The following is a 70,226-nucleotide window of genomic DNA, read 5'->3' on the forward strand; positions in this document are numbered from 1 at the left end:
AAAGTACAGACTAACACAACCCTAGACCTACGCAATCCTGAACTGGCTTCGTCTGTTCGTCCGATCTTCGATTTCTAAAAAGTTAGAAGAAACAAGTAGTCCAAGAAAATCAATAGTATTTGTGAATCATCAAAATATAAGTCATGAAAATAGATTTGCAACACCCCTATTTTTGGACATCAAAGCTCCATGAGTCCAAAAATATATGCGTTGATAATTTGCATTGGCCGAATCAAAATAAATTGCGCTCCAAAAATTAAAAACTTTCTCAAACTTGATCATAGAGGCATCGTTGAGCTTTGAAATTATCAAAATTGAGTTTGAAATATCAAAAAATGTGTCAGGGGACCCAAAAAACATTAAATTTGGATTGTTTGGGCTGAAAATTGGGCCGAGACAAGTGTAGGTGGCCAAACCAGCCGGCCGCCGCTAGCCGCCGTCGGCAGTGCCCGTGCGACGTGGGAATCAACGCGACTGCGCGTGACAGTGCAGTTCTGTGGCAGTTAGCCTCGCAGTTTGAGATTCTATTATATTTTTTTATAATATGGGGCTAACATGCATTTGTTTTATCCAAGAAATTCCCAAAAAATCCCAAAAAATTCTATAAAATTCCGAATATAAATTAAGAAAATTTTAAAAAAATTGGAAAATTCCATTTTGTTCTGGAATATTCTTTTCTTCCCAAAACAATGCTATAAATAGCCCCTTAGGGCCAAGAGGAAACCTGCACCTTCTCCTCTTCTCCTTCTTGTTTTCTGACCATTGAGGCTTTCTGCTGCTTTTTAGTAGGTGACTTTCCCTACTTAATTTGGCACCAATCCTCTTGTACAGAAGTTAGAAATTTCTCTTCTTTTTTATTCTTTTTCACCCATTTTTCTTGTTACTTTAGAGGTCTTCCGCTATTTTTCGTAGGTGACTTTCCCTACTTAAATATAGCGCTCCTCTTTAGTGAAGAAGGAAATTTTTTCTCCTTCCACTGTCTTCTCCTATGGCTAACTTCTTACAGTTGAGGCAATCCGTTGTTTTTTGTAGGTAACTTTCCCTATTAAAATTGACGCCCCTCCACTTGTGCAGAAGTTAGACATTTTGCAGCCGTTTCTTTTCTTTCTCCTTCCTCATTCTAATTTTCTAACAGTTGAGGCATTCCCCTGTTTGTTGTAGGTGGCATCCTCTACTAAAATTTAGGGCCCCTCTCTATATGTAGAAGTTAGAATTATTTCTCCTTGTTCTTCTCTTGTATTATTCTTCTTACATTGGAGGCATTCCACTATCGTAGATAAGTGATATTCCCATATCAAGCTTCAGTGCCCCTCTTTTGTGTCGAAGGAGTCACGATGAGAGGCTATCTTCTTAATAGACAACCCTTGACATAAGAAGATCAATTATTACTTACATGCTAAGGTGCGGTAATAGTACTCGGGAAGAGAGCCAGTAGGCGGGGAGAATTTTGATGCTGCTCGAGTGGAAGTTTATCGGTGATGGACGATCGAGTTAAAGCCCATTAACAATCAACGACTGAGCATAGAGCTGAAGGAGAGAGTTCGATGATGCGCTGTTAGTAGCAGTCGAACGAGAAGCCGATGATGGATGATAGAAGTAAAGGATCGTTTGCATATATCAAATGAAGGACCGATGATGGCGGGAGTCCAGTGGCATTTTTCAAAGATAATATGCATCCATACGAAAATTTGTCGACATCAACTATCCCTGATTCAAGGAGCCAAATGAGTGTACTATGTTAATAGTCCGACGACACACTTACAGTGTCAACTGAGTTGAGGTTTGATGAAGATCAAATTATAATCTTCCTTCGAAGAAAAAGTTATTTGATGACTTGTATACATGATTCAGATGTACTTTTAATTTCAGCTTGAGAATAAATATACGATTGAACTTGATGTATAATTTACAATGTAACTCCAATGATATTGTATATGAAGTTAAGAATTTATCCGTTTGAGGAAGAGAAGTTATTGCATCTTTGAGACATATTTTGATATATTATCCCCCATATTTTTGGAGGTACTATCAGACTATTAAGGTCTTTATATGAGTGATGATTTTATCAATCACTTGCTTTCATGAGATCTTCTTTAGAGAGAATATTCACTTAGAATATTTCTTGATGATGTTGACCTCTATATAAAAGGTTGCATTATAAGAAGAGGTTACAAGAATCCACTAAGGATGTTAGACCTATCCGAGGTTATATGTCAGAGCCTTTACTCGACGATGTTAACCTTTATGGAAGAGGTCGATAGAATCCACCAAGGATATAGGACCTATTCGAGGTTGTATGTCAGAGCCTTTGCTTGATGATGTTAACCTCTGTGGAAGAGGTTAAGAGAATCCACCAAGGATGTAAGACCTATTCGAGGTTGTATGACGGAGCCTTTGCTCGATGACTTTAACTTGTAGAAGTCAAGAGAATCCATCAAGGATGTAGGATCCATCCGAGGTTGTATGTAGGAGCCTTTGCTCGATGATGTTAACCTGTGTGGAAGAGGTCAAGAGAATCCACCAAGGATATAGGACCTATCCAAGGTTATATGTCGGAGCTTTTGCTCGATGACGTTAACCTGTATGAAAGAGGTCGAGAGAATCCACCAAGGATGTGAGACCTATCTGAGGCTGTATGTTGGAGCCTTTGCTCAATGACGTTAACCTGTGTGGAAGAGTTCGAGAGAATCCACCATGAATGTGAGACCTATCCGAGGTTGTATGTCAGAGCCTTTACTAGTAGAAGAGGTCGAGAGAATCTACCAAAGATGTGAGACCTATCCAAGGTTGTATGCCAGAGCCTTTGCTCAATGATGTTAACCTGTGTGGAAGAGGTCGAGAGAATCCACAAAGGTCGTGAGACCTATCTGAGGTTGTATGTCAGAGCCTTTGCTCGACGACATTAACCTGTGTGGAAGAGGTCGAATCAAATCCCTCTCGGATTGATTTTGTTTTGAGTGGGAGGGGAGGAACGCCACGTGTATCCCAAATCAAAGGTAAAGAAGGGTCTATCTTAAGACCGTTACTACTTTTTTGAGATCGAGTTAAGACCTTGCCCAAGGAGTAAAAGTCCAGCAAGGGACTATATAAAGTTAAAGACAAATGAGATCCTTCCTTCAGACTGTAGATCAGACTTTCATCGCCTGCCGACTATAGTCCTTCAGACTTACGTCGCCCGCCAACTACAATCCTTTCGACCTCTGTCGTCCACCAACTACGGTCTTTCAAACTTACGTCGCTCGCCAACTACAGTCCTTCTGACTTACATCGCCCACCGACTATAGTCCTTCCGACCTCCATCGCCCGCCAACTATGATCCTTTCGATTACGTCACACACTGACTACAGTCCTTCAGACCAAACTAGCGCAACAACATTGATGCTTTGTATTCTCAATATATAATGTATTCTATAATATGTACATCAAGCTAAGGCCTTCCCCTGAGGAAGGACCTCATTTGTAATCAACTACAATACTAGTGGATTCATTTATACTGGGCCAGACCATGATTTTTCCCCTTTTTTCAGGGGTTTTTCACATAAAAAACTTGGTGTCTCTAGTGAATGAAGCACCCTCTCTCTTATCTAATTGCGTGTCAGATTTTTGTACAACACTAAGACGTTAAACTTTATTTTCTCTTCCACCTGAATACTCACAATATTTTGGCGTCGTCTGTGGGAATGTGATTCTCAACTGGGGGGCAATTAGTGCACCATTCTCAAAAGTTCACTCATAACATCAATTTCATAAGAATCAAATGCGGACTATATCCAGCAAGGGACAATTTTTATAATTTGAGCATTTATCCCACATCTCTCTCTCTCTCTCTCTCTCTCTCTCTCTCTCTCTATATATATATATATATATATCCATTGAGGCAAATTCATATACACATCACATACGCAGGCTTTGAATTCAGTACCTCTTAGTTGATAACCAAAGCTTCCAACCTGCAGATCAAGATGAGCTGAGATGGTTCCCTTGTTTCTAATTAGAATCATATAATTTGTACTATTTTAAATTGATAGCTCTATTTTCTATAACTTTCATGTTCATTGCATTTGTTGATTCCAATTCAATTCCTTTGTAACTCAAAAATAATTATTTCTTAATATTTTATGAATAACTTTTTCATTTATTAGGTAATCATAACTTTTTCCTTATTTTTATTTGATTTTTTTTAATAATTTAGCCATATATCTCTCATATATTAGTAAAATCATATGGTTTCTACTTTTTTGAATTCAAAGCTCAATTTTCTAGAACCATCATGTTCATTGTAAAAGTTGATTTCACATTCATTTATAATTTACAAGAAAATATTTCTTAATAGTTCAAAAATATCTCCCTTATCAATTACTGTAATTAGTTTTTTTTGTTCTAATGGCTTATTCCATTCTATTATCATTTATGTTGTTCTAACTCAATGAATTGTTCAATTCAAGAAGCCCAAATATCTTTAATCTTTGTCAATAATTCGCGATTATTTGCTTCAATTTTTATCATAATCACAATATATTTTATTTTGCAGATTCATACCTTGATTATGTATAAGTTTTGTGTTCACCATTTTGATTTTGATTGATTTTAATTAGATGAGAGGTGATTAATTGAAATACTTATTCTAAATCCTCCAAATTAAATACTATATTTTAACTGATCTCTTATCAAGATTGCACGCTTTAAATTTTTGGATTTGTTATTGGATTTATTATTATTTTCATGTTCAAGGTTTTGGCTCATTTGGAATCTAAGGAAATTGAATTGCGACTACATTCTCAATAGTTATTTTTTATGAGAACAAGAATGTTTACTAGAACGACTATATTATTTCATAAAAAATTTATATTTATATAGTAATTGTGGATGCATCGTAGAATTTCAAGAGGGGAGATGATTGGGGGCTTGCAAATAGGACTAAAGAAGTTGGGTTTCACTGGAGCCTTACGGGCGGGACCGTTAAAACTGGCTTAAAGGACTGAGTCATAAAAGGTACAAGTTTTTAATGGGAGGTAGCTCATCAATAGAACAACATCATGTGAGAAATGAAGACTTCAGGTTGGGAGCTCAATGGAGAAGGCAATCATAGGATCAATTCGAGATGATGGCATTGCAAGATAGCATGCATTAAAGAAAGTTCGAATATGAACCAATTCAAACCAAATTTGCTCAAGAACAAATTCAATAGGCATCATCTTATGTAAAATAGGGGTAATTTAATATGAAACAAGCTTTCAAATATATTTCTCTGAAAAATAAAATAACGAGCAAATTTCTTCAATTTCAAACAGTGCATACATATAAAGTCAATTTTCTCATATATAGTAATTATTTTATTTCAATTTATAGAAAAAAATAGTTTGGAATGGTTTTGAAAACCTTTTAAAATTAAATTTAAAAGTTGAATGAATTTTCTTCAAATCTAAGTGATGGTGGTCGATCGCCTTTTAGTGAGATTAATGAATAGAGAATATTATTGATCCTTAGTTTAATATTTAAAGAGGTGTTGTAGAGTTTATGATGGAATGATGAGAATGTTTATAAGGGTATATTTGTAGGAATGTCAAGACCAGTATAATTTCGGCGAATTTTGAATTTCACTTTAGGGAGGGCCTTTTGTTTAGGATAAATGGCTAAATGGTAGTAGAATGATAGCATAAGATGTTAACTTATGATATGGAGTTGTCAACAGAGTTTAATAGAGTTTAAGAGGATGTCGAGATGTAGGGAATAAGCATAAGTCCAATTTTTTCCTAGCTGGGTGATAGCTATATTGAAGTATCTACAATAGTTTTAAGTTTTGGTTGGTTGTTTATTGGTCTTAGATGTAATAAATGTGGATATAAAACCTAATAAGATAATTTCTTGCACCTCCATATATTTCAAATTTGGGATTAGGAATCCTAGAATTGAAATATAAAAGTATAAATTCAAAGAGGAAAATTTCTTCTGGGAGTGTTGTGGAGCTGTGCTTTAGAGCACATTGGCGATTCCCTCTTTGTCTATGATATAGAATGGTGGGGACATTATGGCGCTGTCCTCTTTATCTTGGAGTGGTAGTTGAGGGAGTATTGCAATGCTAGAGGGGAGTGTTTACTCTATATCTAGGAATGTAAAGGGAATCATGAATATTTTGTTTAAGTATTGCGACACTACATGCCAAAGCACAACGATGCTGACCACTAAATCAAGTTTTATTCATAAAATTCTAAATTAATTTCCCTCGTCCCCATGCTTTAGGTTTGCCAGAGAAGAAAGAAGAGGAAGAAGAGAAGGAAAGTGGGCAGAGAAAGGAAATGTATTTTTAATAATGGCAAACTTCCCATAACGAAATTTCTAGTATACTACAAAATGTCTAATTCTAGTATTTTTTATTGCAACTTAGTTTACATAATTATGTTTTTATATCATGTGTGTTTTTTGATGATTTCAAAATCTTATGGTGTTGATTACTGTTTCTCCTAACATATATTAAAAATATTGATTGTGTTGTTTGTGTGTATTGAGATTTCAAGGTAATCATACTCTAGACTGCTGAAGACTTAAATACAGATTATATTAGGATTTATTATAATTGAAGCCTATACTTTTTATATTCTTTTTAGTATGAGAGAGTATGATTGTAATTTGATAACTGTGTTTACACACATTGGGGAGTGTATAAACTTATATTTTTAAAACTAATCGTATTGTACGATCATCGATTATACATGACAATTTGACCTTGGTGTTCCTCTAGAACGGAGTTGATAGAATCATGCCAGGAACAATTTTCTATGTCATGTTCGTAATGTACGAAGTTACATTCATATATATGACGTATAGAGTATGAAATGGCTACATACCACTTATATCCCAAACAAAATCAAAATTTTTTGAACGAATTGTACTATACGATCATAGTTTTGTACAAACGACATGCAGAGTATGAAATGGGTGTGAACAAGTTTGTCCATACAAACAGGTAAATTTTTTGAACAATACGAACTTGAGTTCGTACAAATGAAGTCTAGGGACAAAATTGACTTGTCCATTTTTGTACCAAGTGAAGCATAATTTGGTTTAAACTGATCATATTGTATAATATTGGGTTCATACAGTATGCCATCAAGACTTCAAAATGTTTTTGTATAGAATCATACCAAACGAATTGGTTCAATTTTAAACTGATCATACTATACGATGGAAGTTCATCATATGACTGCTAGAGTATAAAATCGGTTCCTACAGGATCGTAAGAGCAATTTTTGAACTGATCATATGTACAATGCGTGATCGTATTTTATGATCAAAGATGAAAAAAATTAAAATTATTAGTTTTCTGGATGATTTTTCATATCATTCATGTATAAGAGTTCTTAAAATTGACTGTCCAAAAACTCCTACTATGAATTCCTTTTAAGAGTGCACTTGGAGAGTGTTTGGGAGAGTTTCTTGTGATTGGAGAGTGAGAGATTTCTTAAGAGGGAATTATGATGGGATTCACAAGGTTGCCCAATGGTGAGTATCTCTTGCTTTTTCTTTAGAGTTCTTCCATACTTTCTTGAACTCTTGGAAGAAGATTTTCAAAGGAGCGCTAGTACTCTGCCAACACCAGGAGGGTGTGAAAGAATGATGGCACTGTGTTAACACTAAGAGGGTGTGAAAGGATGATAGTACTCTATCGACATTTGGAGGAAATGAAAGGACATTGATTCTCTGCCATCACTAGCTAGGAGGTTGAAAAAGGATGATGGTACTCTACCGCACTGATGATTAGTGAAATAGAGGTTAATTATAAGGGCTTCTCTGCCTTGTTGTGAGAGCAAAAGGAGAGTAACTTTGCAATAGTATAATATCTGAAGAGGGATTCTTTGGGGAGTGGACGTAAATCTTGTTGGATCAAACCACTATAAATTTTTATGTTCTTTCTGTCTTTACTTTTTACTATTTTTATTTTCTATAAGTTAATTTGTGGTTGAAAAATAATTTTGGAAAAATTTTATCATTATGATTAAAAATTTAAAAATAATTGTTTTCAAGTGGTATTAGAGCCTACTTTAAAAAATTAAGGTTTAGACAATTTTTTTAAAATGATCATAGCTACTTTTGGAAATTGTAACACACCCGAAGCATATTCGATCGCTAGACCACAATTTTTTAATAACATCTTTTCGATTTTTAGAAAATATGTATGTCTCGCTTGACTATTACATGTGGATTTTAGTACATGAAGGCTACACTAGACCAACTAGACTTATAGATGGTATTATAATTGAAACACTATTTATTGACTAGACTATAGAAGAAAAAAGATTTAGCTTAGTTAAATACTAAATGTTTAAATGGTTATTGTGTGTACTTAAATCTAAAGACTATATGTGTGTCTCAACTTATAGAACTTGAAAAGAAATTTGGGATAGGCTTTGCATCACATATGAATGAACTAATGAGGTGAAATAATTTAGATTAAATATTCTACTACATGATTATGAAATGTTTTGCATGAAATAGAATGAATCAATCATTGACGTGTATACTCATTTCACATAAATAGTCACCTGATTGCATGTTTTAGGTAGGAAACTAATGAATGTTAAAAAAGTAAATAAAATTTTTTATAGTTTGCCTACTGCTTATGATGCAAAGATAACTACTATAAGAGAATCAAAATAATTAAATATTTATTCTATTAAAAATCTTCTTGGATCATTAATTATTTACGAGCAATGAGTGACTTAAAGCAAATTGATGCAGGTTATAAGTGAAAAGAGAAAAACATTGCATTGAAAGTGGAGGACTCGAATAGTGAATAGTCTCAGCCTGAGGATGAAGATGATATTGCCTTAATAAAAAAGGAATTCTTAAATTTTTTTAAGAGGAAGCAAAGGAGATGTCAGTAGTAGATTCATGGTAAGTTCCACAAAAATGCTAAGGCTTCTAATGATATAATTTGTTATGAATGCAGGAAGCATGTACACATTAAATCTGAATGCCCAAATATTAAAAATAATCCTAGCAAGGAGAAGGTCGAGGAGAAAAGCAATGAAAGGAAGGGCAAGAAGATATTACAAAGAGCATTTTAGACGGACTGAGCTTTAGATTCCTTAGAAATAGAAGTAGAGGGGGAAGTCACTAATTTGTATTTAATGGACGACAAGCTTGATCAGTCAGATCAAGAAGAGGTATATGATTTAAATTATGAAGAGTTATTTGATATTTTAGAGAAAAATCATACTTTTTATATGAAACTAAAAAAGATGCATGCTAGGTTGAATATATAATTTTTAAAATTATAAAAAGAGCATAAAATCCTTAGGAATGATCACACACTGATTGATAACAACCAAATAAAATTATTGGATGAGTTTAATGAGATAAATAAATAGCATGAACTATTAAAATTATCACACACTAAACTTAAAAATGATTTTAAAATATTTATGGATAAATCTGATAGTAGAGAGTATTATTTGAAAGTTGATAATACTGTTTTAGAAAGTGTTAACTCATATTTTAAAGCAGAATTGAAAGCACTTGAAGAAAACAAGATACCCTAATAGTTTAAGTTTTTTTAATCCAAATTTGAAGACTAAAACTTTAAAACCTAGGAAAAGATAATATAACTCACGTAGATTGATAAATCCTTTTCCTAGAGTGAAATATTTTCTTATGGATTGATTTGACATATTTCTTACACTTGTACTATTCATAATAAAACTCATTTAGTGTGGAGACCTAAGATGCATAAAATAAATCATATCAAGCATGCATCTATATTATTTTTGCCAAAAGGAGAACCCATACTTATTTGGGTTTCCAAGTCTAACATTTGATTATATTGTAAAACACTCTCATACAAGATCTCATGAGAGCATTTGGTATATCGATAGTGGATATTTGAATTATATGACTGGAGATATGACATAATTCATATCGCTTGAAGACAAAAATGGATGAACGTTTGCTAGGGATGTTAAGCCCTTATGAACTAGCTCGAGGCTAACCAAGAGGGGGTAGAATTGGCATTTTAAAAATTTCTCAAACAAAATCACAATCACAACCAAATAATCACCATAAAAATAAAATATGAAAATGCAAGAAGAAAGAACACACTAAATTTTATAGTGGTTCGACCAACTTGACCTACATCCACTCCTCGGAGCCTCTCCTTTGAGTATTGCACTAAACTTAGTGTCTCTCTTTTTTCCCCCATAGCAAGGTGGAGAAGTTCATATAAAAACTTTTTTCCACCGACCCTAGTGAGGCAGAGAACCCAACTCCTTTTATTTGCTCCTAAAGCAGGCAGAGAACCCGACTCCTTTTGCTTCATCCTAAAGTAGCTAGAGAACCTAGATCAATCACTAAAGTAGACCTCTATAGAACCTCCAAGGAACAATAGATGATGATCGGAGAAGATGACTTGGATCCTTACTTGGAACAACCTTTATGAAAAACCTCACAAACTCCCCCTCACAAGATCCTCTCTCTCTCTCTCTCTCCCAAGCTCTCTCTCTCCTCTTGGCTCTCTTAGGTCAGGGTAGTAGCAAAAGATCACCTCATGAGTAAACAAGTGATCTTATATAGAAGGGCTTCAAATTTTCCCTAATTTGTAATTAATCGTCAAAGATCATCCAGGATGATCGACCAATCATCCTGTACGATCAGTACAAATTCAGCTCAATTAGTTAGGATGATCTATAGAAGGTTCGATAATTAAAGGACTTATGTATTCTAATCTTCCAAGATAATAGGACATCGTCCTGTATGATTAGTTCAAAATGTTAAATATCACCCAAATAATCGCTCTATTTGGCTAAACTTTACCTGGCTTGGACGATAAAATAATAATTGATCGTCTAGGATAAATTTCATGATTATCCTAGATGATAAGTTTAAGATGTTGAATATTGTCCAGACTATTGCTTTGTTTGGCCAGACATTTCAAGTTTGGATGATGAAAAAAAAATGATTGATCGTCTAGGACGATATATGGATCATCCTATATGATTAGTTCAAAATGTCAACTATTATCCAGAACATCGCCCTGGTCATCTAGGAAGAAACTAAGATTTGTTTAACTGATCGTTCTAAATGATCTTGCAATTGTCTAGGCTGATATGATTGAGCAATCAAACCATAATTACTTTCCTTAATTACCAAACTAATTTAGGCATAATTATAATGCATCATCCAGGATGATTTCCAAAAATAAAATATGCCTAAAAGAATTGGCTACTAGTTCTTTCTGATTTGAGTCTATCGTCTAAGATGATGATAACATCGTCTAGGATGATTCGCTTAATTTTGGCTACCTTAATTAGGATTCCCTAATTAGGGTTTTTATTTTTAACTGATTGTCCATCATGATTTCGGATCTTCTTGGATGATATGATCAAAAATAAAAAACTCTAAACAAATAAATTTTTTTCCCCTTGAGTGTGTGTATGTGTGCAATGTTACTTAGCATCAGTACCCACTTTATTACATTTGACTCAAAAAAATGAAAAGACCCTTGACGTATACTTACAGACTGACTCAATTCTAATCTACCCAATTTTGAGCTGGCTTGATTTGAAAATTTGATCTTGTGGACCTGAAATGTTAGTAGGCAAGAAAATCATAGAAAAATAGAAGTATAAAAAATATTTGCGATCATCAAAATTATAATTTATGAATCCAGATTCAAAATAATCTCCCCAATTTTTATAATGACAAACATTTGATAGAAAAATCAATGTAAGTAGTTTAATTAAAACATCTTAAGGAAAAATAATGTGAATCAAGAAGTTCATATTTTACTAAAACAAACAGATGATACAAACCCTAAATAGAAAATAGTACAACAAAAATATATAAAACACTACCACTACTCCCGTCATTACAAAAAGGAGGAGAAAACTATAAAAGAAAAATAAGAATATAAACTATAGAAAAGAAATAAACTACATCTTAGAAAAATGACACAAGTAAAATAAACTACAAGTATGATAGGCCCTGATCATGAGAAGGAGGTGGTGGTGGCAGCTGAAAGAAGCTAGAAATACTAGCGAACTGCTCCCTAAAGGTATGAAGTACATGTTGGATTATCCAAGCATCCTTAACTAAGGTTTTGGACACCCCATCATGCTAGGAGACAAAAGTATTCATCAAAAGGTGATTGGTAGGAGCCCAGTCATAATCAGGATCTTGAAATAAGATACAAAGGTTGTCTCTAATGGAGGACAATTGAAGGAGCTCGTAATAGTCCTGATAAGTGATTTCAAAATGATGTTTATTAACGTAGTATTGAAGTGCAGTATAAGAAGAGTTAATCCGAAGGCTTGCAAAAAATTCAAAGAGTAGCTCGAAATTGAAGAGGAAGATGAGGGTAAGGTTGAATATAAGAGATGTGTACACAAAAGAGATCAAGAATAGGGTAAATAAGCGTACGTGAATTGATAGTCCTGGACAAGGTAATCCCGACTGTGTTGTAGCATAGGTAGGTGGCTTGGTTAGCCACCTCAGTGAATCGAGGATCAATAGTGGCCCTAAAAAAACTTCTAGTCGGCATTCTGGATCGCTTTCCACCCACCATGAATAAAAAAATTAGAGAGAGAGTGAGAGCAAAGAGGGATGGAAGGATTTGGGGTAAGAAAAAATGTTTGAAAGTTTCTATTTATAAAGAAATTGGTCGATCATCCATGATAATCTAGCAAAATTATTACATCCGAGATGATTGATCAAAAAGGCATTTATATCATCCCGGATGATCAAACATCATCTGGGATGATTTGACATAGGTGATCATCTCGATGAGTCATACTGGATGACCATTAAAAAAGCAAAAAAACTAGGATGATTAGGTGGATCGTTCAGGATGATCGATAATAATGAATCATACCGATAGAATTTAAAACAACCAACGGCTTTGCTATGTGGATCATCTAGGATGAACAGGTGGATCATCTAGGACGATCACATATAATTGAGCATAACTTTAGAAGATATTCTAGGATGAAGAGGATTGTTCATGTCGATCACAAATAATTAAAGCTGAATAGATCAGATCATTTGGGATAATAATGGATCATCCAGGATGATCTTAAATAGAAGATTCATATCATCCGTCAAAAGGAAGGTTAAGAGTGGATTGAATATATCATCCATAATGATATGAATATAATCCAGGATGATGTGACCAAAAATTGAAATTTTGTGGATAGATAGAGATGATCAGAGAATGCCCAAAATAAGAAAAACTAGTAAAATAAAAAATGAAACAATTAAAAGACAAGAAAATATGACAAAAAGAACAAAAATAATTTTTTTTCTATCAAAGCATGAATATGATAAATTTTCCATGTAATTAAATTAAAAATTTGTAAGAATTAATGAGTTAAAATCATCAAAATTTTAAAAGCGGTAGAACAATCGATCCTGTTAGCTCTAGCTCGGACTTCTCGCAAGGCAAACCATCTCTTAAAAAAAAGATCTAACTCAGAAAAATTAATTGAATAAGAAAAAGAGATTCGTTCAAAACATGGTTCTAGAAAAAATATCTTATAGAATAATATACCAAAGTAATTAGTCACAATCATGAATTTCAAAAATAAGCCCTTGAAAATATCAAGTGACACATGAATTCTTCTAAGATTTAAAGGTTTGAAAGAGAAGGAAGCTTACTTTCTTTTGGGCTAATTTTATGCCTCTTATGAATTGGTTGACGCACTTTGCACATCTTTTAATTTTTTGATATATTTCATATATCTTTCATTTTTTTATGATCATTGCACATCTTTTTAGTTTTTCTTCTTTTTGGGCTCATTTTATGCCCTTATCATTTTTGCAAGCTAGATCCCTTTTAAAATTTTTAAATACTCTCAGCTGTGATAATATCTTCGAGATATTAGAGAAAAAAACTTACTCTCTAATATAAAAAAAGAGTAAATCTCAAAGCAGAATCAAATTCATATGATAAATGCAATGACAAAATTATGAAAGCTTGAAACTGATTTAATGACTTTAAATATTATTTATATAAGATATATTATTATAGCAATATAAAAAAGATCTCAATCGTAAAGTCTTGTCAATTTGAGATAGACTTTTATTTAGAAAAGAAAATTACACAGCTAAAAGAAGTTAGAGGAAGGAAAATAATGAATGATGTTTCTCTCTTTAACTGATTTATGGATGTTAAATATTAACTATAAATTTTTAAAAATAAAAATAAGACATAAAATATAATTTCAGTAGTGTCAAAAAAAAAAAGAAAAGAAAGAAAAAGAAGAAAACTAAAACAACATAAATGAAAAACAAAACAAAAAATAAAAATAAAACAAAAAGTCTGAATTAAAAGAAAGAGAAAAAAAAAACAACAAACAATACAACATAAAATTTAGAATTCAGAAAAACATTAAGTTCATGCATGTATTTTAATCACGCCCAATTTAGTCCTTAAGATGCTAAATGGGTCAACAACCAATGATTTAGTAAAGATGTCAGTCAGTTGATTCTCAGTTGCTACATGGTGTAACTCAATGTCTCCTTTGGTCACATGGTCTCTAATAAAGTGATGACTTATGTCAATGTGTTTGGCCCTTGAATGTTGGATATGATTCTAAAAGATGCAGATGGCACTAGTGTTATCACAAAGGATTAAAATTGTGCCTACAGGTAATCCTAGATCTGGAGTTTGTTGGTTCAATGAAAGGACTTGGGCCACACAACTCCGTAAGGCAATATACTCAGCTTCAGCAGTGAAAAGTGCAACACAGTTTTATTTTCTACTTGACTAGGAGACTAAAGACTATCCTACGAATTGACAAGTCCTAGAAGTGCTCTTTTTATCCATAATACATCCTGCAAGATCATAATCAAAATATCCAATAATCTAAAAAAAGTGATGTTCCTATGATACCAGATTACTAAATTTTAGGTCCATAAGATATATCTAAGAATTCTCTTAGCTACAGTTAGGTGGAATTCTTTTGGATCAGCTTAAAATATAGTACAGAGACAAATACTAAACACTATATCAGGTTGGCTAGTAGTCAAGTAAAGTAAAGATCCAATCATTCTTCTATATTCTTTTTTATCAAAAGATTTTCCATTTGGGTACTTATCCAACTGAACACTAGAGGTTGTGAGAGTATTTATTGGCTTATCTTTATCGATTTCATATTTCTTTGAGATATCCTTTATGTATTTTCATTGATTTAGAATGGTTCCATTATCCAATTATCTTGTGCTAAATCCCAAAAAGTATGACAACTCTCCCATCATACTCATCTCAAATTCCTTACTCATTATTTTAGAAAAATTATCACATAACCTTTTATCAGAAGATCTAAAAAGTATATCATCAATATAGATTTGAATAATGAGTAACTCATCTCTTACTTTCCTCAAAAAAGGGTGGTGTCTACGCCTCCCTTAACACTCTCTCTCTAGTAAGAATGTGCTAAGCCTCTCATACTAAGCTCTGGGTGTATGTTTTAATTCATATAAGGCCTCTTTTAATTTATAAACATGATTTGGAAATTGGGAGCTCTCAAACTTGGGGGTTTCTCTATAAATACAATCTCTTTTATTACCTCATTTAAAAAGGCACTCTTGACATTCATTTGGAAAAGCTTAAATCCCTTATAACATGCAAATGCTAGTAACACTCTAATGACTTCCAATCTAACTATAGGGGAAAAGTTCTCCTGAAAATCAATCCATTCTATTTAGTTGTACCCCTTATCCACTAATCTCGCCTTATTCCTAACCACCACATCATAATCATTCATCTTATTATTAAAGACTCATTTGGTTCCAACTATACTTTATCCATTTGGTCCTTCTACAAGCTCCCAAATATCATTCCTAATAAATTGATTTAATTCATCTTGCATGGATAAGATCTAAAACTCATCAGATATGGTTTGATTGATGTTGGTGGGTTCAGCCATTGAGATAAAGGTAGAGTGGTTCACTTCCTTCCTAAGTCCATGCCTAGTTCTAATACCTTCAGAAGGGTCTCCTAAGATTAATTCTTTAGGATGACTCGAAGAATATCTCCTATCTATAGGCAAAGTAATGTCTATGTTCTACCCTTTCCTTCAAATTTGCATTTTTTATTCCTTGGGTAATCTAACCCACTCCTTCAATGTTTTGGTGCTCTACCCTCTTCTCCAAACTATCAACTCCTTGGGTAATCTCTCCAATTTCATCTTCATCCTCAACTCTAGATTTCTTAGGATCGATTTATCAAACACTGCATGAGTAGTCTCCTCCACCACTAATGTCCTCTTGTTAAACACCCTAAAGGATTTCCCGACACTTGAATATCCTAAGAATAATCCTTCATCCGATTTTGGGTTAAATTTTTCTAAAGTTGACTACCCATTATTAAGAATAAAAATCTTACATCTAAAAACATTGAGTTGGGAAAGGTTGGGTGTCCTACACTTAATGATCTTATAGGGTGTCTTATCTAGTTTGGCTCTAACATTCACCCTATGCAATACATAAATGTTATTTTTACCACTTCATCCTAAAAATATTTTGGAAGTGAATACTCAGCAAGCATGGCTCTAGCAACCTCAACTAAGGTCATGTTCTTCCTTTCAGCTACCTTATTCTGCTGAGGGGTCCTTAGACCTGATAAGTTATGACTAATCCCTTTATCCTTACAAAAGTCTCCAAATATCTCTTTTTCAAACTCTCCACCATGGTCATTATGAATGATCAAGATCTCACAACCTATCTTTTTCTGAATTCAAGTGAAAAATGATTTAAACTCATTAAAAGACTCACTCTTATAAGAAAGAAAATTAATTTAAATGAACTTCAAGTAGTCATCAATAATCACATATCCATAGACTTTTTCCCCTAAACTGGCAGTGCTAATGGGTCCAAACAAATCCATATAAAGGACTTCTAAAGGTCTAGAGGTTCTAATGTCCTTAATAAAATGGAAAGAGGATTGAACTTGCTTTCCTAGTTGACATGTATCACATAGGTGGTCTTTAGTGAACTTAAGCTTGGGGACACCTCTAACTTGTTTTTTTTTTTTTTTTTGTAACTCTCCTAAGGGTTTTCATACTGGTATGACATAACCTTCTGTGCCATAACCATAACTCATCAGCAATAGTTTTTAAGTAAAATGAAGCAACACATTCAATATTATTTAAGTCAACCATGTGTATATTTTTAATTCACTTTTCCTATAAAATAGTATTATTATTCAAGCTTATAATGCATGTATTTACCAAAAAATGTATGATGAAGCCCTTATCACAAAGTTGATTGATGTTGAGAAAGTTGTGTTTCACTCCATCTATAAGAAAAAAATTTTCAATCAAAAGGTTATTGGAGTTTTCAATTATACCTACGTCCATCACTTTCTTGGTGGTGTTATCTCCAAGAGTGACCTTGCCTTCAGCCCTGTCCTCCAGAAAAATGAATTAGTTGGCATCTCCAGTCATGTGTCATGGGCATCCATTGTCAAGTACCACATGCTCTCATGAGATCTTTTGTGATAACACACCTATAAAGTCATCAAATGTCAGATTTAGGAACCCAAATAAGTTTGGGTCCCTTCTTATAGAAAGAAGAATGTAATGCATGTGTGTTATGCTGAGAATCATGAAATTTGGGTCTCCACACCTAATATATACTACGGTGAAAAGTGTAAGTATGTGAATTGTGTCCTAGCATACCACATGAAAAATATCTAACACCAGAAAAAGGTTTTACTAATCTATTCGAGTTACAGTACATCTTCTTAAGTTTCAAAACTTTTGGCTTTGGATCAGGATTAAAAAATTGTTCAGGTGTGGGCGGTGTCCTATTTTTCTCAAGTGCTTTCAATTCAACTTTAAACATCACATTAGCACTTCCTAATACAACATTATCAACATTCAAATAGTGCTCACTACTTTTAGATTCATTAAAACCATTTTCAAGTGCAGTGTGGGATACTTTCAATGAATCATGTTTAATAAACAACTTAGAATACTTTTTATTCAACTCATCATACTCATCAAGTAATGATATGTGATTATTATCAAGTGTAAAGTAATCTTTAAATAAAATTTCATACTCTTTTTGCAAATTAATAAATTCAATTTTCATGCTAGCATGCATTTTTTTAAGCTTCTATTATGATGCATGAATTTTTTAGAAACTTCATGTAGTTTATTGTAGGTTAGTTCACATACCTCTTCTTGATTAGACTGACCAAGTTGATCGTCCGCCATCAAACATAAGTTTATAGTCTCCTCCTCAGCTTTAGTCTTAAAGGAGTTAGATGCAAAATCTGCCCAGAATGCCTTTTAAAATTGCTTCTTGTCCTTGTCCTTCCTAAACTTGAGTTTCTCATCACCCTTCTTCTTTCTTGGGTGAGTCTTAAGTGTAGAAAAATCAGCTTCAATATGTCCCGGCTTCCTGCATTCAAAATAAATCATATCAGTAGAACTTTTAAAATTCTTGCTGCTCTTACCTTTATTCCACTTATGATGGTGTTTTTTACGTCTTCCTTAAAAAGCTTTTAAATTTCCTAGTAAGTAAGGAAACATTATCGCTTTCAGACTTGGAAGAATTAGTGTCCATATTATTAGCCTTTAGCGCCATAGTTTTATTCTTCTTTTTTCACTTGCATCAAGTTATCTTTGATTCACTCCTTGCTCGTAAGTAATGAGTGATCCAAGTAAGTTTTCAAGAAAATAAGTATTCAATCCTTAGATTCAGTTATTGCAGTAATCTTAGCATCAAAGGAAGAAGGCAAGCATCTCAAAATTTTATTAACTTTTTCATAGTTAGTGAGCTCTCTTCCTAAGGCATGCAGTGATGTGTCAATTTGAGTAAAACTAGTATACATGTCAAATATCGATTCAGTGTGTTTCATATAAAAAAGTTTGTAGTCATGTAATAAAATATTCAACAAAGAATTTTTAACTTCATTTGTTCCTTCATAAGTAATACACAATATATCCTAAATTTCTTTACCAATAGAACAAGTTGATACATGCATGTAATCTTCCAATTTCAAAGCATAAAAAAATAGATTAAACATTTGGGATTGAGTTGTGATAAATCCCTATGATATAATGTCCATTCAGTAAAATGAAGTTCGATTTTATGCCATTAATTTCATGACTTGGTATTGAATATCAATCCTTAACAAGCATCCACATGCGATAGTCAATTGATAGTAAAAATGTGGACATATAAGTTTTCTAGAAATTAAAAGGTATATTATCAAACAAAGGTGGTCGAATAATAAAATACCCTTTTGAAGTATTATGATTACTAGAGTTAACCATAGATAAAAATTTAAAATTTTTCAAAAACTAGATTTTATGAATCCCACTCTAATACAACTTGAAAATTTGTTAGGGATGTTAAGCCCTTATAAACTAGCTCGAGGCCAACCAAGAGAGGAGGTGAATTGGTATTTTAAAAATTTCTCAAATAAAATAACAATTATAACCAAAAAATCACCACAAAAATAAAGTGCAGAAATTAAATGAGGAAATTACAATAAGAAGGAACACACCAAATTTTATACTAGTCTGATCAACTTGACCTACGTCCACTCCATGGAGCCTCTTCTCCGGCTATTGCACTAAACTCAATGTCTCTCCTTTTGCCCCCATAGCAAGTTAGAGAAGCACACACAAAAACTCCTTTCTTCCGACCTCGGTGAGGCAAAGAATCCAACTCCTTTCACTTCCTACTAAAATAGGCAGAGAACCCAACTCTTTTCTCTTCCTCCAAAAGTAAGTAGAGAGCCTCGATCAATCGCTAAAGTAGACCTCTCTAGAACCTCCAAGGAAGAAGGGATGAAGACCGAAGAAGATGACTTGGATCCTTGCTTGGAGCAACCTTTGTGAAACTCCTCATAAACTCCCCCACATAAGATCCTTTCTCTCTCTCCCAACCTCTCTATCTTCTCTTAGCTCTCTCAAGTTAGGATAGCAACAAAAGATCACCTCTTGAGTAAACAAGAGATCATATCTAGAAGGGCTTCAAATTTTCCCTAATTTGTAATTAATTGTCAAAGATTATCCAAGACAATCGATCAGTCATCCTATATGATCAGTAAAAATTTAGCTCAATCATACAGGATGATCTAGAGGAGGCTAGATAATTAAAGAAATTATTTATTCTGATCGTCCAAGATGATAAGATATCGTCCTGTATGATTAGTTTAAAATGTTGAATATTGTCCAAATATACTCTCTATTTGGCCAGACTTTACCAGGCTTGGATGATTAAAAAAAATTGATGGCCCAGGATGTTTTCATGATCATCCTGGATGATTAGTTCAAGACGTTAAATATCATTCAGACCATCATTTTATTTGGCCAAACTTTTCATATTTAAACAATGAAAAAAATAATTGATCGCCCAAGAAGATATATGGATCATCCTGTATGATTAGTTCAAAATGTCAACTATAGTTTAAAATATCGCCTTGGTCATCCAGGAAGAAACTAAGGTTGTTTAACTGATCGTCCCGGATAATCCTGCGATCATCCAGGATGATATGATCAAGCAATCAAACTTTAATTATTTTTCTTAGTTACCAAACTAATTTAGGCATAATTATAATGCATCATCCAAGATGATGTCCAAAAATAAAACATACCTAAAAGAGTTTGCGGCTGATTCTTTTTTATTTGAGCCTATCATCCAGGATGATGATAATATCATCCAGGATGATTCACTTAATTTTGGTAGCCTTAACCAGGATGTCTTAATTAGAGTTTCTATTTTTAACTAATTATCTAGTATAATTTGGGATCATTTTGGACAATATGATTAAAAATAGAAAACTCTAAATAGATAGAATTTTTCCTCTTGAGTGTGTGTATGTGCAAGGTTACTTAGCATCTGGACCCACTTTATTACTTTTGACTCAAGAAAAGGAAAAGACCCATGACGTACACTTATAAATTGACTCAGTCCTAATCTACCCAATCTTAAGCTGGCTTGATTCACAATTTGATCTTGTGGACCTAACACGTTAGTAGGGAAGATGGTCATAAAAAAATAGAAGTATCAAAAATATTTTCTATCATCAAAATTATAATTCCTAAATCCGGATTTGCAACAATGGAGCCAAGGCTACACTAGGAGATAATATCACTAAGAAAGTGGTAGGCACAAGTATGATTAGAAATTTGAACAATTGTTTCATTGAAAATGTCTTGTTGGTAGAAGGCTTAAAGCATAACTTGTTGAGTATTTGTCAACTATGTGAAAAATATTATAATATAATTTTTTTCCCACTAGTTACATAATAAGCTAAACTAGAATTGATGTATTACATGAAATAAGGGTAAATAATATGTACATGCTTGATCTAAACTTTATTAAATCTTCTAATGATTTTTGTCTAAAAATAATTATTGATGAATCATGGTTATGGCAAAGGAGACTTTGTCATGCAAGCATAAAAAATCTAAGAAAAATTATCCAAAAAGAATTAGTTAGAGGAATACCTATGATGCATATAAATTAGGAAAATAGGGGAAGTTCTCCTTTTATTCCATTAAGGATATTAGAGCTACCAAACCATTGGAAATCATTCACTTGTATCTTTTTAAACCTGTTAGCACTATAAGTTTAGGAGGTAAAGTGTTTGGATTTATGATAGTTAATGATTTTTCAAGATTCTCATTGGTCAAATTTTGATTTCATAAGAGTGAATTATTTGAGAAATTTAGAAACTTTTGTACTTGGATTTAGAAGAAATTAGGGTGAAAAAATTTGTCAATTCGAAGTGATCATGGAGGAGAATTTGAAAATAAAAAATTTGAAACTTTTTCTAAAGAGAAAGGAATTGATTACAATTTTTCAGCACCTAAGACCCCTCAATCGAATGGGGTAGTAGAAATAAATAATAAAACATTAATTAAAATTGCTAGAGCCATGTTGGCAGAATACTCACTTCCAAAATATTTTTAAGCTGAAACGATTAGTACAACTTGTTATATTCTGAATAAGATAAACATTAAAACAAAATTGAATAAGACACGCTATAAACTTCTTAAGGGTATAACACCTATTCTTTCACATTTATATATTTTTTAAAATAAGGTGTTCTTTCACAATAATGATAAAACTCCTTTAGAAAAATTTGATCCAAAATCTGATGAAGAAATTTTTCTTGGATATTCTAGTATTGGAAAATCTTATAGAATTTTTAAAAAGAGATCTTTGATAGGTGAGGAGACCACACATATTGTGTTCAATTAATCTGGAATTTTAGAAGAGCCAAAGTTAGAAGATGATCATATTAAAAATATTTCCTAATGAATTGAAAATATAAATTTGGAAGAAGATCTTAGAAAGAATATCCTTTGCTTAAAGAATGGAGATTTTTTAATAATCACCCTAAGGAATTTATTTTAGGTGAACCTATTGAGGGTGTTAGGACTAGGCATGGACTTAACAAAGAAGTGAACCTTTCTACCTTTATATCAAAGGTTGAACCCATTAATATAAATCAAGCACTTTCAAATGAATTTTGGATTTTGGCCATATAAGAAGAATTAAATCAATTTATAAGAAGTGATGTTTGGAAATTAATTAAAAGGTTTAAGGATCAAAGTGTTGTTAGAACTAAGTGGATATTCAAAAATAAAATGAACGATTCATGAGTTGTGATTAGAAATAAGACAAGAATTGTGGCCAAGGGGTATTATCAAATAGAAGAGATTAATTTTGAAGAAACCATTTTCCCTGTAGCTAGACTTGAAGTAATTAGGGTTTTATTAGCTTTTGTCCATTTTAAAGGTTTTAAATTATATCAAATGGATGTTAATATTGTATTTCTTAATGGTGTGATATAAGAGGATATTTATGTTTAACAACCTCCAGGATTTAAAAATTTTAAATTTTCTAATCATGTGTTTAAATTAATAAAGACATTGTATGGGCTGAAATAGACACCTCGTGCTTAGTATTAGAGTTTAAACGCTTTCATATTAGAGAGATCATTTGTGAAAGAAAGGGTGGAAACCACTCTCTTTTTGAAAAGGATAGGAGATGGCGTACTCATTATTCAAATATATGTTGAAGATATCTTATTTGGATATACAAAAATTCTCTTTATGATAATTTTTCAAAAAAAAAAATGAGTAGTGAATTTGAGATGAGTTTGACGAGAAATTTAAGTTATTTTCTTAGTTTTAGCAAAAAGTAAAATGAAGAAGAAACTTTTCTTAGTTAGTCAAAATATATTAAGGACATCCTCAAGAAATATAAAATGGATAAGGCTAAACTAGTTACTGCACTAATGAGTTCCTCGGTGCAGTTAGATAAGGACTCTAAAGAAAAATCACTTGATCAAAAGAAATTTAGATGTATAATTAGATCATTGCTTTATTTGACTGTTAGAAGACTAGATATAATGTTAAGTGTTTTGTTTGTATGCTAGATTTCCATTTGATCAAAAGGAATCACATTTGACATTAAATAAAAGAATTTTGATATATCTTTTGGAAACTCAAAACTTAAGTATTTGGTATCTTAAGCATAACTCTTCTTTTGAAATTATTGGATATTCTGATTCAGATTTTATAAAATGTAGGGTTGATAAAAAAAGTACACTAGAACTTGTGAATTCATAATAAACTCTTTAGTTTCTTGGTCTAGTAAGAAATAGAATTTAGTAGTCCTATCTACTGTTGAAGCATAATACATTACCTTAGGAAGTTGTGTGGCATAAGTTCTTTGGTTAAAATAATAATTGATTGACTTAAGATTTTCTGTTGGCACCATTCTTATTTTCTGTGATAATACAATTGTCATATGTATTTCAAAGAATCCTATTCATTATTATATAACCAAGCATATAGACATAAGACATCACTTCATTAAAGATCATGTAGCTAAGGGAGAAACTAAATTACGTCACATTGCTATAGAGAATCAACTAGCATACATTTTCAAATAACCACTGGCTTTTGACACGTTAAGCACTTTAAGGACCAGATTAGGTGTGATTTATCTTAATGCTTAAATTGAAATTATACAAACTTGATTTGTTTTGTAAATGTATGTTTGTTTATTTTCTTAGGATGATTGTAAGAGTTTGTTGTTTGTTCTTTGTTTTAATTGGTTTGTTTGTTTCTTGATTGTTTTCTCTTTTGTTAGTTTTATGTTTGATTTGTTTTTAATTTTACTTGAATCTTGTCATTTTGTTTGATGAGATTTTTTTTATCATGTCTTATTTTTTAAGTGATATTTTCATATTGTATGAATTCTGTAGCATGTACATGATAGGTTTCTGAGTTGAGCACATAAAACTTAATTTTAAAAGGGTTCCATAATGTACAATGATGTCATCATACTATATGATATATGTTGGTTTGTCTGTATGATTGGGGATAGTTTTTAAGAATATGTTAGTTATTGATCATAAATCGTACGTACAAAATTACTTTTCATCTGTACGATCATGTTATCGGTACCTTATGGGGGACAAACCTAACCGTCATAAAATATCTTTAATATTTTGATCGTCCCGAATGAACACGTGTTCGTCTCTACGATCCAATGGTAAAAAAGTATGTATGAAAGGATGCCTCAGAAATGGCATTTCATTTTTGGTCATATTTGTTCGTATGTACAAAATTGTTTTCATCCCATACGATTTTAAAATCGTATATATGATCTTAATTTCATATTGTATGATAGGTTATTTTTCTTTAAATAGAAGGGTCTTTGGATATGTCTCCTATTCACTTTTTCATCCATTCCAAACCTTCTAGAGTCTAAATCTTAAGAATGGCAAGTAGTAGCAAACGACCTCATACCTCTAAGGGGTCATCCTCTAGATCTAATAGGGATGACAACTTGATTTTGAAAGAAAACGAGGATGCTTTCTATAGGTATTTTGCTGCAAAAATTACCCCATCTCAACTTTTGATTCAAAGTGATATTAACTTTTTTGTCATGCCACTTTTTATCTCAACCCAATTTTTATTTATCCTGACTCTCATCTATGTCTTTCATAAAGAAACCTTCCAAACTTTTCTGGCTAACATGAAGGTAAACCAAGACCACACTAGGATTGCCTATTATATTTTTTAGGCAATGAGTAGAAATCACTAAGTAAGACTTAGGCAACTTCCTCCACCTAAGAACCCAATGGATTAGAGTGCACACTTTAACCTCTAGAGCCAACTTTGATTGGTCGAAAATAAATCAAACTCTTAGAGGTGTTACCCAAGTAAGTCATTTGTCTCGTGTTTACACTCCCAATCAAAATGTTAGGGTTATCCAGCATGTTTTGAGAACCTCAATTATTCCAAAAGTTGGTGATCGCATAAACATAACTCCTCTTTTATCCACAGTCACTTATTTGATAATGATTGAAAAATCTTTTGATGAAGCCCAACTTATCATGGATTATATTTATAAACTTTTTAATATTGGACTTCCTCATAATAAGAGAAAGAAAAATGTGACTTTAAGACATCTAGTTGTCTATATCTTAAAATAGAAGTACTATCTTATCCATCCTGAGCCACCCATTGAATTTCCTATCTTCTTTACTGATGCCTCTTTTTGGGAAATCTTTGGTAGGGATCAAAGCACTGAGGGAGATGAGTCTAAGGAAGAAGGAGGAGCTCCTGCTCCAGCACCAGCACCTGCACCTGGACCCGATCAGAATTTCTACCAAGAAATGGTCCAGCACTTCGACATAATGAAAACTTATTTTGATCAATTTTTTGATCAAATGAGAATCACCTGATTCAGTAGTATGCTAGATATAATGTAGACATGGGTTGGATCTGAGGGTAATTTTACTTGGTTAACACTTATGTAGCTATGATGAATAGCTAATTTATAATATTAAACCCACCACCTCCTCCAGATCAAGGGACCTCTGATTATTAGATGAACTTTTGTATTATTGTTGCTTATGAGTAGTTGTGTTTGTTGTTGAGATGTATTTCTTTTAATTTCAGTGTTTTCATAAGTTAGTGTATTCTTGTGTTATTCTTGCATTTGTGGTATGAAGTTATCTTAAATGTAAAAGGTGCTTGTATGTATTTTGGATGATAAATAAAATGATGAAAAGTTTTGTTGACTTGCATTGAATTTCACTTCTTGAAATACTTATATTTTTAGAGAAAAATCATTTGTGTTTAATCTTTAGAATGAGATTTTCAATTAATTTGCTCTACAAATTATTTCCCTTACAAAATTTAATCTATAAAATTTTAAATTAAAATTTTGATTGGATGTAGATAAGGAGATTAATTTTATGTTTGTATAGATAACTATTATTTTGTTATAATTGTTACAAAATATATGTCTTATTTATTTTATCTTCCTTTTAAATGTATTTAATTTTGTTATTAGTGGAATTTGAATTAAGATTATATATATAGAAAGGTACAAAAAGTAAACCATGTACAATGCGTGCAAAATTAGAAAAGATGCGTAGTAATTTGCAAAGTGAAAAGAGGCATAAAATTAGCCTAAATAGAAAAGATGTACAAAGTGTGCCACAAATATTTGAAAAGATAAGCAATGTCACCAATTAAAAAATTCGTATTGTTTTTTTTCGTTATCATTCTTTTTCTGATGCAAATCTACTTAATCGAGAATCATCTTCATTGTTGAATTAGAAATTAATTAATCTTAATTCTATCATTTTTACAATAATCATTTTTATTTAATTTGTCTAGAATGAACAGTGAACCTGGTTGACTTTTCTTATCTTCATTGATATTTGATTTAAACTTTGAATTTTTCTTTTTATCATTAGGAAGTTCATGTTATATGTGCAATTAGTTTAAAATCTTTTTTCTTCTTCAACTCATTTGATTTATCCTTAGAAACTTTTCATTTTAAGATGTATTTCCCTTTTTGGTGTTGTCATAAGGGGAGTCATAATATTGTTTGATGATTATGTTATGTGTATATGTGTTGTATTATAAATGTTTGTAGGTTTTGAACGTGTGTATTTTTTTTTTTTGAATGTGTGTATGTTTTGTTCATGTTCGTATTTGTATTTTTATTCGAGTCATGTTTTTGTTCGAGTTGTTTCATGTATTGTTCAAAGTTGTTTTTTATTTTAATAGTTGTGGCTTCTTTTTAATTTTTAGGTTTGTATTTTTTTATCTTTATGGGAACCCCTTGTTTTAAATTGATCATTCATTTAGGGGGAGCTAAAGAGAAAATTTGTTTTAAATTTTAACTCAAAAAATAATTATTTTTTCATCATTAAAAAAGGGGAGATTATTGCAACCTAGTTTTCATAACTATATTTTTATATCATGTGTATTTTTGATGATTTCAAAATCTTATTATGTTGATTAATGTTTCTCCTAACATATATTAAAAATATTATTTATGTTGTTTGTGTATAATAATATTTCAGGGAAATCATACTCCAAACTATTGAAGACTTCAAGATAGATTAAACAAAAATTTATTATAATTGAAGTATGTACTTTTTATATTTTTCTTAAATCTGAGAGAGTGTGATTGTAATTGGGTAATTGTGCACACACACACACTAGGGGAGTGTAAAAACTTATATTTTTAAAACTAATTGTACAATACGATCATCGATTATACAGGACGATTTGACCTGAGTGTCCTCCAGAATATAGTTGATTAAATCATGCTGGAAAAATTTTCTAAGTCTTATTTATACTGTACGATGTTACATTCATACAAATGATGTCTAGCATACAAAATGACTATGTACCAGTTCATCCCGAACAAACTCAAAATTTTATGAACAGATAATATTGTACAATCATAGCTTCATACTGACAATGTCTAAAGTATGAAATGGGTGTGTACCAGTTCGTCCATACGAATAGTTAATTTTTTTAGATTGTTTGTATTGTATGAACTTGGGTTCATACATACAACATCTAGAGTGAAATGGACTCGTCCACTTGCATACAAATGAAGCATAATTTGGTTGAAACTGATCGTATTATATGATATGAGGTTTGTATAGTACGCCATCCAGAGTATGAAATAGGTTTGTACATAATAGTACCAGATGAATTGGTTTAATTTTAAATTAATCATATTGTACGATGGAGGTTCATACATATGACTGCTATAGTATGAAATCGGTTCATACAGGATCATAAGAGCAATTTTTGAACTAATCATATGTATAATGTGTGATCGTACTGTACGATCTATGACGAACAAATTCAAATTCTCGATTTGTTTGGACAATTTTTCATGTCATTCATATATAAGAGTTCTTAAAACTAACATTAAAAAAAACCCAACTACGATTTTTTTTAAGAGTGCACTTGGGAGAGTTTGTGATTGGAGAGTAAGAGATTTCTTAAGAGGGAATTGTGAGGGGTAAACAAGGTTGCCCAATGGTGAGTATCTCTTTCTTATTCTTTAATGTTCTTCCCTACTTTCTTGAAGACTCTTGGAAGGAGATTTTCAAAGGAACGTTGGTACTCTGCTGAAGCCAAGAGGTATGAAAGGATGATGATACTCTGCTGATATCATAAGGGTGTGAATGGATGATAGTAGTACTCTATCGACACTTGGAGGTTGTGATAGGATGTTCATTCTCTGTCATCACAAGGTTGGTGAAAAAGGATGACGGTACTCTGCCGCACTGTAGATTGGTGGAAGAGAGGTTAATTGTAACTTGGAAGGGCTTCTCCCCCTTATTGTGGGAGCAAAAGGAGAAAAATTTTGGTATAATGTAATACCTAAAGAGGGAGTCTTCGTGGAGTGGATGTAGGTCTTATTGGATCGAACAACTATAAATTTATGTGTTCTTTTTTCTTTACTTTTTACGTTTTTTTTTGCAAGTTAATTTATGGTTGAAAAATATTTTTATAAAAATTAGTATCATTATGTTTAAAATTTTAACAACAATTTTTGTAATCTATCAAGAGTTTTTTAAATTACCAATTGACCTCCCCCCTTGGTTAGCCTTGGGACAATTGATTTAGGTCTAACAATCTATTAAGACTTTTAATTTTGACACTAATAAATCAATAACTTACTTGTTGGTTATGTCTATAATATTTTTTTAATATTTCATACTTTAAAAATGCCACTTATGGATTTGGCTATAATTTATTAAATGCCCTAAAATGAAGCTTTAAAGGACCCTTATAAATAGTTTTTCAAAAGACAAATGTTAAGCTAGTATGCAATTTATATATACATCATCTCTTCGAATGCCGTGCATGTGTCAATACATATGTGACGTTCAATGTCATATATATGTGTGTGTGTGTGTGTGTGTGTGTGTGTGTTACAACCTAAAATATTTATAGAGGTAGAGAAATATAAAATTTAATGTCTTAACTTTTTACCAAGATCCAACACACAAGTAGATAAAAGAGAAGATGTAGCTTTATTAGAGATGCTAGATTTTTTACATGGAAATCCTTGAAAAGTGGGGAAAATTATGGAGCCAAGCCCAGTTTGCATTAATCCACTAATATTTCTAGTCAATTATGAATGTGGCCCAACTTTGGGGGGAAGACCTTGGCTTGATGCAACAAATATACATGATATTACATGGTGGGAATTGGAAGAATAATTATTGAAATGTTCGTTTAGTTAGCAGAACCATAATCGGTTGGTGATGGATGTTAGAAAGACCATAGTTTGGTGATGGTAGTTAGAAGGATCGTTATCTGGCGAGGGAGGTTGTAAGGATCGTAGTTGACAGGAGATAGTGGTCAAAAAGATCGTTGTCTGGCAAGGGAGATCAGAAGGACCATAGTCTACAAGAGATAGTGGTAAGAAAAATCATAATCTGGTGATGGAGGTTAGAAGGATAGTAGTAGGTGATGAAGGTTGGAAGGATCGTAGTAGGTGACATGGGTCGAAAGGACCATAGTCAGTAGTATTCATCCATAGATAGGGGTCAGAAAGACTATTATCTAGCGATGGAGGTCAAAAGGACCGTAGTAAGCGACGAATGTCGAAAAGACCATAGTCGGTAGGAGATATGAGCCAGAAAAACCATTATCTGGCGATGGAGGTGAGAAAGACCGTAGTAAGTGACGGAGGTTAGAAGGACCATAGTCGGTAGGAAATAGGGGTAAAAAAGACTATTATCTAGCGATGGAGATCGGAAGGACCGTAGTAGGCGATGTAGGTCAGAAGGACCATAGTTGATAGGAGATATGTGTCAAAAAGACCATTGTCTAGAGATGGAGGTCAGAAAGACTGTAGTACATGACAAACATTGGAAGGACCAAAGTCAGTAGGAGAGGGGTCAAAAGGATCATAGTCTTAAGGTGGTGGTCTAGTGGAAATCCAGGCATTATTCAGTGGTCTGGCAGAACTCCAACTTATGTTAGTGTTCTAGCAAAACTTTGGGCCTCGTTCGATGGTCTAATTATGGTTTGGAAGAACCCAATGTTGGTCGGTGGTATGGAGGAAGTCCCACATTAGTCGATGTTACTAATGAAAGTCAGGCATCAAGTAATGGTCCGGTGGAAGTATGGCGTCAGACGGTGGTCAAGACAGAAGTCTAGCGTCAGGCAGTAGTCTGGCGGAACTCCTGCGTCAGGTGGTGGACTGGCAAAACTTCACCATCGAGCGATGATCCGGTAGAACATAGGCATTGGGTGGTGGTCCGGCAGAGCTCTAGCATCAATTGGTGGTCCGATGGAAGTTTGGGCGATGGTCGAGGTGGAGCGAGGAAGCAATAGCGATCTCCGATCACTCTCTTGATTCCTTGCTTAGGGGTCCCTTTTCATGAGAAAGGAGGATATATTTATAGATTTTCTAGAGTGGCATGGCTTATAAATAGATGGAAGATCAAGGGTATTTTGGGAGTGGTTTAGATGGATAGCTTCTGTTGAATCCCTTAATCGTGGATCATTTATTGGGAATTTGAATATCCTAATGATATAAGAATTTCACAATCTTAGGCTCACTGGATTCTTCTTGTTGAGCCGCTTAATTGGATTATTAGCAATTCATGTTTGGAAACCATTTAGTAAACCAAATTGTGGTTAGAACCTTCCAGTAGTGCTTCAGGTCCTTGATTTGGACCCATTTTCATTTGGACTCTGATTAACTTGAATTAAGTGTCATTGGGTTTATATTTTCAAGACATTTAATTTGATAATAAGTTTGCTGAAATAAGAGTTTGGATGGTCCCAATTATAATTTTAGAAGTTTTCAACTTGATTTTGCCTTAAGATTCAGGCCCGGTCAAGATAATTTTTTGATTATGTATCAATTACACCCCTATTTTTGGACATCAAAGCCTGTAGAGTCCAAAAATATATGTTGATATTTTTAGGGAATTTTTAATGCAATTTTAAGTTAAAAAATAGTCCAATATTGGGCGTAGAGGACCAAGATAGCTTTAAAGTGCCAAAATTGAGTCTATAATGTCAAAAAAAAGGTCCTAGGGACTCCAAAAATGTCCAAGTTAGCCTTTCTAGGCCATAAATTGGGTTCGAATACAAATTGGTCCACATGATCTGCAAGCTTACCCATCATGTCTCTGGCTTGATTATGAGACCTACATTGGCCATGCTCTTTGGGCTACCCAAGTTCATGAATGTGGGCCAATAGTGTAGTAGTGGATTAGGTTGAGCCATGGCCCATTAGTGGAGTAGTGGGTAGGTGCGTGTTATAGGCCATTTGTGGAGTAGTGGGAAGGTGGCAGTTAAGGCCCATTAGTGGGGTAGTGGGAAGGCATCACTAGTAAAGTAAAGAGAAGGTTGGCGTTATGGGGCATTATTGGAGTAGTGAGAAGGTGTCATTAGTAGAGTAGTGGGAAGGTGGGAGTTATCGGTCTTTAGTGGAGTAGTGGGAAGGTGCCATTAGTGGATTAGTGGGAAGGTGAGAGTTATGGTCAAATGGTGGAGTAGTGGGATAGTGTCATAAGTGGAGTAGTGGAAAGTTGGGAGTTTTGGGCCATTAGTGGAGTAGTAGGAAGGTGGGGTTAAAATTATAATAAAATTATAATTTTTTTAACAACTTTCCCAACCTCCTCCTCCACTCTATGTTCAATATAAATACCCACTTAGATGTATGAAAAAATTTGCCCATCCTCCTTTCCTCCACTTTTCCTCAGGCTGAGGCCTCCCCCTGGTCCTGGTCGGGTGATATCTCTCATCCTTGTTTAGGGCTCCTCACTAAGTAGGAGTCTCCTCCTCCTTTCCACTTTTCTTTCTTTCTTCTTCTCAAGCTGAGGCCTTCTCCTGATTTTGTTCAAGCGGTATCCCCTGTCTAGGTCTAGTTCCCCTCACTGAGCAGGAGTCTCCTCCTTTCCTCTTTTCTTCCCTTCTTCTTCTTAGGTTGAGGCCTTCCCCTAATCCTATTTAGGCGGTATCCCATGTTTAGGTCTAGTGCCCTTCACTGAGTAGGAATCTCCTCCACCTTTCCTCTTTTTTTCACTTTTTTTTTCTCAGGATAGGCATTTCCCTAATCCTATTTAGGCGGTATCCCCTATCAAGGTCTAGGGCCCCTCATTAAGCTGAAGGGACCTTTTCCTCCTTCCCCCTTTTCTCCCCTTTAGTCTTCTTCCTATACGGGAGGCCTTACTCTGTTTTTAAATAAGCGGTATCCTTTATCTGACTATAGGCCCCTCCCTACACAAAGGTCATGACAGGGGGTCACTCATCTTTTAGAGATCCCACAACCAATAGAGATTTGCAGTTGGATGGCGATGGAGGTCAGAAAGATCATTGTCAAGAGATGAAGGCCGGAAGGGTCATAGATTGATGATATGTAGAAGTATAGTAACAGTCCGGCGATGGGTGGAAGTCCTGCGATGGACATATGACTAACCACGGGCCAAAGTTTAACTTCAGGTAGAAGTTCAATAAAAGTCTGGTGATGAGCAAAAGTTTGACAACGGACAGAAGTCTGGCGATGAGTAGAAGTGCGACCACGGGAGGAAGTCTAGTGTCGAGTAGAATTTAGGTGAAAAATTGTCACACAGTTTGGAATCATGTTCCCACAGACGGTGCCAAACTAAACTATTGTGCCTTGGAATATTCAGGGTAGTATATGAATATAAAATTTAATATCTTAGCTTTGTACAAGGATTAAGCACACAAGTAGATAAAAAGAGGATCTGGCATTCATAAGAGACACCAAAGTTTTTTTGTAGAAACTCCTAAAAAGTGGGAAAAACTTCGGGGCCTAGCCTCGTTTGAATGAATCTACTATTATTTACAATCGATTACAAATGAGGCCCTTTTTGGGGGGATATCCTTGTCTTGATGTAGCAAATGTACATCATATTACATGGTGGGAATTGAAAGAATTAGTATTAAAATATTTGCTTAGTCGGCAGAACCATAGTCGGCGCACGATGAAGGTCGGAAAGATCATAGTTTGGTGACAGTGGTCAGAAGGATTATTGTCTAGCGAGGGAGGTTAGAATGACCATAGTCAGCAAAAGATAATGGTCAGAAAGACCATTGTTTGGCAAGGGAGGTCATAAGAAAAGTAGTCGATAAGAAACAGTGGTCAAAAAAATTGTTATCTGGCGATGGAAGTCAGAAGGACAATAGTATGTGATGGAGGTCAGAAGGACTGTAGTCAATAGGAAACAGGGGTAATAAAGATCATTATCTGGCGATGGAGGTCTGAAGGACCGTAGTAGGCGATGGAGGTTGGAAGGGTCATAGTCGACAGGATATCTGTGTTAGAAAGACCGTTATCTGGTGATGGAGGTTAAAAGGACTATAGTAAGCGAGGGAGGTCGGAAGGATAGTAGTTAGCAAGAGATAGGGGTCATAAAGGCCGTTATTTGGCGATGGAGGTCAAAAGTATCATAGTAGGCCACAGAGGTTGGAAGGACCATAATCGATAGGGGACAAGGATCAGAGAGACTGTTGTCTAGTGATGGGGGTTGAAAAGACCATAATATATGACGGAGGTTAGAATGACCAAAGTCGGTAGGAGTAGGGGTCAGAAAGATCATAGTCATAAGGCGGTGGTCCGGTGGAAGTCTAGGTATTATTTGGTGGTCTAGAAGAACTTTGATTTCTATCGGTGGTCTGGTGAAAGTTTAGTTTCAATCGGTGATCTGAAGGTGGTTTGGCGGAACTCCAGCGTCAGGTGGTGGTCTGGTGGATGTTCAATGTCATTCGGTGGTCCAGACATATGTCTGACATCATGTAGTGGTCCGGTGGATGTCCAGCATCAGGCGGTGGTCTGGCGGAACTCCTTCATCAGGTGGTGGTATTGCAGAGGTTTGGCATCATTTGGTGGTCTGGTAGAACTCCAGCTTCAGTTGGTGATCCAGTAGAATTCCGGCGTTAGGTCGTGGTTCGACGGAAGTCTAGGCAATGGTCAAGGAGGATCGAGGAGAAGAGCGTTCTCTGATCTCTCTCTTGATTCCTTGCTTGGGGGTCCCTTTTCATGAGAAATAGGGCTCTATTTATAGATTTTCTATATTAACAAGTGCACTCTAATACTCATGGGAAGATACAAGTTAAAGTACATGTTAAGGTCTATAACATTTAAGTTCAATTAACAAATTCTAGAAAGTTAATTATGATGCATATTTGAGTTTAAAACATAATTGTGTTATTCTTCTGAAAATGTTGATACAAATAATCCCTTTTTTATATTTTTAACAATTAAATATTTTTCCTATTAATTTACATTTGATATTTAATTATATTAATTATATACTATAAATATGGATATTGACTTCTGCAAAGAAATTTGGATAGCCTACTAAGCATGTGATGTTCACTCTACTGTTTTATTAGATTTCAAGAAAAGGGAAGAGTCCAACATAGTTGAGGTCGACAAGGAAAGAATCTTAGAAGTTTTCAATTAAGGTATTTTTGAAGTTTAATTTTGATGTTTTGATGTATAGAACATATTTGGACTAGATTATTAATATATGATTGGTTTTGGAATGAAAATCTAGATTAATATTTTTTATTATTATCAATTTATTAGATTATTTAGTTGGTTATGGAATGTTCTATGCAATGTTTGAAATAATTAGATTCCAAGGAATAATTCTTCCATTAGATTTTGGGGGAGGGACATTTCAGTATACTTATAAAGTAGAATATTTGATTGGAGAAGGTGTTCAACAGGCGTAGTAAATAACTAAAAGAAAATGCTAAGATAATTACTTAACTCACCAAAGGTAGGCAAATAACTTGAACCAACCAAGTCCAAAGTAAATGATAAGCACTTCTCCATAAAAATATTTCATTCATAAAAAAAAAAAAAAAAAATTACAAAGAACTTCAGCCAATATTTATATATATAACACGACCCTTAAGCAATCACTTTTAGAGAGAAAAAGTAGAGGAAAAAAAGGGAGGGAAAAGGAAGGGTGTGTTGGATGTCACCATTAACGAGAAAGAATTTCATCCACCAATATTCAATATTTCATCCATATCAAAAAATATCATGATTGGGAATAAAATTTTCTAGATAGAAAATATAATATAAATTACATCTTAAATATTTTAAATTATGGGCTCTTTATTGGACTTTTATAATTTGGTCTTCTCTTATATTTTCTTTGTGCTTTGGTCTTACCTTTTATAATTGAACTTTATTTTGATTATCTTCATCAACATAATCTACATCAACTTCCCGAGCTCAATTGAAATCTGCTTTGTAAAGTTAAAATCCAAGTAACCTTTTAACAATTATGGGGCCAAGGTCTATAAATTAGCAGAAGTCCCTCATATATTATCAGTAAGTAGTTTATTCTTCCAATAAACTAAATGGGAAAGGTTTGACATTCAACCTTTCAAAAGCTCATAGGGGGGTCTTATTCAATTTGGCTCTGATATTCACCATATTCAAGACATAGCAAGCTACGTTTATTATTTTAGTCCAAAAATATTTAGGTAATCTATCCTCATTTAACATAGCTCTATGGGCCTCAACTAGAGTCCTATTTTTCCTCTCTGTTATGTCATTCTATTGGGGCATTCTTGGTGCAACAAAGTCATAATATATCCCTACTTCTTAACAAATAGATTTAAACCTATTATTCTCAAACTCTACTCTATGGTCACTATAGATGATAAAAATGGTGCATCCTAATTTTCTTTGAATCCATGTTGAGAATACCATAAACTCCTCAAATGAATCTTTTTTTAATAACTAAGAACTAGACCAAAATGAACCTAGTATAATCATCTACAATAACAAACTCATTTGATTTGCCTCCTAAACTTATAGCGTGACAGGTCCAAATAGGTTTACATATGCAAAATCTCAAGTGGTCTACTAGTACCGATCTTCTTGATATAGTGAAAAGAGGATTTGACTTATTTGTCTAGTTGAAATGCATGACAAGGTGCTTCTTAATTAATTCTATTTTTGATACTCTAAATATGTCCAAGTGAGATATCTTTTTTAAGTGTCATCATGCTTGCCTGACATAGTCTCCTGTGCCATAACCAAATGTCATCTACAATTAACTTTAGATAATACACTATGCTTGACTCAATTAGACTCTCTAAGTCAGTCATGTAGATATTATTCACTTTAAAATCATGCAAAATATGTTTACTATCAATTAAAATCAAACATTTGTTAGAAAGCATTTCACATTAAATTCCTTATCAACTATCTTAGTAATGCAAGGTAAATTATGCTTTAAAGTTCTACTAATAATACTTTTTCAATAGTAAAGACATTAGTTTTACCAATAGTTCAAATTTCAATATCCTTTCTCATAGTATCATCTCTCAGGGTCAATTTTCCTCTACTTCTGGATTCTAGCGTGACGTATTACTTTATGTCCCATGCCATATGGCGCGAGCATCCGCTATTTAGGTATCACATGCTTTCTTTAGACCACTAGTGAAGGCATATTTATAAAACAAATCAAGTTGTAGCCTTTGAAACCCAAACGAGGTTGGGTGCCTTCAATCCGTGTGATGAATCTATGTTATGTTGTGTAGATGAAGTCTTAGGTCTCCAAACATATTGAGCAATAAGGTGTAATCTATAAGGACATACACGTGCGATGTGCCCTACCATGTTATAAGAAACATACTTAACACCAAGGAATAATTGAGAAAACCCATGCCATGTTGTTTTTTCTTATGCAGTTAGTATGCATGTGGTGCTCTCCTTTGTCATGTGTGAACGGATCTTGATGCATTAGCTTTTCATTCACTGATTTCTTTTATCATGCCTTTATTTGCACTTATACAAATTCCTAACTTTATGTATGCTTCGATGCTCGCTATTCTGCAAGTCTAGAGCCACTTCTTCCAATTCTTTAAATGCAAGTTCTAAATCAATATGCACTTTTGTTTTGTCCCTAAGATTATCTTTCAACTCCTCTTACTCCTTTTGCAAACTAGAGTGCATATCTACTATTGTACTATGTTCATTTTTTTAACATGCCATTTCACTAGATCTGTGTGTTTATTTACTAATGCATTATGCTCATGCTTTAAATTATAAAAATTTCTTTTTAACTTCTTAACCTGTGTGCAATTATTCTAAAAAAGAAAATAATTTCTCATATAAAAAATCACATACCTGATCACTATCTATATCACCCTCACTGTCTTTAGCCATTAAGCACAAGTTGGTGACCACTTCATTTGCTTTTGTCTCAAATGACTCAGAATTTGAATTTGCCCAAAAGGCTCTCTGAGGCTTTTTTATCTTATTATCAGATTTATCCTCAGCATTTTCCTTTGATGATTGAGCTTTCAGATTGGGGTAATCTAACCTTATGTAACCTAACTTTTTGCATTCAAAACAAGCGAGGTCAGAAACTTCATTCACTTTTTACTATTCCTCCACTTATCGGGGTACCTTCTTTGCTTCTTTCTAAGAAAATTTTTTAATTACTTGTCATGAAGGCTATGTCATCCTCTCCGCCTCCGTCAAAGTTGCTATTACAAGAATTGTAGGCAATCAAGGTAATTGTTTTATCATTTATCTTTTCTCCTATATTTATAGTTCTTTAGATCAAAATTTTTTGCTCATATGCAATTAAGGAACCAAGCAAATTATTAATATAATAAATATTTAAATCTTTTGATTCTAAGATTACCATCACCTTGCTATCCTAAGATTTAGGCAGGCATCAAAGAATCATGTAACCCTTTATGCATAAATAATTTCTTTTCTCAATAAATTCAAAAAAATTTAAAATGAGTATACATTTAGTAATAGTTTCACTAGTTTATAGGCTAAAATTTCATAATTATGAAGCAAAATATTTAATCTTGAATGTGTAATTTCAATTTTTCCTCATATGTAATACACAATCTATCTCAAATTTCTTTTCTATTTGGACATATGGATACAAGCATATAGTCTTCAGACTTAAGTGCACAAAAGAAATATTTTAAAAATTTAGTAATTAATTATGCAAGTTATCTTTCCTATAAACTCCATTCAGTAAATGATATTTCAATCTTATTTCCATTAATTATTTTATATAATGGTTAATATCCAATTTGAATTAAATGCCAAATACTAAAATCTATGGATTGAATAAATGATGAAAACTGGATTTGCTAAATCAAAGGAATGCAATCGAAAAGCAGTGGACAAGCAACAAAATAACCTTCTAACGTATTCTAATTCCCAACATGTGTCATTCCAGAATCTACTCCCGTAGTAAGATAAATTTAATTTTACCTAAATAATTTTAATAAAAAAAATTTATAATTTGTTTTATTTTGCCTTTACTTTAAAATGAATAATACTTGCAATTAAATCATATTTAGTTAATAAAGATAAGCTATGCAAGAAGAAAAATAATGTAGAAAAGACAAGAAAAAGCAAACTAGAATTCATATGATGATTCGGGCAACTTGACACATGTCCACTCCCCAGAGTCTTCTTTCAAGGTATTCTACTAACCACTCCTACTCCAAGCAAGGCGGAGAAGCTTTTCTCCTTCATAAGGACCGAAGAACACACTTACACCCTTCTCTTCCCAAGAAGACAACCTCTTTGTACATTGAGCATGGAGAAGATGCCTCACCACTAGAGTCTTAACCCAAGACTCTCACAAACTCTTGTACCCAAGAGCCCTCACTCTATCACAACCGAGAGAAAAAAAGACACATAGCAAGCAAAACAATCTTATAGATCCCGATCTCTGGAATATCCTCTCAAGAGATCCCCCACAAACTCACCTCTCTCTTTCTCTCCTTTTCTCCCTCACACAATAGAGTAAAAACCCACTCAAAAGCTCTCTCACAATCTCCTTAGCCTCCCTTAAGAAAGCATGAGATGTTATCTCTCTATCCTCAAAAGAACATAAAAGAGTATGTATATCAAGCTCCTATTCAAAACTTAAAAATCTTGATTTAGTAAATTTGGCAGGTGAATCATACAGTCCAATCTAAGATCATATAGTATGATATGAACAACTATGTTGACTTATGGAACTAGAACATCATGTCTGTATGAAGTTCACCTGAACAAACTCTTTATTTGCTTAGATTATATGATGTATATTGTACAACACTATTTTCACAAGAATGGTGGCTCAGAAAATTGGATCGACCTAACTAGATTTTAGCCAGGCAAGCCCTTTATTTGTTCATATTGTATGATGGGGATTGTATAGTACAAAATCAACTCTGATTTATACCCTTAATTTCAGATTCCTAAATAAGTAGTTCATCATACATGGTGTTAATATTTGGACTACATGAACTAGTTTGTCTGGCATGAAGAGTTCAAATTTGATCAATTAACTTATCTTTAGACATTCAGGATTGAATAGTTGATCATCAAGTACGATATTCATTCTAATGTACGATTTGGGTCGAGTTAATTGAAGACGGCTCAATTTCAGGTTCGACCCGAACCTAATCCAAATTTCATTTTAATACCCCTAAAGTCCGCCATAAAAAGTACTTATCATTATGTAAATATGAGGTTCACGATCTAAATGGAAATTGATGTTCATAGTAAGTTTTCGTCATAATGTTGGACACAATAAGTTACATATTAGCTTCATGATCTAAAATAGAAGTGCACACCAGCCAGAGTACTAGGAAGTTGTCGAGGAGAACCACTGCGGGATTAGAAACTATTGGATGATAAGTTCTTAAAGGAGTGTTCATTTTCAGGTGACTGCCATCCCACAAAGATGAAAGAATTTCATATATATATATATATTTATATTTTTTAACTAAATTTACTTGAAATTAAAAAAAAAACTTGAAAGTCAATATATTTTCATTTGGTGGATTTAAAAATTTCTTACAAAAACAAATTTGCTTCAAAAAAAATTCTGAACATATTTTCTAACTATTTAAAAAAAATCTAAATAAAAAATAAAAATGATCTCAAGATGTTCATCGAAATAGATCTGAAACTTCCAAAGCAAATCAATGTTGACAGAAATAATAATAATAATAATAATAAATGTTGACAGAAAATAAAGTCGTTTTCAATGGAATAAGAATACAAAAAATATAGTGATAAGACCAACCAATCGTTTGGCCCAAGATACCGAATGGTTATTAGCTCTTCAAGGATAGGATGTAATGGCCATGATTTGGAAGCAATGAATTCAATGATGCCATAAGAATTTTGACTACTAAAATTAGCAATCAACTTCAACTATTGGACTCTTTCCACAAACCTTTAGGCAGACTTTTTTCTAAATAAACGTTTTAAATAAGGAGTGAGCACTGAGATATCTCATGTCCTTATTTTAATGTTTGTAATGGTGATTTTAGGGCCATCGAAGGCTCACCTCAGAGGGAAATTATTAGGTGCGGACGCCGCACTTAAAGATGCGTTCGGATACTGCGTATTCTATGCATAAGCTATGCCTACGTTATTCTTATTTAATGAGTATACACTGCGTATTGCAGTAAATAAGCAGCAAATATTTAGTTGTGAGGATTTGTTGCTTATTTGATGTGTATCTACAAATACGCATAGTGTAAGTAGAACATACGCATAGTGTAAGCAGAGCGTATGCAGAACGTACGCAGTGCATCAATAATCTAGACGGATCTCTAGGTGCGGTGTCCGCACCTAATAATTTCCCCACCTCAAAGTAGGATCGAATAAAGTTATCGCAGAACAGTCAAGAGAGCCATTTGGCTTGCAAGAGTACGCGCCGAGCCATCGCCTTGGGTGCCAGGGGGCGTGCCTTTTATGTATCTGCTAATAGTTGTGCCCCTATATTATAACTTTATTAAATTAGATTAAATTATCAAATTAGTAAGTTTTAAGTTAGCATAAATAACTCCAATATAATTTAAATAAAAATTAATGAGAAGATTATTTGTATTTTAATCTCTTAAGAGTAAGTCTTATAAAAGTAGTGAAGATCTCATTTTCGTTTGTTAATTGAGAGCTTTGGCTATCAACAAAATGGTCTTAGGTTCGAGTCTTGCATATGTAATGTGTGTATGAATTTTCCTTAATTGACCTGAATGTCCCAAAAAAAAAGGTATTATAAAAGTAATTCCTCTCATACAAGTCAATAGAAACAACAATACACATTGGACAACTCCCTTTCATCTAGGTTGTACATTTCTTTCTTATATTTCCACTGGCTTCCTTCTCTCTATTTGGTCAATCTCATGAGTTTATGTAATTCATGTGTGGTTCATTAGAGATTTTATAATAATTAAGGTTTAAAATTGGGCAATTGGACATTGAGGTATTTTCTTTCCGTAAGGCTAGGCATAAAATTCAAAAAACTTTGAGGCGTTAGCCTCAAAATAAAATCATTAAATTAATAAAATTTTTGAAATAATAAGTAAAATATTAACCTCAAAGTAAAATATTAACATAAAATAAGACTACAAACAATACTAAATAAATAGTAACTTACTCAAAGTTCAACATAAATAAATAATTTAAGATCATAATTTATGAATTAAAAAATCTTCCTCACTGTCATCATTTAGTGAGTTTTCATTAGGAACAAATTATAATTAATTGATTTTTCTACTTCCTCAAACTAAAAATGCAGAAATAAATTTCTGACAGCAAGACGAGAAGCATCGATTGTGTAATAATGATGATGGCACAATAAGCATCGGTAATGCAAGAGGATAGGGTGCAAGCACGAGGGTCCTGAGACTCTGAGTTTGAGGTTGTATCATTCTTCTCAGATTTGGTTTAATTTAAGTAGGTTTAATTTACATGTAAAATTAATTTAATTTTTTAAATTAGCTAAAGTTTAATTTTAAAAAAAAATCAAAAAAATTAGCTTAGTTTGTGAGTGTGTTTAGATGCTTCATTATTTGATTGACCATGTAATTTATCCTACATGTCTCAATGATAATGGACACATTAATTAAAATATAAAAACATTCTAATAAAATAATTATTTTAATTATATTAAGAAAACTCGTTATATCATATTTTCATAATATTAAGAAATAAGTAGAACTTTATTATATAAATAGATTGAGAATTAATTGTTATATAAATCTATAGCTTTATTGGGCTGCTAAATTAGTTAGTAATTGAGTATAACCTTAGGCTTCATTTGGGACGGCTTTCTTATTGCTTCTTAAAGCAGATTTCTTATACAAAATTTAAATTTTGTACTAAAAAATTGCATTTAAAAGCAGTAAGAAAGCCATCCCAAATAAAATCTTAATTTGTCCGGTCAAAATGTTTGAAAATTTTCATTTGTTTTTTCTCTTTCATTGAAGGTCGTACGATTAGCTTCTTAAGGATCTCCTAAGAAGAAAATTATATTAATCAAATATTTTGCAGAGGGGGCAAATGTAATTAGCCTTTCAAATCCCTCTAAAAAGAAAAATCATTTGAAAAATCTCAAGACCAACAATCAAACATACCAAATCATATCCAGTAAAGCATTTCGTTAAAAGGGCAAAAAGAATTAGCTTCTCATAAATTTCCAACAGAGAAAATCTACTGACAACTTCAAGGTTAGTGACTAAACAAACTGAGTTTATCTACAGTAACTTCAAGTAGACACTATCTCCACTGGGGATGATTGAGTTAGCTTCACAAAAATCTCATGAATGGGAAAATCGATAGAAAGCTTTAAGGTCTGTGGCTAAACAATCCAAGTTTATCAATGATCGTATTTAAGAAAAGGCTATCTCCAATGGGGATAAGAAATATAGCCTTTAAAGACATACTGGAAAATTATTTCTATTACATCAAATGTTTATATCAGAAAATTATCCACAAGTACTCATAATTAGATAATCTTTTGAGAACATATTAGATTGACTCTATCCCCATAATTACTTATTTTCCTTGTATTTATTGTTTTGTGTTAATAACATTGTTTAAAATTGTGCAATATCAAACTCGCCTTGAGGCCCACCTAAATACTTTTTTATGAGGCTTACGCCTCAGCTTGGCAAAGGCCCATCTTGAGGCGCATCTTACCTTACTAGCATGAGGCATACAGCAAATTATTAGGTCCGGTCACCAGACCAATTTCTAGGTCCAAACATCCACTAAAAATTCGCCACATGGAATGTACACGTGTCCTTGGAAATTTAAGTCAAGCGCAGGTAAACCGAAGATAAAGTGCAGGTAAACGCAGTCAAAAAGCGCAATCAAAAGCACACCTAAAGCGCAGTCCACATGGTAAGTTTTCATTGGAAGTCCGGACCTATTTTTAGGTCTAGTGACCGGACCTAATAATTTGCCGAGGCATACACCTCACCCGATTTATAAATATTTTTTATTAAAACTTGCCTAAATTCTAACCTAAAATCTCAAACAAATCATGCCTTCATGCACTACCAAGCTACAGCAACTACCTCTCAACCGACTCGACCTCTAGCCCATCACCTTTGCCATAGCCACCACCGAGAATCACTTGAAAGCCGCACAACACCACCACCTCCACCAAAAAATTGGACTATTATTCTCATCTTTTTGTTGATGAAAAATATTTATGCAAGAAAAAGATAATTTGAAATGAATGAAGAAGAAATATATTGAGAGAAACTGAACTCCACAGAATGAGGCAAGTGAGAGACAAATTTGTTACAAGGACGACTCAAATAAAAACTCCATCAGTGATGATAGTGCAGATAATTTTTGAGTTGTTGTCAATTATGTCAGTTTTTTTTAGAATTGAAAGTGGATTAGCAGGGAATTAAGAAAGAAGAAATTTGAAGTTGAATTTGATGTTATAGGATACTTTTACGTGATTCCAACATTTGATATTATTTTGCTCTTATAATATTTGAATTTCAATTCTATTTCACGCAATTTATCACTTGTCACTTTACTACTTGTGCAATTTTTTATTTCATATGTATGTCAATTTATTACTTCATGGTTCAATAGAAATTTAATATGTCATTTTTTAACATATTATTCGGGTATTATATAAAAAATCACTTTTAACTTTTATTTTCACTTTAAACAATTTTTAAATTTTGAGGCTTACGCTTCAAAACGTCTTGAGACTTATGCCTCGCCTCATGAAAGAAAAATGTCTCAATACCCAATTACACATTTTTAAACATTGATTATTAACAATCATTTTATATAGAGATTGTATTATTCTTGAAATCATTGGTTGCAATCATAGTCATCACCAAAAACATGATAATTTTTTTAGGAATGTATTTCTCTAGTATTGATTAGCATTTGCTTAGACGGTTGTCGGTGCTCTTATCCTATGAAGTAAAAGGTGACAGATAATTTTTACAGTTGCATGCAAGCGACGGAGTGATTTATTTAGATAGTTGAAGCTTAAGAGAGGGGGTGTTTAACCATGGACACAGGCAAGTTAAGGTTGAACTACATAAATGTAACTGTCTCCAATATTTTTATAAATATATTTATTTTATATTGCACTTAACATGATTTGCATGCTTGTGATAATTGTTTGGTTGTATGCTCACAAGATAATATTATGAAGTTATTTATACTATGTTCTCTATATTGTTATAATCATATTTAGTATTGTATCATTATTATTATTATTATCATACAACAACAACAATATCAAACATTTGTCCCACTATGTGAGGTCGGCTACATGAATCCTTTTTCTCCATTATGTCATGTTAAAAGTCAAAATCTCATTTGAAATGTTATTATGATGATTCAAATATTGAATTTTTATATGGCATGTTTTAGAGTAACATTTATGTTGATGTCCTAAATTGATCGTTACTCATTAGCATAACAATATCAACATCTTCATCACTATTGAAAATACTATGGAAACTTATTGTAAGAGAGAGTTTATTTACTCTTAGGTTTTGAAGTCCAGTTGATCTACTACATTGGTGCTTAATTTATTTAATCACTCATACTAAGTTCATCCTTATATGCATAGTATTATCGAGTTAATATATTTGTTTTCAGTTTGTTTCATAATTTATAATGTATGTATTTAGTAGTGCATTACATACATATCTTATGGTGTCTTAAAGTAACACACTTCCCTCGCCTATTTATCAATTGTCTTTGTTCAAGCCAATGTGCGGAGTAAGTTCAAAAAATTAATAAAGATAATGATTCCAGTTCAATTTAAACAAAAGTTAGACATACGTTGTAAGCTACACTTGAGAAAAAAAGATACATTTCTATTTATAAGCAAAATTAATAAATATGCTCTGCTACAGTTGAAATGAATAAAAAATTAACGTCCCTTCCTGCGGTGTATAAAGAGTAGAGCTTGAGAGAGCTCAAGTATTAACCAATTTAGCTCGTCTAGCGAGAGATTATGTTTAGTTTATTTATATAACAAGCTAAAGAAGATCTGTTCACGAATATGAAGCGGTTTCTAACCTAGCTAGTGAGTAGTATCTGCAAGTTAAAACTTATGAAACATTAATTCAATGATCCCGAACAACAAGGAACTTTTTCAATAAGAACTTAAAAACATAGTCAATTTTAGAACATACCAGGATAGACATACCCGTCCAGAACTCATGGAAGTAAAAAGTGGTGAGGTTAGCTTGTTGTCAACAAAGTGATTTTTTCAGGCTTCATATGAAGTGATTCCTCTGCAAACCATTGTAGAAAGCATTTTGTATAGCACCGAATAGACCAAGCTGCATGTTAAGTTCAAAGACACGAAGAACTAAAAGATCAACACTGGAAACGATCAACTTTAGAAGATTCATTTCTTTCAATGCTTCATTCTTTTCAAGTCTTCAGGGGGTTGTAGATTGGTTTTATTTAGCTGTCTATTGAATTAACATCAATTTAGAACTTACCAGGATAGACATACACGCCCAGCAGTTTCCTTAAAGCCGTTGTGTGGGGATTCCCAAATTTTGCTAAGAGATTAACCAGCTTGTTCTTCTCTCTTGGGATATGCTCCACCTGAGAATTCTCAATCAAAAATTTTCATATTTTATCTTCAGCAAGTAATGTGCTTGGATTTGCTCACTCACATCAAAGTTCCTAAAGAGATCCCTATACATCTAAAGCAAGAATATAAGCAGAGGACTTTCCATTTCAATGAAACTAAATTATGCATATCTATTTACTGTACAACAGGCTATATTTATAGAACTATAGAGTTACAAATGTGATGATATAATAGGTGGAGTTTGTTGGGTAATGCATTATGTCCTCTTAGCCGTGCTAGTTGAGATAGCTGCCTTTCTTGAACTTGATTGCTGAGCTGTTATTATTCCCCTGCAAACTGACGATGGTGATTGAATCGTTAGTTTGGATTGTAGCAATTTAAATATTGAAGTAGGGTGAGATTTGGTTAGAATATTTGCAATTTGATCAGTCGTGCTGATTGAAACGATGGTAATTTCACCAGATTGAATATGATCTCTTATAAAATGGCAATCTACTTCGATGTGCTTCGTGTGAGCATGAAAAATCGGATTGTGGGCGAGAGCAATGGCCGGTGTGTTGTCGTAATGGATGACTGTTGGCTCGGTAGAGGAGATATGAAAGTCTAAGAGAAGGCGTTGAAGCCAAATTACGTCTGATGCCGTGGCCAATGATTTGTATTCTGCTTCTATGGAGGACCACGCAATAGTTTTTTTGCTTCTTCACTGTCCAGGAGATGAGGGTGTTACTGAGGTATATACAATATCCGGAGGTGGAGTGGCGGGTAGCAGGATCAATGGCCCATTCGGCATCGGCAAAGTTAGTTGGAGATTTGATTTGAAGATGGGAAGACCAAAGTCATTAGTTCATTGAAGCTATCTGAGGAAGCATTTTAATAGAAGAAAATGTTGGGAAAGAGTATAATGCATATGCTGACAAAGTGAATTGACGGCGAAGGCAATATCGGACGAGTTATAGTAGCATCAAGGTTTAAAATTGCATAAATAAGCCTTAAGGCATTTTTCATCTGTGAGGCGAGGTGTAAGCCTCAAGGCGCTGTGAAGGCATAAGCCTCACAAATGAAAAATTACGTAAATGAGAATTTAAGTATTTTAGCAGGTAATTAACAGTTAGAGTCTATTATACAATAAAAACATATAAATGAGAAGTGAAATTAGTTAAAATGGATAAAATAGATGCAATACATGCATCTCATAGTATAATTCAAAATACAAAACCACAAATATTAGTCTATCAAAATTCTCAAAGTACAAATAAGAAAGAACATCTAAAATCCAATCATATCCCATCACTAAATGGGTCTTCAAGGGAAGCATCTTCATCTCCAATTATATTTATGAATGTCAAATCTTCATCATCTTCAATGTTACTCATTTTTCTCTTCCTTGTTCAATAAAAATAATTAGTATCATGTTAATTGCATATATTTAAAATGTAATTGCACATAAAAAATTATGAGATACCTTTATTTGTTTATTATGCTGTAGAACTAATGAATGTGTGTGATGTTGTACTAGTGGATATGCTCGTTTGATCTACTTCGCCTCTCAAGACATCCACACATAGATCCTCTAACTACGGGTCTGATAATGACAAATTTGTCTCATCAATTATGAATCACTAATTATCAGACATCATATCATCACAAACCAAAGGGTTCTCATCACCCTTCAACCCCATGTTTCTCAACTTGTTATCTCTCAACCTCTTGTTGGGCATAATACACACAAGGGTGTTCATTCTGAGTTTTGAAAGTCGATTTCTTCTCTTCGTTTGTACTTGATTATATGTGCTTCAGTTTCGCTCACACCTAGAGAAAGAACAAGTGAACCCCAAAATTTTAACTGCAAAACTCTATAACTCGGGGATGGAATCACCAAATTGGATCCACCATTCAACTATTTTCAAAAAGACAAATAATAATCAGAACATATTAAAGTGTTATGCATGTATTAATACATATACTATTTCATTGCCCTTAACCATGTTTCCTAAAGCGCAAATACAAAATGAAACAAAAAATCTCAAAAAATTTAAAACCCTAGATTTTCTATGAGTTGAAAAATCACACCTTTAATTAAAAAAAAAAAACCTAAAATAGGTTGAAAAAGTATCGTAGAGGGAGGTCGGACACAAGAGGCTCACCAACGTGAGGCGGCGCTGGCAGGAGAGGCGGAGGAAAGGTCGGGATCGTGCGGAGTCTGTGGAGTCTACGAACTTCTTGCGGGAGGTCTTCGTTCGATTCGGGTAAGCTGGTATAAGGAAGAAGAAAGGGGGTTTTTATTATAAACTTAAGTGAGTGTGACCGGTTTCATGAGGCGTACGCCTCACCACAAATTGCGCAATAGCACAATTGAGGCGTGCCTCAAGCTCCGTGAGGCGTAAGCCTCATCAAGCCCCAAATTTGCTTAAGCAATGAGGCTATTGAGGTTCAAATAACGCAGAGGCGCACCTCTGATTGCGCAATTTTAAACTATGAGTGGCAAATTGCAACAAGCCATTAAGCTGGAGGTAGATGGCTGGATCAGATGAGAGAATGTTCATGGGAATTACGGTGGGGAGTTTGGTGTATGATGAATTAGAGATATGATTGCATGATTAGTATAAGGATCCTTTATATGAAAATCAGAGGTGTCAAAAAGGATTGAAAGATTATTATCTTTGGTTAGCGATGAAACGGATAAGAGATTGTGAGCTAGATTAGGGAGATGAAGTAAGTTCAAAAGAGAGATCTTATGAGTTGGAGTAGGTAGAAGGCCTTGGCCTGAGTGAGCGATAGGAATAGTTAGGTCATCTCCAATTGAGACACCATCCTAGCCATTGTATTCCGATGGCTGAAGAATGTAGTCAAGATTGTTAATAGGATCCGAGGACGCGTCGGAGTCGATGATTAAGTCGGTGGTGGGGTTCGAGTTGGAGGCCAGAAGAGCAGTTGAGGGTGTTGTGTAATTGGCATTGAATCTATGCCAACAGTTGTTGGCTTTGTGACCCTTTTTCCACATATCTGACAGTTGATTATATCGGTGGACAGTGTAGGGGTTGATGATGACCTAAATTGGCTCCTGAAGTTGGAGTGTCTGTGGTAAGATGAAAAGCTAGACCTTCCGTGTCCACGACCATAACCATGATTGGTGTAGAGAGCGGTTTGTATGTTGAAATTTGATGAGTCTTTGGCAAGATCGTTGGATAAGTTGATCTCTTCACTTAAAACTAGATAGTATAGATCTTCAAGAGCAAGGGGTGTAAGTTTTATTCTAATAGAGATCTTGAAAGCTTGATATTGAGGAGGAAGACCGTTGAGGGTGTAAAGCAGGACATCTTCACTCGATGGAGCAGCCGATTGCAGCTATCTTGTCATCGAGGGATTTGATATTGTTGAGGTTTTGAAGTATTGTTTGTTGTCCCATGGAGATGTGATGTAGCTCGTTCTCGAGTTGTATCACATGTGACCGATTCGTTGTTTGAAGTCTTCTTTCAAGCGTACTCCAAATGTCTGCGTAGTTATCAAGAATCAGAACAAATGGGAGAATGCCGGTAGTGATGGTAGAACATATGGCTGATGCAAGATTTTGATCTAGTAACATCCAACAGTTGTAAGTTGCATTTGGTTTGGAAATGCCGGTCGCGCCAAGAATGAACCAGGGAGGAACAGGAGCAATTTTGTTAAGAAATCCAGCATAGTTGTTCGCCCTAAACAACTTGACGATTTGAGATCTCCAGGTGGAGTAGCTGTCATTAGAAAGCTATAGGGGAGTAATGGCTTTAATGTTGGAAATGAGAAACTTAAGGGAGGAGGGAATGACAACATCTTCTTGGGAGAGTTCCATGGTAGTGTCAACGGTGTGACAGAAGGAAGAGCTTGTCATTTTACGGTAAGGAGAAATAGAGAGAAAAAATGGGGAGATGCAAAAAAAGGGAGAGAGAACGTCCTTACCGGGCTGTGAGCCAATATGGCTCTGATACCATAAAGCTCTCCCTATACATCTAAAGCAAGAAGATAAGCAGAGAAGGACTTTCCATTTCAATGAAATCAAATTCTGCATATCTGTTTACTGTACAACAGGCTATATTTATAGAGGTATAGAGTTACACATGTGATGATATAATAGGTGGAGTTTCTTGGGTAATGCATTCTGTCCTTTTAGTCATACTAGTTGAGATAGCTGCCTTTCTTGAAATTGATTGCTGATCTGTTATTAGTTCCTTAGTATCTAGCTCAATGACATTCGTGAATTGATGTAAAACTTCAGCTTCCTGATGCCAAAACTCAAGGAAAATCTCAGGACAACCAGCATATCCTTGTATTTAGCATAATCTTTGGTATCTTCATATTGGATTTTCAAAGGTTACTTCAACACAGTGCACCATTGGTATGGAACTGGGAGAAATTCTGCTTGGCATGTACTTTAGTGTTAGCTTCAAGGCTTTGTGTGAAGTCTGCGAAGAAGTCTAATAAAGTCTGAGCTTTTATCATAATCCTGTGCCTATACTAGATATAAACTCCCTGAGTTCTACTGACTTCTTCTTTGTTTTTAGGATGACATCTTCTAAGGGTCGGTAACCAATTGCAACATATTTACTAGGAAGGATTTTCATAGCCTTCCACATTATTGATCATAACCAGGGTAGCTTCTGCGTGATGTAGCAGAGTGTTGCTTGTTGGCCTTCCCTCTTAATAGAACCAAAAAGACGGCCTTCTCCTCATCTCTAAGGTTCAACTTCAGCATCAATTCCGGTTTTTGACTAATCAGCAAAACAGGAACATCAAGTATTTCTTCAGCTGCACAAAAACTTAGTTGCACTTTTCTGACCACAATTTTTTTTTTCATTCAATGTGCTTTGAAGCACCGGACAAACAGCTCGGCTGGCAAGTTCCCAACTTCTAAACTTCCTTAACAAACCAGGTAAAGACATAACTAAGACAGCATTGATTGGATTTTATACTTTTTTTTAAAACACCATAAAGAACTTCCAATTTACACAACACTACACCCTGGCTTTTGAACAAAGCCCTGCCAGTTCCAGTCCTCCCTAAGATTGTCTACGGCTTCCCAGTTTCCTGAAGACGCATAGAAATTAGACAAGATAACAAAAGTTCCTGAAATTTGATGTTTTCTATTTATCATCTCCTTAGCCACCTTCCTCCCCATCTCCATATTCCCATATATCATACATCCCCCAAGCAATGCACCCCATATAGTAGCATCGTTATCACTGCCAACTCTACATTTTTTATCGGATTTCGTTTCCAATGCATTTCTACCCTCTAAAACTCTTTGAGCTTCCACAAGCTTTCCTGCCCGTCCTAACATATCAACCAGACAAGCAAAATGATCAGCTCTGGGAGCAATACCATACTTCTCCTTCACTAAGTTAAAATATTGAATCCCTTGCTCAATCAAACCACAATGATTACAAGCACTCAGGACAGACACAAATGTCACCTCATTTGGAACAAAATCATTTCTTATCATATTTTCAAAAACTTAAATGGCTTCTGAAGCAAACCCATGTGTAGCATAAGCAGTAATCATTGATGTCCAAGATAAAGCATTCATCATCTGCATTTTATTGAAGATTCTTCGTGCATAAACTAGGTTACCTGATCTAGAATACATGTCAACTAATGCTGTTTCCACAATCAAATTACTGCTTAAATCTCCACTCAGAGTTCTTAGCACCTGAACATGTATCTGTTTACCTGCATCCAAAGCTGCAAGGCTGCTACAGGCATCAAGAGCAGTTGCAAAGGTGAAGGAGTTTCCTCTAACCAAGCCTTCTCCATTATAAAATTTGGCCAACAACTCTAATCCTTTTCTTGGTGATCCATTCTGCACATATCCAGAAATCATGGATGTCCTTGAGATCACTTTCTTAATAGGCATTTTATCAAACAAGCCACATGCATCTTGAAGCCAGCCATTAGAGATGCACCCCGACATCAATGCATTCCAATGAGACATATCTCTCTCCTTCAAATTATGGAAAACCATCCAAGCTTCACTGATGCTAGAGCGCCTCGAGTACATGCCAATTAAAGCGCTAACAATGAAGGTGTCATCATTCTCCATTGAACACAAACTTCTATAATAACCAAGTGTGAGGATAACTCCATGGACCTTTTTCCCCATCTGGAGAAACCCAAGATTTGCAGCAGCACTTAAAACAGAAACAGCAATGCTATGATCCTCAATGAAAAGCTCCACAAAACCATCACTTTGACTAATGCTCCTCACCGCATCAGCATATTTTTCATTAAAGACATAACCTTTAATCATCAAAAGCTTAGATTGCAAACAAAGTTCTCTCCCTTCCAATGCCCTCTCAGCAGAGCCAACTTCACTGCACTTGAAGTACATCTTAGCCGTGGCATTTGCAACAGTTGGATCTATTTCAAACCCTGCAGCCACAGAGAAGCCATGAATTTGCATTCCCGATCTCAGGTCATTGAGTGCAGCACAAGCAGTCAAGCCACTGGCAACAGCAAACTCATCAGCCCCTAAATCACATTTAACACTGTAGAAAAACTCAAGAGCGGGAATGGCCTTGCCACCAGTTGCATAAGCGGCTAGCATAACGTTCCAGGTAATGACATTTCTTTCGGGCATCTCCTCGAACACCTTCTATGCAAAACCCAATGAGTTGCATTTAGAATACATGTCGACGAGGGAGGTGGAGACAACAACGTTGGGTATGATTTGACGACGGATTATCTGCTCGTGGAGGGAGCGAGCAAGGAATGGGTCGCCGACGGCGGCAGCGGAGCGGGCGGCGGATGCAAATGCAAAGGAAAGAGTTGAGAGAGCGTATGGGAGGCGGAGGAGATCGGAGAGAAGGTGGATGGCGGCAATGGGAATGTTTGAGCGGGCATATGCGGAGGTCATGGCTGCCCATAGGAATGTGTCGTGGGAGGAAGAAGGAATCTGATCGAAGAGCTGTCGAGCGTCTGTTAGCGAAGAAGGGGATGTTTGGCAAGCGTACGCTTGAAGGAGGCGGGTGGCGACCACCGGATTCCAATCCAGACCTTGCTTTAGGAGCCGTGAGTGCGCCTTCATCCATCCGCAGTTTCTCACCTGAATACGAAGAGAATCTCTGGCTTTTTACTACTCCAATAAGGCGGCCAGACACAACTCTCCTTGGCCTATTGGTTGAGAGCTTAGGCTTCCAACTAAGAGGTCCAGGGTTCGAGTCTATGTGTATGCGTTGTGTGTGTGAGTTTGCCTTAAATAACCTAAATGTCCCAAAAAAAAACAAGGTGGCCAGCTTTATTCTAACTAATAGAGTCAGATGCTAGATTTTTTTAGGCCCTTATACGCAGCTCTTCTTCTTATATTATTAGTTATCAATTAAAAAGTTTTTTATTTAAGTTTACTATATGTGATGTCCGTAAGAAAATCGTATTAATTGATCTAAAATATTCTTAAAAAATTATATATTTATCTAATTTAAGCTTGTTATATCAATGATCGGACACGAATCTCGAGGCAAAAATCAAGTTAGAAAATTTAAAAATTAAATTTGGGATCATCTGAACTCCGGTTTCAACAAACTTACAGTCGAACTGAGTGTCTCGGAAATTCAAACCCAACGAAACCAAATTCAACTCAATCTGATCCCAAATGGGTCCGAATCGAAGACCCAAAGCGATGTTGGAAGGTTCAAACCACAATTTAGATTACCAAACAATTTCCAGACATGCTTATAATCATATCGAGCGGCCCGACGAGACAAATCTAACGAGCCCAAGATCGTCAAATTTTGATATCATTAAGACATTCAAATGTCTGATGAACAGTCCACGATCAAGGGATTCAATATCGGTTGTCCATCCAAATCACTCCACATTTGCCCTTGATCATCCTATTTACGGGTCATGTCACTCTCAAAAATTTATAAATAGTCCCTCATTTCTCTTGAGAGGGAAGCAAGAAGGAAGAAGAGGAGAAGAGAAGAAGATAAGGAGGGAAGAAACTCCTCCTCGACCACCGCCGGAGTTTCACCCAACTTTCAAGTGACACCGGAGTTCTGCCCGACTTTCAAGAGACGCCGGAGTTCCACCCGACTTTCAAGTGATGCCGGAGTTCCGTCAGACTTTCAAAGGACGTCAGAATTCTACCCTACTTTCAGGTGACGTCAAAGTTCCATCCAACTTTCAAGTGACGCTGAAACTCCACCTAATCTCCAAGTGACAATGGAATTTTGCTCGAATACCATCTAACGCCAGAGTTCTCCTTGGACATCAACTAACGTCGGACTTATAACCGACGTCGGACCTTCACTCATCGCCAGATTTCTACCCGACGCCGAACTTCTTCCCTTTATCGGACTTTCGTCGGACATCTATCTGATGTTGGATTTCCATCCATTATTGGACTTCTACCAGACATCGTCCTTCTGACCTCCGTTGTTAGACAATGATCCTTCCGACCTTCGTCGCCCGACAACTACGGTCCTTCTAACCAAACAAACATGCTAATAGTGAGTCTTTGTATTCCCACCATGTACTTTATATAATATACATCAAGCCAAGGCCTTCCCCCAAAGGAAGGGCCTCATTTGTAATCGACTGCAAAAAATAGTGGATTCATTCAAACTGGGCTAAGCCCCATGGTTTTTACCCCTTTTTAGGAGTTTTCTATGTAAAAATATTGGTGTCTCATAAATGTTATGCTATCTTTTTCATCTGATTGTATGCCATATTTTCGTATAATGTTAAGGCGTTAAATTTTATATTTCTCTACCACCGCGACTACTCCAGGACGAAACAGTTTGGCGCCGTCTGTGGGAAATGACTCCCAACTGGGGGGCAAATTTTGTTATAACCTCAAAAGGTCATTAACGTCAACTTCCAGACATCAACCCTTGCTGCATCAATTTCATAAGAATCAGATGCAAACTAGGGAACAAATTTGACTCCAACTGTTGTCAAAACAATCTTTCAACATCTAGATGATATTTCAGGAAAATTCTAGCAAATGCAAGGATACTTACAATCAATTATAAGCTTTATACAGTCCCTTGATAGACTTCTACTCCTTGGACATGGTCTTAATGTTGACCTCAAAAAGGCAGTAACAGTCTAAACATAGACCATTTTCCACTTTTGATTCAGGATATACATGGCATTTACCCCCCTCCCAATCAAGGCAAAATTAATCCCAGGGAGATTTGATTTGACCTCTTCCACACAGGTTAACGTCATCAAGCAGGGCTTTGACATACAACCTCAGATAGGTCAGACATCCTTGGTGGATTATTTTGACCTCCTCCATATAAGTTAACGTTATCAAGCAAAGGCTATGACATACAACCTCAAATAGGTCATACATCCTTAGTGAATTCTTTTGATCTCTTTCATATAAGTTAATGTCATCAAATAGTGCTCTGACATACAACCTCGAATAGGTCTTACATCCTTGGTGGATTCTCTCGACCTCTTCCATACAGGTTAATATCATCGAGTAGTGATCTTACAAACAACCTTGGAGAGGTCTTACATCCTTATTGGATTCACTCGACCCCTTCTATATAGGTTAACATCATCGAGTAGTGTTATGACATACAAACTCTGATAGATAATAGATCCTTGGCAATTTTTTCGACCTCTTCCATATAGATTAACATCATCGAGTAGTTGTTGACCTTATTTTTGTATAAGGTCACTAAGGCCCATCCAAACTCCAGATTAATTCTAGATCCTAGGATCCACTCTAGACCTTAGGATCCTTTCTTAGAGCCAGACCTTAGGGCCTACTCTAGAGCCTAGGATTCCCTTAGATCCTAGATCTTAAAACCCCTTTAGATCTTAGGACCAATCTAGACTCAAATCAATCCCCACCCTTGATCAACCTCAACCTCAAATCAATTCCTACCTTTGATCAACTCCAACTTCAATTTGATTCCTACCTTTGATCAATTTAAATCTCAAACTTCATTCAACTCAAATCACAATTAATTCAAATTTCAAACATAAAAAATAAAATTACAGACTGACTCAACCCTAAACCTACGCAATCCTGAACTTGGCTCCTTCTTGATCGTCCGATCTCCGATTCCTGAAAAGTTAGAAGCAACAAGTAGTCCAAGAGACATAGTGTTTATCAATCATCAAAACATAAGTCATGAAAAATAGATTTGCAACAATCCAAACACAGCATCTAGCATATTCCCTCTTCCCCCAATTAAGATAATTCCCATCCAGCAACGAAGGAACTCCAATCATCAATGCAATCATAGAAATGTTTTCCTCATCCCAGCAGCTTAACGGCAGACCAGGGAATCTAATCCAAACCGGGGAGGAGATACCCTTTATAGATTCTATTGAGAACGATGAAGTCCATCTACCCATTCCAATGATATGATTTCCAATATACAAAGGTCCTCCATTTAAAATTTCCTCAATGGATTCAATGTTTGTAAATGAACAAAGAATACAATTATTTACCAATGAAGTAAGGTGAAAGATGCCAACCTTATTCCACTGTCTTCTAAGTTCCTGGCTACAGACAGAGAACAGAATATTCTATCCTAGCACTTTAATAACCAGAGATTTCTTTAAAATTTGGGCATTGGCCAATTCTTTTGCCAGATTGAGTTGCACAGCCATCCCATCTTCCGACATTTTAGTGGAAATTGAATTATAGTTCAACTTAAAATGTTGTGTCTTTTGCCATGCCGACACAAAGCTATTCGAAGGATCAGCTTTAGCTTTCTGATCGTTAATCGAAATTGAAATTCCATCTTCTTTCTCAAAAGAAATCGCAAGGTTTTTATTCAACTCCTCCATACTATCAGAATCTTGTCTTCCTGTAACTTTATTGTCCTTCAGCACAATATTTGAAATATACGATGAATCGATGCCCTAATTTGCAGCAGAATCAAGAATTTTTCCATTCTCCTTCAACATATCAATTCGATCTTCAAGAACTCCTTTACCTTTACCTTCCGTTACAGGATCTAACTTCAGCGATGGTCAGAATCCTTCATTGATAACCAGACTAGAAGACTTCCTTATTAAAACAAAATCCTCATTTCGACCCTTGCTGAGAATTTGATCTGACCGGAACGCGGGGGCTCAGACGGAAGATTACGGCCGGCAATCCGCTGTCGGCGGTCAGGAACCACCATCGATTCCACCGGAATCCGCAAAACAGAAAGCCCACGAAAGAAAAAATTTAAACAAGAAAGGTTTTCTCTCTCTAGATTTTCCCCACCAAAAAGTTTTTGACTCACACTTTGCTCATAGGCAATGAGTGAACCAAATAGATTATCAAAAGAATAACATTCAATTCTTTTCATTCATATATAGCAGTGACTTTTCCATCAAATGTATTAAGTAGATAATGCATAATTTTATTGACCTTCTCTGAATTTTAACATTCTCTACCTAAAAGATGTAAAGATGTCACTATCTAAGTAAATCTAGTATACATGTCTGAGATAGTCTCATAGAGTTTCAATCAAAAAAGTTTGTAATCATTCCATAATACATTTAACATATATTGTTTGACTTCACTAGTACCTTCGTATGTAATGTATAGTTTATCCCAGATATACTTGCTAATGTTATAAGTAGAAACTCTCATATAATCTTCAAACTTAAAAGCACAAAAAATAGTTTAAGCATTTAACATTCAGTTCTGAGAAAATATGTTCTTCTCTACTCCATTCAGTAAAAGGAATGTTAGTTTTAACTCCTTTAACAATTCATGATGGTACAAAATAACTAGTTTAAATCATATGCCACAATCAAAAATCAATTGATTGCAGAAATGTAGACATGCATATTATAAAAAAATCAAATTGAATATTACCAAATAAATGTGGAAAAATTAAAGAATAGCCTTCCATTGATTTCCTATTTACAAACTGTGGCATGGATAAATTTTTCTCAAGATTTTTTAAACACTATTTTTGAGTACATCTCTTATACCAATTGATAGTTTGATATAAGATATTAGGCCTAAGTAAACTATCCCAAATCACACCAATGCAAAAGCAATACTACCACTCGATGTGAAAGCAAATAATGTTATCAAAAATTGAAATAATAATGATGATTTTTTAATTAATAGAGCAAGTCATTAATCACATATTTTCTACAAGGTAATTATTACAGAAATAAAATGCATAAAAGTAAAATATGAAAATAAGAAATCAGAACAAACAAACCAAAATTTTATAATGGTTAAATCAAACCATGAGCTATGTCTACTCCCTACAGTCCTCCTCTCAAGGTATTGCACTAAACTTTTAGTGACTCTCATTTATCCCCCAAACTATGTGCAAAGGACCTTTATAAAACCTCTTCCACCAACCTAGTCAGACAAAGGACCTAGAATCCTTTTCACCCTCCTCGTGAAGATAGAGAGCGTGGAATCCTTTTTTACCCTTCTAGTGAAGGTAGAGAATTTGAAATACTTTTTCACCCTCTTAGTGAAGGCAGAGAACCTATAATTTTTTACCCACCAAGTGAAGGCAAAGAACCTTGGAATTATTTTCACCTTCCCTAATGCACTAGAGTAACCAGGTCCTTTATCACAAAAGAGATCTTCTTCCTAAAGCCTACCTCTAGAAAAACCATGACACATGGAGGAACTCATATGTAAGTTCATCAAAGCAACTATGTGAAACTCTCTCTCACACTCTTTTGAAACCCACAAGGATCTTCTCCCTTTCTCATAAACTCCACCCTTTCTCTGCCATGCTCAAGGCTCTCTTCAAGCTTTCTTCAGAAGAAATAAGTCAGTGATTGAAAAAAAGACACTTACAAAGTTTTATGAGAAAGCTTAAATAGAGGGCTTCAAGAAACCTAAGAACTCAATTATCTCATCTATGATTGTATAGTGTAATCCTGGATTGTATAGTATTATCATGGAATATATTGTATGATTACTTTAATATATCCTTATTAGCAATGTACAAAGAGTAAGGAGCTGGACAATTAGTTCAAGTATTTAAGCTGATCATCCAGTATGATATAATTATCATTCAGTATGATTAGTAAAATAAAATTAGATTATCTTCCCCTATGATTGACGATGATAAAATTTTATCCCATGCAAACATTGGGTCACATGGTATGATTTTTCCAATCGTACAGTAAGATCTTATTGGACAAATTAATCCAAATTTTACCCTAATTGTAGGATCAATTTTTGCAAGATTTAATTATAACATATAGTATGATAATTATTGTATAGTATAATTAGTACAAGATTTGCATTTTAAAATATTGCCTAAATTTTGATTGGCGGCTAAGATCATAATTTCAACTGATCATCCTATGTGATTAAGATTGTCTAGTATGATTAGTTCAAATAGTTTTAATTAAATAATAAGTTGTTTAAATGATTTTCTATGTAGTTTATCATATATTATGATACCTATCATATAATATGATTAGTTCAAAAATTTACTATTCTAATTTTTCTCTCTATACCATCCCAAGAGTGTGTGTGTGCACGGTCACCAGGCTAGCATACAACTTTATAGGACTTGACTAAAGACATTGTAAAATACATTTTAAATTTTTACAAGCTCTTTCAACTTATTATATTCGATCCAATCTTGAGCTATGAATCTTTATTGAATGGTGCATGATGTACCTAAAATGTTAGTACACATAAAAATAAATATGCACTACAAATAATAGGAAACATAAAGATGCAATCAGTGATGTTTGTTTTCATAAAATACATAAAGTTGGGAGCAAGCTTTGCAATAATCTCCCCCACTTTTATAATAAAAAACATTATTGGTTTTTATTACAAGTAAAAAAATTTGTTATATCCTAAGCTCCCCCTTATTAGTTAAAATGTTTAAAATAGGGAGAGTTTATTTTTTTTATAAGAAGTTTGAAACTTAAATAATTGATGAATAAATAATCATTTTAAAATAATAGTTGTCTAGCCTACAAGCATTAGTCACAAAAATTATCATTTTCAAATTGTGTGCTTAAGTAGGTAGCTAACAATCCACTCTAGGAAGATATAAGTCAACATTACATAAAAACCCATAATTTCCCCTCCAAAAGAGGATTATCCCACTCTTTTAAATACATTAAAACTTCAAAACTTTCTCATTTGATTAATTGAGAACTTAAATTTTTTATTTGAATCCTTTAAAAATTAAAATAAGTCCACTTTTTCACTTTATTCAATTGGAGATTTAAATGACTCTAGAGGCATTCCTCTATAGAAATCCTAGAACCTAGTTTACAATAAACATTATTTTAGTTCACTAAATAAGGGAAAAAAAACTTTAGATGAAGATAAATCCTATCAATTATTAATTTTATTTAAGAAATGATAGGTGATTTTTTATATATCTTTTAAGAAGAATATCATATTCCTTCTATAGATTTTAATTATGAAATAAATTTTAATTCTATAATTTGATTGATAGTGAAGCCTCAATCTATCTCTAGAGATAGTATGTTGTAATCTATATGGATTTAATAATATAAATATAAATATAAATATGATGTCTCAACCCATCTAAATTGTCCATAGGGTGGTCATTGACTTCCGTGTTGACTAATCTAAATTTAAAGTACTTAATATATGGGTCAACCCAACTTTTGAGATGTAGAGTTGGATGTTCCATCTCTATTTATACAAGTTCATTCTTTATGGAAGGTGTTGATATTAATATGTAGGTTGGTTTTCAATGATTCATTACTTAGATAAAAGGTTATTGAGTTTATTCTAGTTCCTATGAATTTAGGAAATTTTGAGGTATTTGATCTTGCCAATTCTATTTTTAATTTGAGTTGGTACTTCATAAGTAGCTCATTATTGACTTCATAGTTTCCATTGATATGATTAACAATAAATTGTTAAGTAACACCTTATCCCGATGCAAATCAGAGGCTGAGGAGTAAAGCTTCAAACTCAGCTTGGTTATTAGTAACCTTGAATATAAATTTTATGGCTTGGATGATGACTACCCAAGAGTGGATTTTAATGACTATTCATGCACCAAATCTTTGCATGCCTGAGGTGATATCTATGTGTAATATCTAGAGAGGTTATATAGTTATTTCTAAATTTGAATCTTAGTTATTTTACTCTATGAGGAAGTCAGCAGCAGCCTTAAATTTGATTGTCATTCTTGGCATGCAAATGATTAAGAATTCACTGAGTTCTATAGAATGTTTGAGTAACTCACCCAAATGATTAGGTTCAAAATGACTTTCCTTTTGAGGAAGATCAATAACTACCTAGATGAAATGGGACTAGAAGTAATATTACTATTATTGACTTAATGAGTGCCCATATGAGTTTCTCCATGATAGAGTACATTTACACTATTCTTGGAGCATTAGGCTTATGTTAGATGGGCCATTGCTTCTTCCCTTCTTCTATAATGAGCACAGAGATGATAACATATTTACCAACTCTAAGATATAACAATAAGGTTTCACTCAACTAAGGGTTGTAAACTGTGTTACAATCCAAGAGCCTAACTATGTAGTTTGATGAATACAAACATTATCATGTGTTTATTTTATTATTCATGATTTATTTATTATTATTTTTCTTGTACATTAGTAATCTTATCATGCACAATAGAAACCCATGAAAAGTAAAAAATTAAGCCTAAAGATAGTGTGTATCAGTGTATTGTTAGTTTATGTTTTAAAAGGTCTATATTTTTTATTTTTGTTTAGTCATTTTCTTGTATTAGGTGTATGTTGGTTTAGGGACCATATGCACATAAACATATTAATGTTTCTTTTAATTATACTATACGATCCATATTATATTATACAATATATTAAAATATAAATTACTAAAATTATTTAATTAAATAAGATTAAATAAGTTAGGGGAAAAACTAATTATACTATATAATCTATACATCGTACATGAAATTATCTATTTTAAGAAACCCTATTGTTGAATCTTCGTTACTTAAATTAAGCAAATTTGAAAATTAAACTAATTGTATTGTACAAACAATTTTGTTATGAATAAATTTAATTAAAATTGCCTTATTTAATTCTAAGGATTAATGAATAAATTTAGATCAAATTATCATTAATGATCATAATATATGACAATATATATACTATACGATTTACGAGAGCATTCTAGGTGATCTATGATTTGGTCGAACTAATCATATTGAATGATTTATACTCATACTAGATAGTCTTCAATAGAACTAAACTAATGGTACTATACAAACAGGAGGCATGATATTTAAAATTTGATTTTTTGATAGAAAACCTTATGAACTCTTTTGTATCTTAAAGAAAATGGTTCTTGGGTTGTTAGAAATGTTCTCTTTCAATGGGAAGCTTGAATGAGTCCATTTCTCAGGCGAGAGAGAGAAAGAGAGGGGAAGAGAGGTTTAGAGAGGGAAAGTGACTTAAGGGATTCAAAGTGTATGAGAGGGGTCACATGGTTACTCTGCTAGCATGCACCTTGGGTCCTCTAATTGTCTTTTAGTGGAGCTCTTGGAGAGGAGATATGGAAAGAAAAGTGAATGCATTGGAATCTCTATAGGGTAGAGGAGGAAAAAGGATGGATTGACATATATGGAATCTCCATTGGGTAGAGGAGGCGAGTGGAGGCAAATTCATTAGAGTATATAAAGGTCATTTATCACCCAGTCAAAGGAGATGGGCTTCTTAGCTTTATTTTTTTGCTAAAGGAGAGTCACATTTAGTGTAATACCCAAAAAGGAGGACCTTTGGGGAGTGGATGTAGGTTAATTTAACATAACTCCTGTAAATCTTTATTTGTATATTCATACTGTTCTCCAATTTTCTTTACTTAAAATTTAGTTTATTACACTATAATTTTATTTTAATTATATTTATGAAAGAGGCTTTTGGAGCATATTTTGGGATTGACTTTGTTTTGAAAATTAGGAAAAAAAAAACTTATTTGTTTTCTAAAAGTTTAAAACCATTATTTATTTTACAAAATTTTAAAAATAAAAAAAATCTATTCGATTTTAAGTTTTTTAAACAATTTTGTATATTTCAAATTTTTTTAAGCAAAATATTTCAACTTAAAAAAAAAAAACACCCCCTCTCTTGGTGTGCCTTTTGCACTCTCAATTGGTCTCAATGCAATTCTAATTGGTACTAGAGTTGGTTCTCTTTTTATTTTGGTTTAAACAACTTGAATAAATCTAAATGGCACTCTTTGGTAATCATAACCATTTGGAAGAGTCATGATTACCCAACAACCATTGTTTGATAAAATTCCTTTTTAATTTTGAAAAAATCCTTATTTATACTTTTTTTGAAATTAATTAACTTCTTAGTATGGCATATGATTCAAGTTAGCTATGCGTTACCTTTTGCCTCTTGAATGGAGTTAAAATAGTGATTCCTTTTTCTTAATGGTCCATAAAAGATTTTTATTTAGCACAACTAAATAAAAAATGTTATAACTATTTTTTTGTGCACTTAAATCAAAAGAATACATCCATGTTCAACTTTTACAATAAGTAAGGAGATATGGGATAGACTTTGTATAACTTATAAAGGAACCAATGAAGTAAAACATTCACATATGAACTTATTATTGCTTCATTATGAATTTTTTTGTGTGCAGCCTAGCAAATCCATTTCATATATATATATATATAACGTTAAAAAAATTTATTACTCCTCTACATGCCTTAGGAAATAAAAATCAAATGATGAAAAGTTAAAAAGATTTTATGTTGCTATCCTAAATCAAGGGATGCAAAAATTACATCCATATCTGAGTCAAAAGATTTATGTTCATAATTCTATTAATAATCTCCATTTTTTCATTGATTACCTATGAGCTAAAAGAAACTTGATATAATAAAGATTTAGGAGAACGAAAAAAGGAGATGAAATTGCTTTGAAACCTAATGATATTGGAAGCAGTTATTCAAACTCATATGAAAGGAAAGACATAGAATTGATGAAAAGATAACTCAAAATATTTTTGAAACACAAGCATAAGAACCATACCACCAAACAATTAGGCAAGAGCCCAAATTTAACAATTTTATCACTAAAGTTATTTATTATGTATATAAAAAGCTAGGACACATCCAATCTAAATGCACAAGCTTAAGGAACCAACTTTTGAATTACAAGGGTAAGGAGAAAAGCAATTCGTAAAAGGGAAAAGAAATTTTTCAAAATACTTTTTGAGTGAACTCTAATTCAAAATTATTAGAAACTAAACTAGAAGATAAGGTGAATAACTAGTATTTAATAGCTAAGGATAATGTTAGGGACTCCAATAATGATCAGGTATGCAAACTATCATAGAACAACTACATGATTCATATAAAAAATTAAAAAGAAGCATTCACACCTTAATGGAGAATATTCTCTTTTAAAAGAAGAGCATACCAATTTAACAAATAATTATTAAAATTTGAGAACTAATAATGTTAAACTAGATAAATAACATGAATTATTAAGTGAGAAGTATATTGCATTAAAGGAAAAGCAAGAGTTATTAAAGAAAGCTCATGTTGAATTAGAAGAAGCATTTAAAGAACTAGAAGATTTTTCCATAAAAATTGATACTAATAAGCATTCATTAAAAGTGAAAGTAAGAATGTATACTTGTGTGAATGAACACTTTAGAAAGAACTTAGTAGTACTTAATGAAAAATACATCAGGGACTACACACCCAACATCATACTTAGGAACACTGCCTGCATCATCATATTTTAAAAGAAGACATCACAACTCGTATAGATTAGTGAATCCTTTTCTATGAATTAAGGGTATTTTTGTGGCATACTAGGGAACATTACAAGCATTTGCACACTCTAAATATATCATGGAACACATATGGTCTAGAGGCCCAAGACATCATCATCATAGCATTACATACATTTATATGAACTTAAGGTGAAACCAAATCACACTTGGTTTCCAACAATTAACCTATAATTGATTTTTTAGGTGTACTATTATTATAGGTCCCATGAGATCTAAATCAATTCATAATGATTAGAGATCTGGTACCTGGATAGTAGATGCTTACAAAACATGACTAGAGATCTAAATCAATTCATAATGCTAAAGGCTATGAGTTGAGGAAAAGTTACTTTGCTTTATAAAACTAACAAGAAGGTTGTGGGTGCAAGTATCATAGGTAAAACTAATGGCTTTAAAATTAAAATAATTTATTAGTTGAAGGTTTAATACATAATTTATTAAGCATTAGTTAACTATGTGATCGAGGCTTTAATATAAAATTCCTCTCCAACAAATTCTTAATAATGTTAAGTAGAGAATATTTTAGAAGGAATGAGAAATAACCCTATTTTTATTATTGAATTGAACTATATTCATAAATAAAATAATGTGTGATGTTTGAAAATTATTGTAGATGAATTTTTAATATGACATAGGAGACAATTCCATCAAAGTATGAAAACCTTTAGGAAAATCACTCTATTAGATTTGGTTAGAGGAATCCCTAAGTTCCAATTCTCTAAGGAATGCCTTTGTGATGCATGCCAATTCAAAAAGTAAACTAGGTCTTCATTCTATTCAATTAAGGAGGTTGTGGAAATTACACCTCTTGAAATTTTCTCATGGATTTTTTGACCTATTAGTATAATAATTTAGGCATAAAATAATTGAATTTTTAATTATTAAAGATTTTTTTTAGGTTAAACTAGATAAATTGTTTTGCAAATAAGAGTGAATCATTTAAATATTTTAGGACTATTTTAATTATGATATGGAGGGAAGTAAGATATTTAACTTCAACAATTCATAGTGACTATAGTGGTGAATTTGAAGATAATAAGTTTGAATTATTTTTTATGAGTTCAAAAAAGAGCAAAATGTTTTAGCCCCTAGGACCCCATAATAAATTATAGTAGCCAAATGAAAGTTTTGGACATTGCTAGAGGCAGTTAGGGTAATACTAAGTGAATATGGTTTACCCAAATATTTCTTGAAAAATGTAGTGAATGTAACTTCCATTATATTGAATCAAGTGAACAGAAGATCACAGTTGAATAAAGCACCATATGAATAACTTGTGGTTAGAACACCAATTTGTCACATTGGTATATATTTGGGTGTAAATGTTGTGTTAAAAAATGGAAAATTTAATTTTGGAAAGTTTGATACTTAGCAAGGTGAAGCGGTATTCTTAGGATATTCCCTAGTAGAATTCAATAAAGGACTCTTTATTACTGAGGAATCCATCACATTGTGTTTGATGAATCAAGTTGGATTACATAATTTAGGATAAATGATGATGAAGAAGAAGTGGTAACCCAAGAAGTAGAAAAATATTAAGTTAGATAATAGAGAAAGAGTTTTGGATCCTTTGCTAATAGAATGGAGATATCCATCTAGAGCTTATCGTGGGAGATTTATCTAGGAATTTTCTTAGAAAGGAGGTTAGGCACACAACTTTTATTTTAATCATAGAACCCAAAAATGTAAATCATATATTAGCTAATGAATTTTAGATTATAGTTGTGCAAGAAGAGCATAATGAATTTATTAGAAATAATGTATAAGAGTTAGTATATAAACCCTCTTATGAGAGTATAGTTGGAACTAAATGTGTTTTTAAAAATAAATTAAATTATTCTTGATGAAAAGGCAAGGTTGGTAGCTAAGGGGTACAATCAAATAGATGGAATAGATTTCAAGGAAACTGTTACCCCTGTAGCTAGACTAGAATCCATAAGTGTGTCATTAGCATTTACATGCTTTAACATACTCAAACTATATCAAATAGATGTAAAAATTTTATTCTTAATGGAGTAATTAATGAGGATATCTATGTAGAATAGCCCTTGGGATTTTTAGAATTTTAATTTTCCCAATCATATTTATAAGCTTAATGAAGAACTTTAAGGTCATAAATAAGCACCTATGGAATAGTATGATAGACTTAACAACTTTAGGTTATTAAAAAAATTTATTAAGGGTAATGTAAACTCTACCTTATATTCATTAAGAAAGTTGGAGAAGATATACCCATAGCACATATTTATGTTAATGATATTCTTTTTTGATCCCCATGTTATGATTTATGAAATGAATTTTCTTTCACTATGAGTAGTGAATTTTAGATGAGCATGATGGATGACTTAACCTTTTTCTTTGGTTTTATTATTAAGTAAAGAGGGGATGAAATAGTCTTAAGGAAAAACTAATATATTAAGGAAGTTTTAAATAAATTTGATATGGACAGTCATAAAATCCTGAATATGTTTATTAGCCCAACCTCCCGAATAGATAAGGATCTTGATGGAAAATCAGTTGGTCAAAATAAATATTTAGGGATTATAGGTTCCTTAATTTTGTGATCACTAATATACCTACTATTTTTCTTATTATTTATTTATGTGATAGGTTTCTTTCTAACCCTAAAGAATCTCATGTGACCACCGTAAATAGAATATTAAGGTATCCAATAAACACCCAAAATTTAGGTATCTGATATCATAGGAATAAAACTACTTTTGATTTAGTTGGACAATCATATTTGGATTTTGTTAGACATATTGTAGACAGGAAGAGCACCTCAATTGCATTCTAATTCACAAGACAATCTCAAGTTTTTTTGTCCAAAAAAAGTATAACTTTTTAGTTATATCCATCGCTAAAGTTTAGTATGTAATCGCTGGAAGCTATATTTCCCAAGTCTTTTGGATAATGGAATAAATCCTATTTAGCATTCTCATACTAAATATATAAATAATATACATGACTTTATTAGGGATCATGTGAGTAAGGGGGATGTTGAATTACACATGTGGAAACTAAAATTCAATTGGCCTTATATTTAAGCTATCTTATTAAACTTGTTTCAAGTCATTTGTTGTTTGGGTTTTCTGGAGATAGAGCTTGGAGAATAGATCTTAGATAGCTTCATGAAGGGGAAAGGAGAAGTTGAGAGTGAGGGATAAGGAGTGTGATCACACGGCTGCTCTAAGTTAGCTTCTGTCTTATTTACTCTAAGTGTCTTGCTTGGTTTCTTTTGGTTGCCCCAGAAAAAAGATCATCAGCTCAAATATCATTGAGTTTCTTTTCCTTTATTATTAGGGTCAAAAAGGAGGTCGAGGTTCTCTGCCTTCACCAGGAGGGTGAAAAAGGAGGTCGAGGTTCTCTACCTTCACTAGGGAGATGAAAAATAGGTCAAGGTTCTCTTCTGCTTAGGGTTAGTGAAAATATTTTTAGGGCTTCTCTACCCAACTACGGAGGTTAAAGGAGAGAAACTAAAGGTTTAGTGTAATACTCTAAGAGGGGGACATCGGAGAGCATATGTAAGTCATTGTTTGACGGAATCACTTTAAAATTCTTGTGTGCTAATTCTAATTTTCATTTTTTGCACTTTACTTTTTTGCATTTTATTTTCTGAAAAATTGCTTGTTTAAATTATATGGTTAATTAAGTTGTGTTATTAAATAATCATCACCCCTACTTTAATTTTTGATAAATTTATAAGCTTCTGTATCGGCTGATAGTATTGCTTGCTTTTTAATTTAAAAAAATCCAAAAATAAAGTTTTTTTTTAAGTTTTTTTTTTTAAATACAAATTTACCCCTCTCATGGTGTTCCTCGAGATTGTTGACTTAGGATTAACATCCTACATCAACCTTTCAAGAAGTTCCAAGTAATTGACAAATTCAAATTAGTTAAAGATGAAGCTACATACACCATTACAAAGCTTCCAAGATTACACCTTCTAGGAGAATAAGCCAGTATTTTATTTAATACTCATATTAGATCTTTTATCAGCACCACGCTTCATTTTATTCTTACACTTACATTAACATTCCACTCTGAAATGCTTCTAGAATTCTTTTCAATTATAGAAATTAATTTTGAGCACACATCTATACAATCACATGTTTATAAACAACATGTAGAAATTCATTATCAAGATTTCCATAAACTTTTTTACATATCTATAACTAGTATCAAACCCCATAATATTTGCATTGTGGGTCAATAAGATTGAACTCTGGTCAATCTTACTATTAGAAACATACCCATGACCTAACACTTAACCTTAGCCAGCACTTTAGTACAAAAGACCTGTGACATCTAATATGTCCTTAGTATAAAAATTCTTCCTAAAGCTGGTGATAAAGTTAATATTACACCCCTTTTGTAAGTTAACACTTATTCTTGCGTGAATGGCACTAAATTTAAGGCAACAAACATGATTATATGGTACATTAAAAATTTAATCACCATTAGAAACACTAGAGCATTCTGTAGGAAAAACCTAGCATAAGGACATATCATCGTCTAAATCATAGTTACCAAATAAAATCTTATGTATTCTATCCTATTGAACTGGTATTGCTACTCGAGCTTATGAGTTTATATTTTTTATGATAATAAATATTATGGCTCACTTTCCGTTGTCTACTAGTATTTGCAATATATGTTTGTTTGTGTGTATACTAACATTTCAAGAATACCATGCAACATCAAAGAAAGAATCAGAGCTCAAGATTGGGTTGAATAATATTATGTTGTAAAAGGGTCTATAATATTTATTGATGTAATTTTGATTTCTTGAGTCAAGTCTTGTAAGGGTGTATGCTTGCTTGGTGAACATACACACACACACTCAAGGGAGTGAGATCTTGTCAAATCCAAAAGATAGTTTTTGTTGAGTCTAGTAATTAGGTTGTTAAGCCTAAGTGAATGTCCCAAGGCTACCAAGAGGGGGGTGAATTAGTAGTTTAAAAAAATTTAAGTCCCCTTTTAGAAAATTATTGAACCGAAATAAAATTTCTTTTAAATTTTGTAGAAAAATGTTTTTCAACCACAGAGTTTTTAAAACAGAAATATAAAGTGCGGAAACGTAAAAACAGTAAAGTAAATGACACCAGATTTATATTGGTTCGGTCTATAACCAGACCTACATCCACTCCCCAGAGGCACCCTCTGAGTATTGCACTAATACCAATAGTGACTCACTACAGGAAAACCTATTATTACCGGCGGACTTAATCCGCCGGAAACAATGTACAATCCGACGGAACCGGTAGTTTCCGGCGCATGTTCCGGCGCAAATATCTC

The 70,226-nt window shown here is 33.5% G+C and overlaps 2 protein-coding genes and 1 long non-coding RNA gene across 3 annotated transcripts; all 3 read right to left on the reverse strand.

The window, feature by feature from the left end:
* Positions 1 to 44,925: 44,925 nt before the first annotated feature.
* On the reverse strand, positions 44,926 to 47,430 carry LOC114580582. Its single transcript, XR_003702027.1, has 3 exons — positions 46,092 to 47,430; positions 45,777 to 45,926; positions 44,926 to 45,678 (listed from the first exon to the last, which is right to left on the reverse strand). It is a non-coding gene; the product is annotated as an uncharacterized LOC114580582 (long non-coding RNA).
* Positions 47,431 to 49,508: 2,078 nt separating this feature from the next.
* Positions 49,509 to 51,662, reverse strand: LOC114580579 (pentatricopeptide repeat-containing protein At5g15300-like). Its single transcript, XM_028698547.1, has 3 exons — positions 51,181 to 51,662; positions 50,871 to 50,931; positions 49,509 to 49,931 (listed from the first exon to the last, which is right to left on the reverse strand). The coding sequence occupies exons 1-3, from the start codon at positions 51,660 to 51,662 to the stop codon at positions 49,509 to 49,511; spliced, it is 966 nt and encodes a 321-aa protein (XP_028554380.1).
* Positions 51,663 to 51,674: 12 nt separating this feature from the next.
* LOC110105025 (pentatricopeptide repeat-containing protein At4g04370-like) lies at positions 51,675 to 52,796 on the reverse strand. The gene has a single exon (XM_028698554.1). The coding sequence runs from the start codon at positions 52,794 to 52,796 to the stop codon at positions 51,675 to 51,677; it is 1,122 nt and encodes a 373-aa protein (XP_028554387.1).
* Positions 52,797 to 70,226: the final 17,430 nt, after the last annotated feature.

The sequence above is a fragment of the Dendrobium catenatum genome, unplaced genomic scaffold (genome assembly GCF_001605985.2).
Source record: "Dendrobium catenatum unplaced genomic scaffold, ASM160598v2 fragScaff_scaffold_128, whole genome shotgun sequence".
NCBI lineage: Eukaryota > Viridiplantae > Streptophyta > Magnoliopsida > Asparagales > Orchidaceae > Dendrobium > Dendrobium catenatum.

What these genes read in the sequence shown, in the direction of transcription:
- LOC114580579 (XM_028698547.1), bottom strand. Translation starts at nt 51,662, where the DNA reads ATGATAAGAAATGATTTTGTTCCAAATGAGGTGACATTTGTGTCTGTC. An exon ending in GGCTTTGTTCAAAAGCCAGG is followed by an intron (nt 50,932 to 51,180) that starts GTGTAGTGTTGT and finishes TTTGCTGATTAG; the next exon opens with TCAAAAACCGGAATTGATGC. An exon ending in AGGAGAAGGCCGTCTTTTTG is followed by an intron (nt 49,932 to 50,870) that starts GTTCTATTAAGA and finishes ACTCCCCTATAG; the next exon opens with CTTTCTAATGACAGCTACTC.
- LOC110105025 (XM_028698554.1), bottom strand. Translation starts at nt 52,796, where the DNA reads ATGCCCGAAAGAAATGTCATTACCTGGAACGTTATGCTAGCCGCTTAT.